This window comes from Amia ocellicauda, chromosome 4, assembly GCF_036373705.1.
Source record: "Amia ocellicauda isolate fAmiCal2 chromosome 4, fAmiCal2.hap1, whole genome shotgun sequence".
NCBI lineage: Eukaryota > Metazoa > Chordata > Actinopteri > Amiiformes > Amiidae > Amia > Amia ocellicauda.
In genome coordinates this window covers 39,722,388-39,779,447 of record NC_089853.1, presented here as the reverse complement: position 1 = coordinate 39,779,447, position 57,060 = coordinate 39,722,388, and the positions used below count along the sequence as shown (strand labels likewise).

The 57,060-nt window shown below is 49.7% G+C and overlaps 2 protein-coding genes across 2 annotated transcripts; both read right to left on the bottom strand.

Annotated features, from left to right (window-relative positions):
• Nucleotides 1-4,461: 4,461 nt before the first annotated feature.
• Nucleotides 4,462-44,521, bottom strand: ppp1r16b (protein phosphatase 1, regulatory subunit 16B). The gene is made up of 11 exons (XM_066702152.1): nt 44,375-44,521; nt 31,722-32,164; nt 19,550-19,620; nt 13,277-13,422; nt 13,003-13,106; nt 11,325-11,449; nt 9,018-9,143; nt 8,732-8,807; nt 8,400-8,529; nt 7,940-8,078; nt 4,462-7,701 (listed from the first exon to the last, which is right to left on the bottom strand). Exons 2-11 carry the CDS (start codon nt 31,984-31,986, stop codon nt 7,216-7,218), a joined length of 1,668 nt encoding a protein of 555 aa, XP_066558249.1. The 5' UTR covers nt 31,987-32,164; nt 44,375-44,521; the 3' UTR covers nt 4,462-7,215.
• A 3,266-nt stretch (nt 44,522-47,787) lies between these two features.
• Nucleotides 47,788-56,626, bottom strand: actr5 (actin related protein 5). Its single transcript, XM_066702151.1, has 9 exons — nt 56,222-56,626; nt 54,810-55,048; nt 54,372-54,541; nt 53,659-53,876; nt 53,369-53,533; nt 51,164-51,271; nt 50,902-51,041; nt 50,521-50,653; nt 47,788-49,292 (listed from the first exon to the last, which is right to left on the bottom strand). The coding sequence occupies exons 1-9, from the start codon at nt 56,597-56,599 to the stop codon at nt 48,909-48,911; spliced, it is 1,935 nt and encodes a 644-aa protein (XP_066558248.1). The 5' UTR covers nt 56,600-56,626; the 3' UTR covers nt 47,788-48,908.
• Between the last annotated feature and the right edge of the window lie 434 nt (nt 56,627-57,060).

The window sequence follows — 57,060 nt, the reverse complement described above, 5'->3', positions numbered from 1 at the left end:
GAAGATTATGGCAGGAGGTCGAGACTGTGTCTTTTAATGTCCACTGCAGGGTCGTGCAGACACAAACAGCCCTTATCCTCGGTCCCCAAGGTCATGCTAACAGAGGCAGACGTGCTATATGTTGTTTCTCGATCATAATGTTTATTACTGTAACTGTCTCATGTCCTGTTAGACTGTGCGAGCATACGTCCTACAGACCTGTTGATATGCACCCTCCAATGAATTGAATTTTGTTGTTTTGTTGTTTTTCTTTAATTTTAGGAGAGCACTGCGACTGAAAGGCACTATACTCAAGAACCATAGGCTCTACTGTAATTTCGGTCAGATCTCATATGATAAAAATTTTCCCTTAATCCAAAGGCCCAGGCACTACTTTGGAATTACCCTTAAAACCAAAATCAATAAATAAATGCACACATAACAAAATGCAGGGGGTGCTTTGAGCACTTGCATCTGTCCTGTGGTTTGGCTGTTTGAAAACATCTGTCCTGCAGTATGGGAGGATGTGGGCTGCAGACCACACAAAGCAGCAGGTAGTCAGGGTACGTGTCTATTTGTCTATATCTTCACTCACACACAGGTTCAGAGGAGTCCTGTGTTGTTTTTGTTATTAATTCTCTTTCTCTTTCTCTTTCTCTTTCTCTCTTTCACCCATGTCTTGTACAACAAGGCACTCATGCATTCATGACAAAAATCCCCTTCACATCAGGTGGCCGGGATACATATATAAATATAACAAGACTGTGTTTGTTACTTCAGTCTTTTGTGTGTGTCTATTCTGATCACTTCTTTCAGTGTCTCAGTTTTGATGGTTAGCTTTTTACAACCGTCAGCCTTCATATCTCTATTCTGGCACTCCAAGATAAGGAGAAACCTTGAGTGTAAAATGCCTCCCTGCCAAACTGAGAACTTTTCACAAAAATGCAATGACTCACACACCGTAGCTGAGACACAACGCCAGGCACTGCAGCTGCACCTCCGCTACAGATTGTCTGGAAAGCTCTGAAACAGTTAATGTGCAGGCAGGTTTTGTTTTCATAGGTTTTGAGATAAGGTTTTGCTCTCCAGAGCTTCCTGGTTCAAGTTCTTGGTTACGTGTTAGAAAACAACTTGTCAGAAAGAAAGCAGGCAACAACAATTCAAATATGTACATTCCTTTTTCGCTTGGCTACTCATTCACGCGATGTTGCTGTGGAAGTGAGAGACCTTCAGCCCCATACTGTGATTTGATATTGATTCTCGAGTGGGAGTCATTATACACACCGGCACAGATTAAAAAAATGAAAATGAATAATAATATTTTAATGTTTTTACTGTTCAGAAGTAAGGGAGAAATATACAGTAAAATAATAATAAGGATAGGGGGTTGAATGTGTTTATGTAGCAGTGTTTACAATGGCTTCTGCTTCTGCTCTGCTCTGTCAGCACAGTCTGGCCTGTCTTTGCTGTCAATCTCTGCTGCTGTGTTTCACGTGGTTGTCACTGTGCTTGTGGTCAGCCATGTGTCCAGCTTCACATAATTTACAGTGGTGAGTCAGCTTGCGACACTGCTGTAAACAAATAAAAACCTGAAAATCCTCTTTCAGTCTGCAGTCTGTCTCGGCCCACAATGATTCAGCACTTTCCTCTGTCTTCCTGTTTTTAATTGACTACTTATTATATCTCGGAGCGGCTCCTCTGTGGATCCTATTATCATCACCTGTGGACCAGTCAGCTTGAGCCCTTGTTGTAAAACACCTGGTGTGGGCGGTGAGGCACGTGTGCTGCCCAAACAATTCTCCTACCGCTTTTCTCTGCTGGACCCCAATCTTCTTGGCTATTCCAAACTGTAGGTGGGGTAGGGTTTTCTGTAACTTTCTGAAATGGACAAGTGGCCAAGCTTCTTTAAGGAGAAGTTGTTCTTTCTTTGTTTGCTGGTTTTAAATCACTCTGCGCCAGTAGCTGCTGATGCTTCACTGCTGCAAAAGCATCTCTGTGCAGGATCAGCCGAACTACTGATTTCACCCCATGCGAGACTGTACACGCCCGGTGACTTTCTACTGGGCACGTGTGTGTGTGTGTGTGTGTATGTGTGTGTGTAGGAAGTTGTACGAGTCTTGGCCCGAGCGGCACAGCGGGACCCAGTGTGTGGATGGCTCTTGTATCTGCATGTCAGCACAGCAGGCTCCCCAGGCAGGCATGTAGAGAGGGTGGGGATCCTCACAGCTTACTACCACACCCTCATCTCATCCCTGTCTCCTACACGCACCACACTGCTGACAGAGGGAGGGGAACTCTATATTGAAGATGTGAGTTTTTGCAAGACTGTGAGTGCTTGTGTAAATGTGTGTGTGTGACTTTGCAGCAGTAGTTGTTCATATCTAGCTATCCTGCCACACACAGGCTCTAAACTGCAGTTCGAGAGTCGCAGTTCCCCAACTGGGGGCCTTCAAAACACCAAAAAAAGAGCTGTAGTGAGGTGTCAATCTACGCCACCCCATTAAGCCTCACAGCCAATGTGAAAACAGATGCCACGGCCCCTCCCTCACTGACCAGAGGCCTGGGAAAGAGCTGTCATCCAGGGGCCGAGCCAGCACAGCAGCGATCACGAGCCTGGGTTCACTGGGGTATGGGGGGGACAGTGACTGGCTCAGATCCACTTTAACTGGGCTGAGAGAGCCAGGCTGGGGTCCCTGCCAGCTGGCAAGAGCTGAATACAGCAAGGCCTGAGACGACGGCTAAGAGGAGCACAGCCAGGGAGACCAGGGAGGAGAGAGGAGGGGGTGGGGGGCTGGGGAGAAGAGGGAATAGCCGTCTAGAAGCATGTGATTTATCTCTATTGTCCGTCTTACAGCAGGCAATTCGTTAGAGTATGTTTGCTGCCATTGTGGTGGGTTGGAGTATTTATTTATTTATTCATGGCATACGCTGACACATGACAATGATCATGTATTCCTTTATTTTTTGACGTTCACTTTGCAAGAGAAGGAAAGTGCACAACCGTTTCGTATCACAAATATTTGTTATAAATTATCAAGTCCAAATCTGAAGGGCAAATCTGAAAGCACCAGGAGGAAGCAGATGGGGGGTTGAGAATTGTGGTGATTTATTATCGGGGGGAAGGCGCGGAGGAGGCAGGGCTGGCGGTTGCCCGTCTATTCACACACTACACTTCCAGACAACCGTAGGTCTTGGCCGCTTGCTCCCAGGCTGCCTTACCAGGCCGATGATTCATTTGCTTCCCCGGCAATAGAGCATGGCAGGGCCAGTGGGGGCCGGAGCTCTGCTGTAATGCCCAGGATCCTATTAGCATTCCTGACATTCTGAACGCCCATGAGATTCCGCCCCGGCACTCCGAACAAAGAGAACAGAGCTGTGAAGCTGGGAGGCATTCTGAAGCCATACCGACAGGAGAAATATTGTATTGTGGCTAAAAAGTGCAGCACAGAATTCCCAGAGAAGGCACTCTTCAGCTGAATAGAAAATCCACTCAGCTCAGTCCCCTCTCTCTCTCTCTCTTCTTCTCTCCTTTTGAGTCACGGTAACTCTGCAGTCTTTTAAGCGCATGACCCCTGTGGACCTTAGTCATTGTCCCTTCCTGGCTGAGACAGAGGGCTGAATGGGTCCAGGGCAAGTGAGTAGAGAGAGGTATACAATAGGGACAGTGACTGCAGGGCAGAGGGCGGGAGGGGGTCAGGCAGGCACTGGGGAAGTTCAGTTCGTGCAGCCCTGCCTGAATCCTGAACTTGGCCACTTAGAGAGACCGAAGATGAGAACACAAGCGGCATTGCCAGGTTTTCCCTTCAGTGTCCCCCCCTGCTGGCCAGTGGGCATCACTACTCGTCTCATCTCGCACTGGGAGAAATTATCAGGGCAAATGGGCCGTCAAAATGCTCAGGATATCCTGAAGCTTCCCAGTACTGGAGTTCAGGTAATTAAATAATAATAAAGGTATTATGTATTACTATTATTGGTATTGTTGCGACCTTCCCACTGAAGTCAAAACAGCAGAGTCCCTGACCTCCTTCCGGCGCTTACTCAAGACACATCTGTTCAGACTGTACTTGTAATTTAGTCATTTTTTCCCCTGTAAGATTGCACTTATACAATATTTTGTCATACTTCTTGCCTTTGCAATACTAGCACTTGTATTGTTTATTTAGATTTCCCCTATGCTCCCTCTCCCTTGGCCCTTGACTGTGACTTAACATCTTGTATGCACTGATCAGCTTTTACAATATAGGATGTAAGACCTCATATATTGTTTACTGTATATCTTATAAACACTTCATTTGAATTTGTAAAATGTATTATGCCTTGAACTGCACTGTATTATTGCACTTTGTATTGCTCTTATATTTTGTAAGTCGCCCTGGGCAATGGTGTCTGCGAAGAAATGAATAATAATAATAATAATAATAATAATAATAATAATAATAATAATAATTAAAAAATCCACTCACAAGCCAGAACACAACCAACTCTGAACAAAATATACAATTTATTTAAAATATGTTAATACAACCATCAGTATTTTCCAGTAATTACAAAATCAGTAGTAGTTCTTATTGTTTCTTCATTTTCTCTTTCAATAATAAAAGCTCTAACTTACAGTCCGGATTCTGCTTTAAAACAATGAGATTTCATAGAGACGCTCAAGGGTGTAGAATAAAGAGAGAGAGAGAGAGAGAAAAGACAAAACCAGGGAACAAAATCATCTTAGCAATGCCCATCTTTCACCTTCCCCCTTTCCACACACTGTCCTGTCCTGGGCTGAATACCGAGTACTCAAACCCACCTGTACAGAACAAAAGCTTCTCTTTGCTCCATATGAGGTGCATCTGCTTGACAACTTTCAAGACAGTTTTGCTTCGGTGCAAATTTTGCTCCATTTATTCTACCAGAAATCCCCACTCCCATGCCACTGTCTCTTGCAGCATTTCAACACTACGTCAACGTTCAGAGAAACGGATGCCAGTTTCGGCAGGGGAAGAAAAAAAATGCCGCCCATCGCCCTCTCCCCTGTGTGATAGAGCTGGGTGACAGCACCGGCGCACAGTCAAGGTTAGAGATGCCGGAGGGGCTGTTTTTTGATCATCAATATCTCGCTCCCCAGAAAAACAGATGTGTCAGAAAGTCGACTGTGGATGAGAGGCTTGGGGGGCGCAGCTTTGGCGACCTAGCTTGGTCCTCTTCACAGCTTTGTCCTCTGTGCCAGGGCTGTCTCTGCAGACTCATTAATCTGTTCTCTCAAAAAAAAATTCTAGAGCTGCTGTCCCCTTTCTCTCACTGTGCTACCACTGCAAAAGCCCAGTGCTTCTACCCCCAGGGCAATTAAACGCATCAAGAAACAAATCTGTTCATTACCATTAACTCCTCAAGGCCATTACTACGCTTTTGGGACATTCTGTGTGCGTACATGTCTCTCCATGGCTGTGTGTGTGTGTGTGTGTGTGTGTGTGTGTGTGTACAATAGCCTCTCCATGCGTCTTGCCCTACTGTGTCCGTGCTTCAGCATGATATTGCGGGAGCGGCTGCTGGAATACTAAACGCACACACAGGTGTGCGGCTTCCTTCAAAACCTGGACATTCATTATTTACAAAATATTTAGATAAATATAGATTTGAATTATTAACAATTGTGCACAGCCAAAGAGTTCTTTTGAGCTCTGGCTTTGTAAAAAAAAAAAAAAGCATGATCATGATGATAATAAAATAACTAACATGGAAAAAAATATATACAAATTTGTACACAAAGCTTTACACTGTACATGATAGAGGAAAGAGGAGAAATCAGGAGTGCTCTACCCAGCAAACTGGGTTTACATTGGTCAGTAGGGGTCACTGTGCTAAAGGAGATGCTTCTTCCCAAAATCTCCAGTCATGAGATCCAGGATCAAGCAGGCAAGTCCTCTCATCATATAATGATAATAATAATAAAATAAAATAAAATAAAATCAGTTTGTATGTGGTACATTAAAACAGTGAAATGCTGCCATGGGACTGACGCTACAGACCTGCCTGTAACAGAGCAGTGCGCGCCCCAGAGACGGGCCAGGCGAGAGGCCCGAGATCTGGACACAGCTGCTCATCTGCAGCAACACCCGAACCCTCCTGATGCCCGACAGCTGCACACCGCACCCTCAGAGCCAGTACCAATCTGAGGGGCAGGTGAGCGGTGTACCTGCAGGGTGGGATACCCACTTCAGGCTTATATTTACACACGGTTTCCATACCTCCTACACTTTTATATGTATGGCCATGTAACCAGTGGCACCAGAGTCCGAATGCTCAAATCCATTCAGGAATCGGAGCATTTATACCAAACGCACAGAATCAGCACATACTTCACTGCGGGTGTGATTTGGACGATCATATTCCCAGATCTCTTCTCCATAGTTCCTTTAGAGTGGCTCCACTAAATATCTCAACACCTGGTGCAAATATAGTCATGAGAGCCACTAAACAGAGACACATTTCCAGGCATGCATTCCCTAAGATTAAAGGGATTTATGTTCTTAAAATTATTCTCAAATGAAATTCAAAGATTAAAAATAATTATAATAATAAATACAAGCAGAGAGAATCTACTCTGTACCACTATAGTGTCGGGGCTGGTGCGTGTGCTGTGCCTTCCTCTCCGGGCTCTGTGGAGCTCTGTGCTGTGGCACAGGGCCCTGCTCAAGGAATGACCGTACTACAGAAACACAGGTCTGCTATTGGTCAGCCTGGGCTTCAGAAAGACCTGCATGGAAAAGCCTCTGTTTTAAAGGTTTCCCATGAAAATAAACAGCATGACACAGATGCGATATTACACTGTTAGACCAACACTGGAAAAATAAATGTGTACATCAGTCAAGCGATCAGAAATGCCTGGCCAACATTGGCTGAAGCTCGATGCAGGTGACCACAGCCTAATCCTGCGTTTCTAAACAGGAAGCAAGGAGCCGCAATGTGTCCTTATTGAGAGGAGGAGGGAAAAGGAGGGCAGAGAAGAAAGAAAAACTAAGGGCTGTGTTGCGCCCTGTGGCTGCGCTTGAGGTGCTGGATGGGGAGCAGGACAGTAACATGACCGCAGCGGTGTCTTAACAATTACAGATTAGTGCAGGAACGGGTGTCCGTAACTATACAGTGTTGCCAGCGCTGTGTCGTCCCTCTCGCTGTGCCACCCTCCTCCCCGTCATCCCTCTCGCTGTGCCACCCTCCTCCTCCTCCCCCTTTCGCTGTGCCAGTCCACTATGAGATAGTGCAGCATCCCTGGCTCTTCTCCTCAGCTTCCTCCAGCGGCTGCTTTAGCCTCAGGAGGGGGGGGTCTCCGCTGGCAGGGGTGTAGTAGACCGCGCTGCCGTTGGACGACACCAGGGGCATGCGGCCGTCCGCGGGGTCTCCAGGGGGGCTGGTTGCCGCAGAGCCGTTGCCCAGGTGCCCGTTCAGCAGCGGGTGGCTGAGCAGCTTGGCAGCTGCTCTCTGCCTCTTCAGCTCCGACAGTGTCTGGGCGCAGCGTTCGCGGCCCGCGGTCCAGGGCTCGGCCCCCGGCTGGGAGGTTGCCATGGTAACTGGGGCCGGTGTGGCAAGTCGTGCCTCCGCGTCCGAGGCGCACAGCTGCGGGGGCTCCCCGTTGCAGGGGGGGTGGCTGGGAGTGGCCGTTCCCGTGGAGACGGAGCTGTTCCAGGAGACCCCATCCTTCAATGTCCGGGGGCGGGGCTTGGCCAGGGAGTGGTTCTGGGCAGAGGAAGAGACATGCAGGACAGTCAGTTGGGTCTCTCACACATCGCACTCGCTAGCTATGTCATTACTGTCATTACTTTCATTACTATTACTTTTATCATTATTATTACTACTACAATGATTATCACTTTTATTAGGAATTTTATCAATAACAGTTATTGAAGGAAAGCAAAATAGAGATGCCCCATTCAGCCACTGCGCACACCCTGACCCCATGTGTGACCCTGCTCACCAGCTGTGTGTTCTCCTGGTCTGACTCCCTCTCTCGCTCCTCCTCCTTCTGACCCCCCAGCCACACAATGGCCTCTGTCTCGTACTCCTTGCGGTACAGATTGTTCCTGTCTGACAGACTGGCTCTTCGTACCACCTTCCTGCACACACAGACACAGTGCAACACCATTAGCTCTCTAAAACCCCATTAGCACCATTAGCTCTCTCTGCACCAAAACCATAAACCACAACCTAACCACTATGGATCTTATAGGATAATTTATCATCATTTAAATAAATATAAAATATAGATATTTTTTATGTGCTAATCATAATACAGCATGCATAACAATTTTACATATACGTACACACACAAACACACATTAATACTACTTTTTTTTTATCCTCATAAGAAAATCAAAGCTAAATCAATTAAGCCAAGGCTGCAGTACTGTCTCTGGGCAGCAGAGGGCTGCACTCACCCGCGGCTGCCGGCACTGGAGGTGCGTCTGCACAGCGAGGTCTTCTGCTTCAGCTGAGACTTCATGATGATGTCGTGCTTCTGCTTCAGGTCCCGCAGCATGGCCTTGAACTCCTCATCCTCACACAGTTCTGAGGGGCAGAGCAACACAATTTCTCTCTCTCTCTCAATAACTTAAGACTTGAAAAGCAGTGCAGGAGCAATAGATTAAAGGACACAAAAAATACTCCTCCGGGAAAGAAGAGAGGCAGCAGCGGAGGGACACAGAGCTGTGCATGATGGTGCGTGACACAGGGACAGGGGAGGCACAGGGGGCACAGCAGGCAGACTTACCAATGGGCGTCTCGTCCATGTGGGTTTTGGCGATGAGGCTGGCACCGTGAGAGACCAGTAGCTCGGCCACATGCATCTGGAGAGAAAGAGGAGAGGGGAGAGAGGTGTGAGAGAGAGAGAGAGAGAGAGAGAGAGAGAGAGAGAGAGAGAGAGAGAGAGAGAGAGAGAGAGAGAGAGCAGAGAGGGGAGAGTGGTGATGCAAACTGGCAGCACTTAGTATGTTCTTGTGTTTGCTCATTGAGCTCGTAGCCTGGGTGGGTCAGGGAGGCTCACGGTGCGCACTGACCTGGCCCCAGCATGCTGCCGCGTGGAGGGGCTGCCAGCCGTCTGTGTCCCTGCGGTCCAACCGAGCGCCCCCCTCCAGCAGCAACTCGGCTGCCTGCACATAGCCGTTCGCAGCCGCAATGTGGAGCTGCAGGGGAGAGAGAGAAATTAATTAACGTATGGGGAACATAATCACCTGAACCCTGGCTGCTGGCATGTCCAGGCTGTGGGAAACTCTTCAGACCTCTGTGCTGTGCGGTTACAAAATAAACCCACCAGAGGGAAGCAGAGTCAAGCGTGACATTACATGAGAGCACAGCAGTAACACACATACAGTGAGGGGAAAAAAGTATTTGATCCCCTGCTGATTTTGTACGTTTGCCCACTGACAAAGAAATGATCAATCTATAATTTTAATGGTAGGTGTGTTTTAACAGTGAGAAACAGAATAACAACAACAAAATCCAGAAAAACGCATTTCAAAAAAGTTATAAATTGATTTGCATGTTAATGAGGGTAATAAGTATTTGACCCCTTCGACTTAGTACTTGGTGGCAAAACCCTTGTTGGCAATCACAGAGGTCAGACGCTTCTTGTAGTTGGCCACCAGGTTTGCACACATCTCAGGAGGGATTTTGTCCCACTCCTCTTTGCAGATCCTCTCCAAGTCATTAAGGTTTCGATGCTGACGTTTGGCAACTCCAACCTTCAGCTCCCTCCACAGATTTTCTATGGGATTAAGGTCTGGAGACTGGCTAGGCCACTCCAGGACCTTAATGTGCTTCTTCTTGAGCCACTCCTTTGTTGCCTTGGCTGTGTGTTTTGGGTCATTGTCATGCTGGAATACCCATCCACGACCCATTTTCAATGCCCTGGCTGAGGGAAGGAGGTTCTCACCCAAGATTTGACAGTACATGGCCCCGTCTATCGTCCCTTTGATGCGGTGCAGTTGTCCTGTCCCCTTAGCAGAAAAACACCCCCAAAGCATAATGTTTCCACCTCCATGTTTGACGGTGGGGATGGTGTTCTTGGGGTCATTCCTCCTCCTCCAAACACAGCGCGTTGAGTTGATGCCAAAGAGCTCGATTTTGGTCTCATCTGACCACAACACTTTCACCCAGTTCTCCTCTGAATCATTCAGATGTTCATTGGCAAACTTCAGACGGGCCTGTACATGTGCTTTCTTGAGCAGGGGGACCTTGCGGGCGCTGCAGGATTTCAGTCCTTCACGGTGTAGTGTGTTACCAATTGTTTTCTTGGTGACTATGGTCCCAGCTGCCTTGAGATCATTAACAAGATCCTCCCGTGTAGTTCTGGGCTGATTCCTCACCGTTCTCATGATCATTGAAACTCCACGAGGTGAGATCTTGCATGGAGCCCCAGACCGAGGGAGACTGACAGTTATTTTGTGTTTCTTCCATTTGCGAATAATCGCACCAACTGTTGTCACCTTCTCACCAAGCTGCTTGGCGATGGTCTTGTAGCCCATTCCAGCCTTGTGTAGGTCTACAGTCTTGTCCCTGACATCCTTGGACAGCTCTTTGGTCTTGGCCATGGTGGAGAGTTTGGAATCTGATTGATTGATTGCTTCTGTGGACAGGTGTCTTTTATACAGGTAACGAGCTGAGATTAGGAGCAGTCCCTTTAAGAGAGTGCTCCTAATCTCAGCTCGTTACCTGTATAAAAGACACCTGGGAGCCAGAAATCTTGCTGATTGATAGGGGATCAAATACTTATTTCCCTCATTAACATGCAAATCAATTTATAACTTTTTTGAAATGCGTTTTTCTGGATTTTTTTGCTGTTATTCTGTCTCTCACTGTTAAAATACACCTACCATTAAAATTATAGACTGATAATTTCTTTGTCAGTGGGCAAACGTACAAAATCAGCAGGGGATCAAATACTTTTTTTCCCTCACTGTATGCGCACACATACTCACAGAGACACACAGCTCTAAAGCAGTAACAGGGCTCAGACGCCACAAGCCCATTACATGGATAAAGGCAGGAATCTGACAGAGATGATCTGCCTCCTGCATTGACTTGCTCTCCATAATAAACCGAAGAGAGATCCACACACTGCACTGCTGCTGTGACACCAAGTTAGGGACACAGCTGGGCCAGGCAGCCCTGATACACTACTGCGTTACTCCACTTCTCTTATCCCTAACCAATACCTGTGTGTGTCAGAGCTGTGTTTACACACAGAGTGGTGAAGGGAGTCTGGGACAAAACTACTTAGGCCCATTGTCCCAGATCTACACACTCACAGACCCACAGACTGGCCGACATCCTGACAGACCCACAGACCCACAGACGTATCTCACCAGAGTGGCACCTTGAGAGTCGGGTTGGTTCAGGTCCTGATTCTCCTGCAGCAGTCCCTGGATGTCTCCTATCATCCTCTGCTCCAGGGCTGCCCGTGTCTCATTGATCATCTCCTGGGTGATGCCTGTCAGTCAACGCAGAGGGACAAATGCACAGGGGTTACAGACAGGCCCTGCATGAGTGTGTACCTGCATGTTTGTGTGTGTGTGTATGTGTGTCTGTATGTGTGCTTGTGCACACCAATCACATTCGTCCAGTGGCTCGGAAACATGATGATGGCGACGGCGAATTAACAAGTAGAAAAAGGAGGTTTTTTCTTCCCAAGCAAAATGGCAGTGATGACCTGAGGTGGAGAAACGCACAGGCTCAGCAATTTGGATTCTTCTCTGCCTTTAGATCAAGTGGTGAACAAAACGCTAAACCTGCTCACTGCATTGTTATCTGTAATGGTACTTTACATCTTCGCTGGCCTTTTCAGGGGCAATTGAGTGCAATTTAAAGTAAACCTGGATGCACAATGTTAAAAAATGCCGTGTTATCTACCGTTATCATCTGTACATTCTCAAATACAGGGATTTTGTTTTGTAACGCATATGTAATGCCCACCCCTGGCATAGATAGAGTGTGTGGGACGGTGAGTGCCCCCAGTCTCCAGCCTCCTGGGCTGGGTGGGCACTTCCTGAGAGGACAAGGCTGGCGCTGCTCCCTGCTTCCTCCCCCGAGGAGGGGGAGAAAGGGATGGAAAGAGAGAGATGGAGAGACAGGGAGGTAGGGAGGGGAAGAGAGAGAGAGAGATGGAGAGACAGGGAGGTAGGGAGGGGAAGAGAGAGAGAGAGATGGAGAGACAGGGAGGGAGGGAGGGGAAGAGAGAGAGAGAGAGGGGAAGGGGGAGAGCCCTCTGACTCACACTGCAGAGATCAGAACTTAAAGTGAAAGTGAAGGTTTCCATTAAGCTCTTTTTGTCCCAAATTGATCTTTCTGTGCAAATCAGGATGTGACCAGACAGTGGTTCTGTCCTTCTCTCTTTTCTTTTTCATTTCAAAGATCATCCAAAGCTGCAAAGGGGAGGAGAGACAGCTGGGACCCCCCAGGACAGGCCCGCTGCACACTGAGCTCCAACGGAAAGGAGTCTCAGTCAGACACACTGTATCTGCAGCACCTCCAGACACAGAGCTCAGTCTGCAGCCTAATCACCACATCCTCTTTTTGCTCAACTCCACAGCAATGAATAAAAATGATCAACAGAGTTTTTATGCTTGTGGTTTACAGCAGAGGCACAGGAAGGTTACATCCATGTGTATATGTGTGTCTGTGTGTGTGTGCGTGCGTGCGTGTGCATGTTCTTCTTTTTCACACGAGCAGTGTCACCAGCCGTCAGGTTGAGGCAGCTCTGAAAGCAGAGGCCCTTGTCTCGGCACCAGACTGTGAGTGAGACTGGGTTTGGCACCAGAGTAGCGGCTCAAATTTTCCTGGAGGCAGACGAGGGTATTTAGAGAGCAGATAATGAGCGCATAAGCACTTGGGCTTAATAGCATTAGGACAGAATTTAGCCTCCCTGAGCCACTATTCTTACACCTGCTTTGGAAAGCCTGGCACCCTGCCCTGCATCTGCCTCGCCTGCTGAGCTACAGCTTACCTCACCCTCCCGCACCCACTCCCCCCCGGCCCGGCCCTCACCCCGGTTGGCCATGGCGGTTTCGATGACCTCCAGCGTGGAGTCGTCCTCACAGAGGTCATAGGGCATGTTCCCGTCGGAGTTCACAGCCAGGAGGTCAGCGCCACTGAGAGAGGGAAGGAGATCGAGGGAGAGGGGGATGAGAGAGGACATAGTTACATAAAGTCACCTGTAAAGTCCACTTCCAGCCCCCAAAACACTCAACACCTGTGCCCTTACACATGCCCCACCCACTACCCTATCCATACCCCGCCCACTGCCCTGCCCTCGGCTCACTGGTGAATGAGGATCTTGACGAGCTGCGTATGCCCGCAGGTGGCGGCGGCGTGCAGCGGGGTCCACAGCTCGTTGTCCTTGGCATTCACATTGGCACCCCGGTTCAGCAGCAGCTTCACCATGTCCTCGTAGTTGTCAATGCAGCACTGCAGGGAACAGACACAGAGCAAGAGACAGAGTGAGGGAGAGAGACATGGGGTAATAATAAAACCCACACCAATGCTGAGTGGACTGAACACTGCACTGACACACACAGAGAGAGAGAGAGACACACAGAGAGAGACAGAGTTGTGTTTCAAGATGCGTTTACACTGGCATTCCAGAATCATGCTGATAAGATTCAGCTACATTCCTCAGATTTGACTCCTGTTCATTCGGTCCTGTAATGCACTAACAGGCTTTAGAGCGGCTGATGTCACGCTCACCTCCCGAAGATTATATATAGAAACCGCTGCATTTTCATTTAAAACCCCTCAGCTTTAAAACGTTCATTTAAGACGACCCTGACACCTGTGCATTATCAGTCTGGATTTTCCACAAGATTTAACTGCTAATATACACTCACCTAAAGGATTATTAGGAACACCATACTAATACTGTGTTTGACCCCCTTTCGCCTTCAGAACTGCCTTAATTCTACGTGGCATTGATTCAACAAGGTGCTGAAAGCATTCTTTAGAAATGTTGGCCCATATTGATAGGATAGCATCTTGCAGTTGATGGAGATTTGTGGGATGCACATCCAGGGCACGAAGCTCCCGTTCCACCACATCCCAAAGATGCTCTATTGGGTTGAGATCTGGTGACTGTGGGGGCCAGTTTAGTACAGTGAACTCATTGTCATGTTCAAGAAACCAATTTGAAATGATTCGACCTTTGTGACATGGTGCATTATCCTGCTGGAAGTAGCCATCAGAGGATGGGTACATGGTGGTCATAAAGGGATGGACATGGTCAGAAACAATGCTCAGGTAGGCCGTGGCATTTAAACGATGCCCAATTGGCACTAAGGGGCCTAAAGTGTGCCAAGAAAACATCCCCCACACCATTACACCACCACCACCAGCCTGCACAGCGGTAACAAGGCATGATGGATCCATGTTCTCATTCTGTTTACGCCAAATTCTGACTCTACCATCTGAATGTCTCAACAGAAATTGAGACTCATCAGACCAGGCAACATTTTTCCAGTCTTCAACTGTCCAATTTTGGTGAGCTTGTGCAAATTGTAGCCTCTTTTTCCTATTTGTAGTGGAGATGAGTGGTACCCGGTGGGGTCTTCTGCTGTTGTAGCCCATCCGCCTCAAGGTTGTACGTGTTGTGGCTTCACAAATGCTTTGCTGCATACCTCGGTTGTAACGAGTGGTTATTTCAGTCAAAGTTGCTCTTCTATCAGCTTGAATCAGTCGGCCCATTCTCCTCTGACCTCTAGCATCAACAAGGCATTTTCGCCCACAGGACTGCCGCATACTGGATGTTTTTCCCTTTTCACACCATTCTTTGTAAACCCTAGAAATGGTTGTGCGTGAAAATCCCAGTAACTGAGCAGATTGTGAAATACTCAGACCGGCCTGTCTGGCACCAACAACCATGCCACGCTCAAAATTGCTTAAATCACCTTTCTTTCCCATTCAGAAATTCAGTTTGGAGTTCAGGAGATTGTCTTGACCAGGACCACACCCCTAAATGCATTGAAGCAACTGCCATGTGATTGGTTGGTTAGATAATTGCATTAATGAGAAATTGAACAGGTGTTCCTAATAATCCTTTAGGTGAGTGTATATAGAGCAAAAAATAGTCCTATCTGCTCCTGTCAGGAGAAACGGACGGATTTTGGTCTCACTGGGCGGTCAGGTGCTGCAAAATGCTGGCAGGTTTCTAAAATGAGCCGCCTGAAAATAAACACCTGAGCGCAGGAGACCAGGCCTTTAGTCACCATCATTTCTGCACCGCTAAAAAAAGAATGACACAGAGGAGCAAAGCCCACGTATTTCTTATAGAAACAACTAACAGGCAGGTGTAGATAGTGGGGGAGTGTGCGCAAGACCCCGGGGGGTCTCTTTAGTTTCCTAACACACTGCAATTGACAAGGGGATTCCAATAAACCCGCTCTCCTCCCCAGAATCCCAGATCAATTCATGTGCAGAACAGTCTGGAGGAACGTGGACGTGAGCCTTACTTCCTGCTGAGGAGTTCGGAGGGGAAAGAAAATAAACAGAAAACTAAAACTGCAGCAGAGGAGCTTCAGTCAGGCAGGCGGCTCAGTGACAGACGGGGAGAGAGTGGGAGGTAACGACAGGGCAGGGGCTGCCAGGTCCCAAACAGGAAATGGCGAGAGTGACTGCACTGCAGGGCTCTACCAGCCCCTCGACTGACAGGCTGCGGCACCATTCTGGCAGCGTCTCACTCCCTGGCAACGCTCTCCACCCCGCCCCCCCACTCCACAGCCACACAGAGACAAGCAAGCCACCTCACTGCTTGCCTGCTTTCACTGCACTCAATGAAACAATCAATCCATCCACCAATCAATCAGCCGTGCCGGTCAGCAGTCGGTCACCCTGCTTGCATCCTTTCAGCGCTCCACACACATAAAACACTAAAGTCTCCAGAGCGCCTAGCAGAATGTACATTGAAACCTCACTGTAATAAACGCCAACAACAAAAATCCCTCTTTCAACAAGACCTGATTTCTGACAGCACAGAACGACTCCATCTCTCATCTCTCTCAGTGGCAGCAGCATCTCGGCATTAATAAAACAATCACGAGACTTCAACATTTCAGCGCGACCAAGTTGTTCCCCGTGGGCGTCTCTGTAGCTCACAAATGATGGCATAAACACAGGGGAACCAAACTCACCACTCTCCGCCGCTCTCGTTTGAAAAGGAATTCGGAGTAACTGATCAATGGGGAGATGTGAGCCGAGACAGATTCAGCAGTAACAGTGGTAGTGACAGGAACAGTAATATCATCACACATTCCCATTTAGCTGTATTTGTGTCCCTTGCTAAAAGATAAAAAACACACACTGCGCAATGGCACACACAAAAAGACAGGCACACTCAGGGACAACACAGGCACACACACTGGCGCAGTGCTATGTCGGGGCCCAGGCAGACAGGCTGTGACAGCTGTGGGCGTCAGGACATCTCAGGCACAGCACTGCTGTTTCATCTGTATCTCATTTCCCACCAACCCCGGAGCACAGAGCTATCAATCAGCAGTGACACGCATGACAGACACAGAAATAAATGAATGGTTCAGCTCGTTTTTCTGCTGGGACTTACCCTCACACACTCAAACACACACACACACACACACACACACACACACACACACCAAAGCCTTTGGTCTGGTTTGCAGCAGGCACGGGTACAAATCCCCTTCTTAATGATGTGCTTCCAGAGCCAGGGGGAAAAAAAATGAAATAAATCTCTTTCATTTGTAAAATCCTCACTTTGAGGTGCAAACAAATTTGCTGTGTGGTACAGTGCTGCGCATGGAGCCACTCAAACTGCAGGCGAGAACGGCAAATCGGAGAGAGGGGGGAGGGTAAGGAGGATATGACCAAGAAACACACGTACAAACAAACCCACACACACAATATCCACCAAAATAAAACGCAAACGTCACTAGAAGAGATGAGAAAAAGTATACATCCGCCGGCATATCTTAGTGGCTCAGTGCGGCCGAGACCCCGTCATGTCCTGAAGGTGCAGTGTTAACACAGGCACCCCCCCCCCAACCGCCCCCTCATGCAGAGCTTGTCATTAAGCTAACGGCCAGGTCTGTAATCCTGGTCACCCCCCCCTCCACCACTTCCACCGCCACCAGCCCGGCAACCCCATTGTGAAGACAAAGCGATCAGAGCCGGGAATAATACTGGGCTTTCATGAGCCCTGGCACTCGGCGTGAAGGCCGGCTGCATTTTTCAGAAAGTGGATTACGCCTTCGTACCCACAACAACAGCACTGCCTGTGTTTGTATGCAAGTGTGATACTGGGGTGGGGGGGTGGGTAATTGAGAGAACACGGTTAAACGATGCTAGAGGAAACCAAGAATATTGTTGCAATTTTTTATTTTTTATTATTTATTTTTTTTGGTGTCAGCCAGCGTCAGAGCAGTAGGCTTCTACCTTGCTGCCCCCCTCTCTGTGCCCCTGCCAGCTCCAAGACTCAATGTGTGGCCAGGGACACAGCGCCACTTCCTCACTTTCTTAAAATCGCTTCGTTCAGGAGAAGGGGGAGAGGAAGGAAAAGAGATGAACGCTCACATCAGGCTCACATCTGACCCGTGGCCATAGCTGTCACGTACACAGTGTAATGAAAATCAACGACAAAAACAAATTAAATTTAAAAAAATATCATCTGTGTGTTCTGCGTGTGCTGTTCAGGATTGAGCCCATCTCTGTACTGGGTCTCGAAATGCTGCTGCTCTGGAGCTCAGAGACTGTTCCCATTTTTCATTCCAGACCAGTTCTCTGTTTCTTAATTGTGCCCCTAATTGGACTAATTATCCACCTAATTAGACTTTTTTTTTAACACTCGTCAGCTGCTTCAAAAAGTGACATGTTTCCGAGCTGCTGTAGTGTTCCAGCAAACATAAACATGCCATCTGACCACGAGATGAAGAGCAAATTCATGTCTAACTGGTGCGAGGGCCCGGCCATCCCTGCGGCCTCCCGTCCTGTCCTGTCCGGAGCAGGTGTTCTGGCACCACCCACCTCTTGCCAGTTTAACCCAGAGCACAGCATTAACAACAATGAGACGCTAATAGAGCATGTATGGAGACAGTTGTGTCAATGTGCAGTAGATCACCCGGTATAAGATTGTCCCCAGGCTGCTAGGCAGGGAAGACCCGGTAGAGCACTCTCAGGGGTGTGATCAGAGAGCTTCTCACGGCTCTCTCTTCCTCTCTACATCTCTTTCTCTCTGTGCGTCTCACACACATCTATTCCCCTCTCTCTCCCTCCCCCTTGCTCTCCCTATTCCCTTTTTCTTACACACACGCACACCCAACCACGCACAGGCACAACAGTTTAATTGCTCATTGACTCTTATTTAAGGATAGGAATAACGAGGCTGTCTGTAAATGCCCAAGGGGATCCACTGAGGGGGAAACCAAAAAAAGGATATATATATAGATGTATATATAAATATTAGAAAAAAATCATGGAATCTGAAAAGCTGCTATCTTTCTCGATGGATCTGAGCTCACACTGCAGAGAGTCAGGCATGTGTTTTTTAACCGCAGGAAAGGGAAAGGCACAAACAACGCCACGAGACTGTCACTCCCCCCTCTCAGAGCGTCGGCAGCCTGACATCTCATCAGGCGCTGACAGCGACACACTCAGGTACAAGAGCATTTGATTGCACCCAGGCAATGATCACAGGCATGGGCTGAGAGAGCAAGAGAGAGAGAGACTCTGCATGAAAGAGAGAGAGACAGAGAGAGAGCTCTGCGTGAAAGAGAGAGAGATCGCGCGCTACAGCAAAGCAAGGTTTACATTATTCATGCAGTGTGTGTCAATCCAAAAGCAATCAAGCTACATTTTCATGAAACATTAACTTTTTCTCCATCAAATAGACTGGCGGCGCGGCAGTGCTGCTCTGCGGAATAAAAGAGCCGTCTGTAACGCGAAAGCCGGGGAAAATGGAGCGAGTGATTCATGTCTCGCGCAGTAATGAGATCGCTGAGCAGCACAATGTCTTGTTTGTTGCTGCTGTTGTTGTTTTTAATGGCAATGATTTGCACTTTTCACCACATGGAGAAAACATCAAAACAAACAGGAAAAAACAAACGCACAGTAGCAATAGAGACGAGGTTCGGATCTATTGGTACATATATATTGTTATATATGAATTAATAGTGGCCAATCCAACCTTTCCATTCCACTGCTACAGTGTTCATGTGTGCTCATGCATGTTCCTACATGTTCAGGTGTGTTCATGCATATTCACGGGTATTCAGCAGTGTTCATACACGTTCAGAGAAACAGCCCCTTTCAAGTCCTCTGGGAGGGAGTGGTGTAAGGACTGTCAGGGTCAGACACTAAACAGAAATCCCCAGGTATACATATATACATATACACACACAGGTCACCCTCCCCAGCCCAGGAGCTTAACACAGCAGTCTCTGCAAACAGAAACAATGTGGTGGGTTTCATGCCCAACAGACACCGCAGCGCAGGACAGGTGGGTCAGGGAATCCAGGTAACCAACACGCACAGACGCTTACAGACATGGAGGGACACGGGGGGACACGGAGACCCTTACCTGGTGCAGCGCAGTCAGGCCATCTTCATTGCAGAGGTCCGGGCTCACGTTGTTCTTCAGCAGGTACCGCACTAGAGGAGAAGCAGACAGGTGGAGTGAGACACAGTGGATTTGCACTCTTAACCAGCCCCATGCTATTACCATTCATGTACCCGTGTTTTGATACACCCCTCCCCCATTGCCAGGAAACTTTTTTGAGGATAAATTCAATGTTAAGAGCATGCATAAACAACATATCTCTGAGAGAGAGGAAGATGAGAGCCGTCAGGATGCAAGACTGACCCTCTGTCACCTCCAGTGGGTGTTAGTGGTGTTCAGACTCAAGCATGTCATTGTGCCGTATCATGAAGGCTCCTCATTCTCATCGGGCCGCCCACTGGCCATCTCCAGAATGTGCCGCACGCCCACCACCACTCCGCATTTACACAAGGGCCTCAGTCTGCCTCACTGCTGCACTCTACGCAGGGCAACCCTCTGGGCCCAGGGCAGGGCTCACTAACCAAAGCGGCATTCGGGCAGCATTCGGTGCTGGGCAGGTTCAGGTTCAGTCCGAACCCAAAAGATGGTACTTCCCCAGAGTCAGGCAATGTCTGCTGCCTGTTTAGTCTTAGTCCAGATCTTAGTAGTGTGCCTGAGCAGGGACACGGCAGGACAGGGAAGAACAGAGCAGAGAACAATGGGACAGAACGCCACCGCACCAAACGGAATGCAATGGCATGGTGGAGCACGGAACAAACCAGCATAAAGTAAGGAAATGCACGTGAGCTGCCCGCCTTGTCCTCAGGGCTCACACTGGCCACCCCAGTCACTGTGCCCTACGGCAGCACCACAGCATGGGGCTAGAGACCACACAGGGGAGCCCACGCATCCTCTCTAGCTGATTGTCCCGTCTCTGCACTATCAACACAGATGACAAGCCACCCAGGACAGAACCTTGGACCCTGCATGACCTCTGATCCAACCTGGAAGCAATCCTGGGATTCCAGAGGTGAAGTGAGCCGAGGATGGGATTGCAATAAAACAAAAACAAAGAAAGACCATCAGAACAGCAGCGTCGTGACCGGCCGCACAATCCACAAATCCTCAGTTTCATCAGACTAGAGAAATACAGCCAATTATAAACCACTGATGCTAAACTAGGGCAGCTCTGTCATGTGACCGGGGGGAGCTGGGTGAGGGACAGATTTGAGATGATAATTATTGTTGCTTTATAATCTGTCAGGCATCTGCCATACACACAACCCCCCCCCCCGGGCCTGGCCTGCCCCAGCCCAGGCTCGTCTCTCGATGGCATTTGTCTTCTTCAGCACACCGGTAATTAACTTTGCCCTACGTTATGCCTTATGCCTTTCTTGACTGGTGAATGTTTTTATAGGATTTAATCACTGGGGCTAATCCTAACACCCTCCCCCACTGCCCCCACCAGATGCTCCCTGCTTGGGGTCTCAATAGCTGCATTTGACCCTGATCACACCAACATAACACTCCTCACTAGGGTTGTGAGTGGTGGGCCAGGCGAGGCCCAGCTGGACCATTTGAGGGCACCAGTCAAATAGTTTGTGGTACCACACACAGGCAGCGAGGACTAAAAATTTGATCACAGATTCTCAGGCTTTAAGAGTTCGAAGCCTGCGATACAAGCTCTGGACTGGAATCACCGAAACGAGGTAAATGTTTCAAGGGACGCAGGCTGGTGTACCCTTGTGGTCTCTTTCAGAAGGAACTCTTCACCCGAACTGCAGCAGGAAGTGGGGCAGCGCGCTCTGGCCAGGTTTTGGCACCATAGCTCGAACCTATTGAGATCGCGTCACAGCCGGGAAACAAACAAAAGGAACCAAGCACAGGACACAGCCCATGGGTCACACAACACGGTCGTGCCCCAGATATGAAATATTGCCCGTGCAGTGAAGCGCAACACTCACAATGATCTCTGGGCACAGCACAACGCCTCGAGTCCACTGGCTGTGCTGGGCTCTCATCGATCTCCATAGACACACACACGCTGCCTGGACACACTGCACTTCCCAGGCACTCGCAGTGCACATGGACCCCTGGCTCCCCAACACCAGGACTACACACACACACACACACACACACACACACACATACACACATACACACATACACACATACACACATACACACATACACACATACACACATACACACACACACACACACACACACACACACACACACACACACACACACACACACACACACAGCTTCTTCCTTAGTTTCAACCCAGCCCTGCCATTCAGTTTCCTGCTAGAGGCAATAATGGGGAGTCTCAATTCCTGCTCAGCCTGCACAGTCAGGACCGCTTTGCCTCGCAACAGCAAATACAAACCCTCACAACACAGGAGAGATCGGAGAAACACAGTCCCTGGAGTCACACAACTCGACCCGGCTCGGCTCAGTAGGCACACGCTCCGGTGGACCAGATTCACCACACCCCCCCCATTGGGAGGGTAGCACCAGTGACCGAGATGAGGGCCATGCATGCTGCCCAGACTGGGGACCCCCCCCCACCCTCCCGGGGCTAGATTCGTGCAGCCCAGGTGAAGATGTTCTGCCCTATTCTGCCTGCTTGCTTGCTTGCCTGCCTGCCCGCCCCCCCACCCACTGCCAGAGATCTTCTTATCATTGTTAAACATCAACATCTCCCTGAGCCGCTCTGTGATCGAGAGTCATTACCAGCAGTTTATCTGATGTTCAACCCAACAGCCTGTTTATCGTTTACAGCATCACAAAAAAATTAAAAATAAAATACTTCCTGGCACCTCCTGCTTGACTTGAGAAGTAAATACAGGATAAATAAAAGAGAGAGAGAGATAGAAAGAAAGATGTTTCTCAGCAGATAACTTTGACATCAGTGAGGTGGGGGAGAGCAAGTGAGCAAGAGAGAGAGAGGGGACGAGCGAGCGGGGAACTGCAATGTCGCTTATCTCTCGGTTCGTCAGGACGGACAGGCAGGGCCGAGACAGCAGCGGAACCTCGAGCTTATCTGGGAGCAGCTCTCTGATAACGCTTGAGTCACTTCTTCCCCCTCCCTGGCACACCGAGAGCACAATAACAGCCCGGCGCAGTGAATCTGCACGGTCATTAATGAATTCTCCCCCCACACGCTTCACATCCTGTGCATGGAATCAAGGACTGTGTGCTACTGAACTCTGTGATGCATAGACATTCGCCTGAGAAATAATTCAGCTGGTGATCAGAGGCACCACTGTCAGCCACCGTATATACACTCACCTAAAGGATTATTAGGAACACCACACTAATACTGTGTTTGACCCCCTTTCGCCTTCAGAACTGCCTTAATTCTACGTGGCATTGATTCAACAAGTTGCTGAAAGCATTCTTAAGAAATGTTGGCCCATATTGATAGGATAGCATCTTGCAGTTGATGGAGATTTGTGGGATGCACATCCAGGGCACGAAGCTCCCGTTCCACCACATCCCAAAGATGCTCTATTGGGTTGAGATCTGGTGACTGTGGGGGCCAGTTTAGTACAGTGAACTCATTGTCATGTTCAAGAAACCAATTTGAAATGATTTGACCTTTGTGACATGGTGCATTATCCTGCTGGAAGTAGCCATCAGAGGATGGGTACATGGTGGTCATAAAGGGATGGACATGGTCAGAAACAATGCTCAGGTAGGCCGTGGCATTTAAACGATGCCCAATCGGCACTAAGGGGCCTAAAGTGTGCCAAGAAAACATCCTCCACACCATTACACCACCACCACCAGCCTGCACAGTGGTAACAAGGCATGATGGATCCATGTTCTCATTCTGTTTACGCCAAATTCTGACTCTACCATCTGAATGTCTCAACAGAAATCGAGACTCATCAGACCAGGCAACATTTTTCCAGTCTTCAACTGTCCAATTTTGGTGAGCTTGTGCAAATTGTAGCCTCTTTTTCCTATTTGTAGTGGAGATGAGTGGTACCCGGTGGGGTCTTCTGCTGTTGTAGCCCATCCGCCTCAAGGTTGTACGTGTTGTGGCTTCACAAATGCTTTGCTGGATACCTCGGTTGTAACGAGTGGTTATTTCAGTCAAAGTTGCTCTTCTATCAGCTTGAATCAGTCGGCCCATTCTCCTCTGACCTCTAGCATCAACAAGGCATTTTCGCCCACAGGACTGCCGCATACTGGATGTTTTTCCCTTTTCACACCATTCTTTGTAAACCCTAGAAATGGTTGTGCGTGAAAATCCCAGTAACTGAGCAGATTGTGAAATACTCAGACCGGCCCGTCTGGCACCAACAACCATGCCACGCTCAAAATTGCTTAAATCACCTTTCTTTCCCATTCAGACATTCAGTTTGGAGTTCAGGAGATTGTCTTGACCAGGACCACACCCCTAAATGCATTGAAGCAACTGCCATGTGATTGGTTGATTAGATAATTGCATTAATGAGAAATTGAACAGGTGTTCCTAATAATCCTTTAGGTGAGTGTATTTATACATAGTTATATGAATATAGTCTTTCCAGTCACTTGAGATCAAGTCTGTCCACTAAATCACTTCAATGTCAGTTTCCTGTGCTCTCTCTTCTCTCCCTTCTGGCTTCTCCTGTCGGTCATTACTCTGCCATGGCTGCCCGCGCCGTGGGCTGTGACAGAAAAGAGGGATTCACCGGGCCGTGCTGTAGCTCCCAGGTGCCCCAGAGAGGTGGGAACGCCGGTGCCCACCCCCTCGGCAATCGTATATCGAACAAACACAGATCAAAACAAACCACGCCTCTGCAAGCTTGGTGACACAGATGGCACTGTGCGCATCCACTCAGCCCCCTAAACTCCCCCCTCACACACACACCAGCAACACTCTCTGCACTCTGCTTAAATAAAGACATACATTAATGTAAAAGCCGCTCTTCTCCCTGTGGCAGAGATAAGGGAGGATTTGCAAAATAGGGCCATTACCACCCCACCCCCACCCACCACCACACTTTTCATATCCACCAGAAAAGTGTGTTTTCTTATTTTTATTCTTTCTCCTTCTTCTTTAAGCCCCCTAGGAAGCCAGCCAGAACTGATGCATCTTCTCCTCCGTCCTGCTCTCGCAATGCAGGACCGCTTTCTCTCCACACTGTCTGTGGAGAACTGGGCCAGTCCGCCTGCGGGCCGCAGCTGCCAGTGGCTTGGTCACACTGACTTTGCTTTTAGTAGCGGTAAAGGAAGCAGGTCAGTCTTATAATTAGCTTTAGAAGATGGCATTTATAATTACAACCCCCCCTCCAGAGGAGACAAGTTTGAGATGGCTTAAACGGTCACTTTGTCGGTTTGCAACAGTGTCCCCTATCCCTATCCCGCAAAAACCCAGCACTGCACTGCAGCTACCTGTCCTTAAATCTCACAATGGTCTCCCACTCATGTCTCTCTAAACTGCAGCGGCATTTTCTTAGAAAGAGAACAGAGAAAGCCCCACACCCATTGCTTGTTGACTGAAGTGCTCTGAGCAGTGTGGAGGGAAGTCTTTCATACACGGATCAGGGTATGGATCTGGATATGGACCTGTTGCAGCAGAGAAGGGCTGACAACTGTATTGGGCTCGCAAAAGCTTTTTTATTTGTATTTCCTAATAAAGGACGTTTTTCATTCAACAGAATTCTTGGACTAGTTTCGGTATGAGGAGGATAATCTTGTTCTGGGGAGGTGGGGAGCGCTAGAATGAGGAGCTCAAAGAAGGAGAACAAAAATAAATAGCGTACATAAATAAATACAATAATAATATTGGCTGTGGCAAGTGCAGGGCACTCTGGGAGAGGGACGCTGCAGGTACATCCCCTCCCAGTCGAGGCAGCTGCTGGGTGGGCCAAGTTGCAGTCTGGCCAGCACTGTGCATAAACCCTGGGGGTCACTTTGTGGAGGTCTGCGAGTACCATTCAGAGACGACCAGACAGGGGGTCAGGCAGGACAGAGGGGACTCCTGGGACACCCGCGCTAACTGCTGAGGCCCTCAGCCCCAGATTACAGAGAGAAGCCTGATTAAGCTTCATGGCTAATCCCTGGCCTGCTAGGCTGCTGGCGAAAGCTACAGGAGTCTGTGGGGACGCTGAAAGCTTCTGGGGCCGAGGGCCTGCCACGCGGCACTGCCACTGCCCGGCTCACCTGCACTCGCTCACGAACACGGAGACACACAGACACTACAGGTCCTCTCACCAAAATACCAGGCCAATTCCTGTGCTATTTAATAACTGCTTAAGAGGTGGTGACAGCCATCCTCCTCTCTGCAGCATGAGGGCCTCTGTGAAAGGTCACACGGAGGACACGTCATTAATCCCCACTGCCCCGGTTGGACCCTGTGCCTGGCCTGCAGCCCGCCTGCTCACAGGAGTGTTGGACAGATGCTAGGACACGTCTCTCCAGGAATACCTGGACCCGGGCCTGCGTCCTCCCTGCCACACTGTGACACACGATCAGCTACACTGACCGCCTGCTCATTCTCAGCCTTGCCCTCTGCCCCAGGCTCAGAAACTCTCTCCCAGGAGCTACGCGTCTGACTTGTCCATGATGCAAACACACCTCAGCCCTGACTGAACCCCACTGCCACTCACTTCCTGGGGCAAAATAAATGAAGCGTACCTGTTAATGTACATGCTGGCCTGTTAGGAGAAACTAGAAGACCAGGGACCTGGGACTGGGGACAAAACTAGGCTGAAGATTTAAGAATCAAGAACAGGATTATCATGGGTTCAGAACCAGTGCGGAAATGACAGATCCTGAGCTCCGCAGCTCCTGGCACCTAACACTCCCCATAGAGGAAAAAACAGGGCTGACACTAGAAGTCCTTACAAGCTGCTATTCTTCTCTTGGTCAGCAGGGGTCAGGAGGGTATATAACTGGCCACAGGTTATAACGGACACGATTGGGACTGAAGGGTCAATCACAAAACTGCGTCAAAACCCTGGAAGGCAGAGCAGCGCCTCCGAGGTGTTTACAGACATCGCACCAGACCACGACACACTGAGCAGCATCAGGTGGCGCCTGCATGAATTATGCTCAATTACACTAACACAGCTTCAGGCACGTGTGATTTAGGATCACACTGCAACCATGACTTTTTTGCCTTCCCCTCGGCAAATAGTACACTCTGATTGGGCAATTGAACACGTTGTTAGGAGCTGACCATGTGCTCATGATGCAGCTTTATGGTGTTGACACTAGATATCATTTAGGAAGACAGGCTGTGGAGTCAATGGTTTGCTAAAGATTAGACACTTATTTCTACATGAGAAAACACACTTTCACACTCACTCACACAACAAGATTACAAAAACTACAAAAAAATAGAATTTGGTAGTACAAACACAAACAAACCAACAAACAGAAAAAAGACTAACAAGAACCCTTGTTGATGACTTCTGATCATGTGAGTACCGAGCGCGGCCTCATCAACTATTTATATTTCAGATATAGGAGGATGTTTTGATGTTTCTTTGGAAAACAAGTCCTGTTTCTCTGTAATTTAGCCCAGTGCTGTGCTGTAGGAGTGAAGCGATACAGTGAGGAACCTTCTCCCACATCTCCCCTGTTTTATGAAACATCCATAAAATACTGCATATAAGCTCAAACAAAACATCAAACACACATGTACATACACAATCCCCCCCCAACCCAGAGAATAAAAAGTAAAATGGGGGGAATCTAGTCTGTGTATTCGGGGTAATTATTTACAGAAATGTCGAATTATTTTTGGGAGGGATGATCACTGTGTTGTTAGACAAAAAAAAACCACCCCACCCCAAACATCACCCCCCCTCACCGTGCTGCTCCATGGGGGGAGGCCTGACAGCCCCTGATTAAGCTAAATGGGTTGCCTCAGGCAAGCTCCCCTCCGGTTTCCATGGCAACGCACGTTTATGGCGGAATTAGGGCATCCTCTGCTGAAAGAGGCCGGAGACGACGGCAGAGACAAGGGGGGGGGCTGGCGTCACTGTGTGCAAGTGTGTGGTGTGTTTGTGCGTGTGTGAGTGCTTGTGTGTGTGTGTTTGTGTGTGAGAGAGAGAGAGTGTGTGTATTGCATGTGTGTGAGTGCATGCCTGAGTGTTAGTGTGTGTGTGTGTGTGTGTTTGTGTGTGAGAGAGAGAGAGTGTGAGTCAGTGTGTTTGGGTGGGGGTGTGTTGGCCCTGGCAAAGGTCGCACATACCAGAACACGAACAGACCAAACAGAGAATTAACCCAGTTAGGCTTCCTGCCCTTTTCTCTCCCCCCCCAACCCCCCACACACCACTCCTGCTGCAGCCAGGAGAAAAGGAGGCTGAACACCACACTGAGCTTCCCCTCAATCAGCAATCCTCAACTGGGTGGGTACTGGGTGGGTATTCCTGTGGGCATATATTCTGCTGGCAGGCTTTTCCCCTCCTAAACCTCAAAACCAGCTCCCTGACTCAGCTTGGGTCCCCTCTGGGCAAACGGGCTGGCTGGGAGGGGGGGGTTTGGGGGACTGGCAACGTCCTGGGGAGAGCGGCCGGCCGGGAGGGGAGAGCCACACTTTTCTCCACCGGGGGTGGGGAGGGGGAGTGGGAGTGGGCAGGTAACGGTACCATCTCTACGCCGGCACTCCAGCGTGCTGCTCTGCCGAGAGGAGTGTTCATCTGAAGGAGCAGATTTCAGAGCCTTCTGCTCACCTCAAACACGACATGAACTCCAGCACCCAGTCCTGCTGCTCACTGGGAGTCTGAACCCTTATGGGGCAATATTTGTATATATCGATCACTGCAGATGTCAACATCTTTTTCTTTAGTTTGTCTTATTTATTCAGTTATTTTATTTATTTCATCACTTAGCTTAAAGTTTATAGTGGTCATAAATTAGCATTGGCCATTAGCAGAACCGCACAGAGAAAGACCCGCTCACTAAATAAATAATCACCTCAGCTTCAGATTCTGGCATGCAGTGAAGTCAGAGGTGGGAGCACTCACAAATCAGAGTCGAAGAGAAGCCATTTAGCTTTCTTCTCTTCTTTTCTTTTTTATGCAACAAGAAGCTTTGAAGCCCCATGTCAGTATCAATCTTTAACGCGTCTTGGGACGGAAAGACCGGCGTCTAGCATTCAATAGACAGCGAAGCTCACCCGACCGCCCAAAGGTCAGGGAGAGATTATTTATGAATTTGTTTATTTTGAAGAAATTGGTTAATATTAAAAAGCCAGGGGTGTGCCTTTGGCAGTCAAAGCAGTTAATATTAGCGCTCCAGCTGAGGGGAAGAGAGAGAGAGAGAGAGAGAGAGAGAGGGACGTCATGGGGGTGGGGTGGGTGGTCTTTGTGTCATGATGTTTCATTTTGAAAGAGTTGCACTATAAGGAGGAAAGCCAGAGAGATGCGTTAAATGAAGGTTTGTGCATTTCAACTAGTGAACTGGGCTTCCAGAGATTAGAACAACAAAACTTAGTGGGTTTATGAAGAACATAGCACTACACACATTTGCCCTCATTACAGAAGCAGATTACAGAATGTGACCGATGCTTTCAATGCTTCGCAATTATTCACAACTTATCACGTGCACTCCTATCCCTCTCAGGAAGTGGTGCATTGTGGGTTGCGGTGGTGTGTGCTCAAAGTGGCTGTCCACTTGCCGGCGCCTCCATCACGGTTTGGCCTGGAGAGAGGCTGTCTCCATAGCGACCGGCGAGTGAGGTCAGGCTGAGGCAGACGGTCTTAGGCTAGTGGCCATCTTGACAGCGGTCGCTATGAACGAACTAGTGAGTGGAAGAAGCAAACAAGAGCGAAGACGTAGGCATATGACTGGTGAGTAATGCAGAACCCTGCTCCTGGAGGGTTAGAAACGCTCCTCTCGTCAGCCACTGTCACAACCCTGGAGTCCTCAGCTCGGCTGCTCTCAGACACAACGCGACACATCGGCCCTGACAGCCCAGCAGGGCCTGCACTCTGACTACACGGATTTCTACAACACGGCTTTCTCTTTTCCACTGCTTTTATCACAGCAAGCAAAGAACAGGATGAAAGAAACAAAAGGCAATTTTACCCCCCTCCCCCCTTCCCATTACATCTTTCAAGTACAAAATATAAAAATAATTTAAGAAAAAAGACTACGGTGTCCCTTTAATATTTTATAGCTACTTAAAAAAACGGCAGAGATCTTTCTTTGGTTTTGCTTTTCTTGGATGGCCCATTCTGACACCACTTACTACAGAGGGTTGGGTCATGTGACTGGATACTCTATTCTTACTGGGCAGGCTGGCTTCTGCCACAAACTAGAGGGAATGCGACTGGTTTCCTGTGTTAATGTGGCCGAGGTTTCTCTCCATCTTCACAGCACTGGGAGAACTTTAACACGTCTTTAAGCACTGGGCTCCTTGAAAATCTCCATGCCTGAAGTAAGAGCCCAAAAGGCATGTCCATTGGGACCTTTTGTCTATCAAAGGTAAGCAAGCAAAATTTTATTAAAATAAATCCACTTTAGGGAACTTTAAGTTAACTTTCCTGAACTCAGCCAGGCACAACAGCACTTTCTCGGCCTGATTTATTCATAGATTTTAAGATATCCTCATTTGCCCTTGATGTACGAGAGTGCGGATCCTGGCTCTAAGCCGGCCTGTCGTCTCTGTGCCTTGAGAACCGGCAGCCGCTCGGCTCGGGAGCCACCGGCCAGGTTTGGCGGGGGCATTAAGGGATAAGCGGACGGGCGGGGAGCTGGGTAATTGGCCGTGCAGCTTCCAGAGTAATTGCAGCGAGAGAATGTCATCCGCCACCCCCCCCCACCCTCACCACAAGGAGATTTGGCCAAGGAAGGCAATTTCAGAGGAATGAAATTTGATTTTTTTTCTAGAGAGGAGAGAGGGGAGGGAGGGGAGAAGAGAGATGAGAGAGAGGGAAGGAGAGGAGAAGAAGAGAGGAGGACAGAGCCCATGTCTGCTACACTCTGCTGTTCCCCAGTTTCAATACAGTAACTTTCAACAAAACAAATGCCAGTCGGCCTTCACCCATACCATGGCAACGCCTGCAGCCAACACTGAACTAAAAATCTAACATCAATCCATCAATCAATCAATTAAACAATGAGGTCAAATTTAGGACAGTATTTACCAAGACGCACAGCACATCCCGGCATGTGACTGGAGACCTGAGAGGCACAGACTAAGCCCATCCCCCCACCCCCCATCACTGCCACTCCTGACACTCAGCTGCTGGACTCACAGAGGCAATTTGAGCCCCTATTACCAAGCGGGCTCAGGAAAAGCGGAGACGGAGATGGCTTCCCTGCAAAAACTATTTCACAGTCATTACTGTAATCTAAGCCAAGTGCGTGCATGCGGGCGTGCGTGTGTGTGTGTGTGTGCGTGTGCGTGTGTGTGCGTGTGTGTGTGCGCGTGTGTGTGTGTGCGCGTGCGTGCGTGTCAGGGCAGTAGGGGTTAATTCACAGGCTTTGTGACCTGTAAGCATGCTACTCCCAAGGCTGAGGCTCCAGTCACCCCCTCACTCCCCATTTGCTCAGCAGAGCCAGTTGTTCAGGGGCTGTGCAGTCTGCTGTGAGATGCAGCTCTCTGAGAGGTGTGTCAAGACACACTCTGCTAAAATGCACAAGGACAGTAGAGCGGGCAGGTGTCTCAGCCTCCACTGCTGGTCCTGAGTGTGTGTGTGAGATTGTGTCTTGTGCGTGAGTTTGAGTGTGAGTGTCTGTGAGATTGTGTTCACGGTGTCCAGTCCTTCCACCAATACCTAGAGCTCTGGCAATCCAACCTATTTTAAAAACACATTTATCACTGCCAAAAAAAAAAAACACTTTCCTCACAAACACGGGCTGTGCGTTTGTCTCCTGGATCTGCCCTGCCTGTGCAATCCTGCATTGTCAGCACATGCTGGCTTCATACGGCTACAGGGTACGGGTTATACATCTGATTAATGATTAAATCCCTGCTGTCACAAAAAAACACAACCTGCGTTTCACAGCATCAGCATCTTCTCTTACCCCCCAACCCCGAGCTCTTTATGGGGTCACACAGAGCACAGAGTAACAGAGGGCAGAACCAGCCAGCCTGCCAGACACCACTGTGAGACACACAGCGTCACGCCTTGTACCAGCACGGTCACCGGGTTCGTGCAGCCCCACCAGCACCCTGTCATGCGCGTGCCTGTGTCTCTGTGTGAGTGTCTGCGAGTGTCAGGGGTCACCTGGCCGTGCACTCGGTTGGTCTTACCCTCGTCGGGGTCGTTGCGCGCCGACGCCTCCAGCAGGGCCACGCTGGCGGTGAAGGAGACATGCCTCTTGGCGGCAGCAGGGAGGGCGGAGGCGGGGGGGCGGCGCTTGTCAGCCTTACGCTTCTTGCTCTGCATCTCCTTCTCGTACAGGGCCCAGCGCTTCAGCTGCTGTGTGCGCCTCTTCTGCGCTGCCCGCAGCCGCTCCAGGCTGGGCACCTTCTCCAGCTGCTGCAGCTCACTCAGCAGGTCCGAGTGGTTCGCCATGGCAAAGGGGGCCAGGGCAGGTGGAGGAAGGCAGGGCCTGGGGAGGGGGTAATGGGGTTGGGGGGTAGGGGGTGGCCACAGTCCCAGGTCTAGTGAGGGCTCGTCCTCTCCGCGCGGGGGCAAATCCCGCCTCCCATCATTTTTGCAGCAGCGGCGGCTTGGCACTGAAGGTCACACCCTGGTGGAGAGAGAGGAGGACTGCAGTGAGAGGCGCCGTCAACAAACAACAACAAAAAACTAAATTACACCACCATATCTGGTCTCTTTACAGGAGTCCCCACATCCCAGTAAAGGACACAGCCCTGCATTACAGAACTCAAATTAAAAAATAAAATGCATTCTCGAAAACAGCATTTATTTAAACCGTAAATCCGAATGGCACCTCAGGTAAACATCCAGACAACCAGGCAGATGTCTTGGATGGAATTTCTCCAGGCGACAGTGCAGAGACTGGGGAGGGTTTATAGGGGCCTGGACATCCTCAAGCACTACAGAGATTATTACATCAATAACAGATTTAATTAAGGCATTAAGTCTTAGAGGGGGACGGAAGCCAGAAGACCGGCTCCATCTCTGGCAGCAGTGGGGGGGCATCAAGGCTGTGGTAAAAAAATAAATACACAATGTACAGAGACCAGCAGGCCTGTGTTCCACCCCCCCTTTGCCACACACAGCAGTTTATGAAATCGTCCTTCACAGACATGGCTGTCAGTCTGCGAGAGAGGAAATGGACTCTGACGCACGCCTTTCAAATCCACCCCCCACCTCCCTTATGAATTTGAAGAACACACCGCACCGTAATCTGATGGACGAGGTTTCTCTCAAGGCACCGTTCCCTGGAAGAGGATTACGGTCTCGCAATATCAGGTTTCCGTTCTGGTTGTTCTGCACAAATTGTGACTGACTGTTTGAAGTTCGAGGGCTTAGTGGGGAGGGGAGAGGGGGGGTGGGGGATGTAAATTTAGATGTTCCTGCAGACAGACCGTCATCGTGACAAACGGGACAGGAAGAGAGGCAGAGAATGACAGAAGAGTGAGAGAGAGAGAGAGATGGAGAAACAGGCAGAGAGAAATGATCAGACAAGCAGACAGGAACCGCGATGACGAGTAAAGTTTCAGTCAGCTCAGCAGTGGGTTATTCACCTGTCTCATATCCTGTTTCTGTGCACAGCACTCTCAGAAACTAGACCAACCACTTCCTGTGCTCTCCGTCTGATGAATCGCACTCTAGTCTGCACACCTCACCGCCCCGCAGCCCCCCTGCCAACCCTATCCCTCCTATCTGTGGCTCGTCTAAGGTCACGCTGGGCTGCTGGACATCTGCTAGGGAGGTGTCTGCAGCTGACGTCCCCCCAGCAGGTGAGCATGATGACGATGCATGATGAGGCAACAGCTGTGAGAAAAGCTGACATCCTGACAGGGCAAATGTGCTCGACTTGTCACCTAAAACTACCCAAAAACGCCATCCTCTTCCCGATACTCCTCTACGTAGGAATGATCTTCCCCCCAGACAAGGGTATCGCAAAACTAGTGACCCGAATTATATTTCGGTTTGTCTGGGGGAGCAAAATGGAGAGGCTGAAAAGAGTGCAGATGGTGAAGGGTACCCTGGATGGAGGCAGGGGGGTCCCGGACGTTGTGCGGCTGATAAAGGCGCAGGGGCTGGCCTATGTGGTTAAGAACATCCAGGCTGCTGGCAAGAAAGTGAGTTTCATGAACCGCTTTTATTTTGCCAGCAGCCTGAGACCATTCGGCCTCTGCGCCATGGACAACACCAGGCCGCACTCGTGGGATCCCCCGCCGTTCTACAGGGCGCTCCGAGCCTTTGCGCTCGAAGTAGGCCTCCATAAAGTCGTGCTGGCCTCCTGGGATTATAAGACCATCTGTAGTCAGATGAGATCTGCCCAGGAGACCAGCCGGATAGAAGATTTCCCTCCCGAAACCTGCCGGTTTATCTGGGCTAACGCTACGCACGTTTGCCTCACGAACACGCAGAAAGATGTCTCCTGGATGGCTGTGAGTCGGTGTCTCCCCACCCGAGTGTTCATGCACAGAAGGGGCATAGCTCCTTATGACACCTGCCCCTATAAGGGTTGCTTGGGGAAGGAGACGGAGGCTCACATCTTTAGTGAGTGCCCCTCCGCCCACAGGGTCTGGCTCCTGTTTTCTCCGTTCCTCCACAGGTTCGCCGTTCCTGCGCGGGCGACCGCCCAGCAGATCCTATACGGTCCAGCCAAGGGAATTTCTACATCTACCTTGAGGTGCTGGTGGCGTGTCGTCTGCGCAGTGAAGCAGGCACTGTGGGAGGGACGGAACATCTGTTTGTTCAATAAGCAGGAGCTGGACCCGATCGTCATCGCGCGGAGGGGCATGGTGTTTGTGAAAGACTACGTCAATCTGGAGGTCCATCAGAGGGGCAAGGAGGAAGCCTTTAAGAACTGGCGCATACAAGATCTGGGGGAGCTCAGGATCCCGTGATGGGACCCACCTCCGGGGACGGTTAGTTCCCCCTGCTGGAGCCCGAGTCCAAGATCTTTTAAAGATCTTTTAAAGATTTTAAGAATGATTGTTTTTAAAAGAAGATTTTAAATAATGAATCTTAATTGTTTTTAAAGATTTAGTTGTTTTTAAATCACAATTGTTTAGGGTTTTTGGTAGAGTTTTGTTATATTTTGTTGTCAGATACATTGACCGTTTTGGGTTTAATTTAAAATGCATTGGACCTTTTTTGTTTGTTTTTTATTTTTTCCTTTTTAATTGTTTTTTTAATTTGTTCAATGCATTTTCAGTTATTTTCAATGTATCTGACTCTTTTGTTGGTGTGCAATTTTTTGCTTTTATCACGTTTTCTTTATTTGATTTGAGCACGTTTATTTTAAAGTTTATTGTTTTAGTTTGGTTAAAAATCACAAGATTTTAAAAATTTTAAGTGATTTTAAGGATTAATATGTCAATGTTTTTAATCACAAGTATTAAAAATTGAATTGTTTTTATTGATGAAAAGAAAATACTTAAACCAATAAACAGTATAAAACTACCCAAAAACCCCGGACAGCATGTGTGCGATGAAAAGGTGTCAGCGCACTGTGCACAGCTGAGGCAGCAGGGTTAATAAATAACTATTGGTTCATGGGAGTTTTCTTGAGATAGAAGTAAAATATTGCCTGTAAAATAACCATGACAGCAACTGCCTCCCTACTAGCCAAACCACTAACTAGAAAGAGAAAGAGAGAGAGAGAGGAAGCCAGAAGCCATTTGACTTCCTGCCTCCTGTGCAAGACAGCCAGGGTGTGAGCAGGGCGACCAGAGCGAGGGCCTGGAGCCGGCCGCCTTCAACGCTGATCAGTGCCTACAGCCAATCCCAGCTCGATCAGATGAGAGCAGTAACGAGAAGTAGGAGGCAGGGCGAGGGGGGGTTGGAAGAGAGAGAGATTTAAACAGAGCAAGAGTTAATGGGTCAGACAGGACAGCTCCTGTGTACACTGTGCAATAAACAGAGAGAGAGAGAGAGAGAGAGAGAGAGACAGGGAGGGAGGGGGAGAAAATTGTTTTTTCTTTCAGGCTCCGCAATAAATGTGAAGAGTTATCGGCCTCTCTCTATTCCTGTCCATGCAGACGGTGAATTGGATTAGTGGGACCTGCAGGAGAGTCCCGGGAGTGTGTTGATGTAATCAGTGTCAGAGAGTAATTACATTGCCGGGTGTACACTGAGCGGAGTCGCTGTGACTGACACCAGACAGCCTGCAGACACAATGGATGGGCCTGCGCCGTTCTGACTAGAGGCTTTAATAAACACGCCCACGCCCACCTCACATAGCACTGTGCAGTCAGACAAGGGGAAGAGGATGCGCACGACTCTCTGAACTGCAGGGTACCTGCTGAGATATGCAGCTACAGCAGGTGCGTGTGTGTGTGCATGCATTACTAAGCATAATCATACTTATAACAACAGTAACGATAACACACAGCAGTGCGAGGAACATGGCTGTCGAGAGGTCGTGGAGGCTGAGAGTCCTGGACCAGAGTAGGCAAAGTGCAGGCTGGGATGAGCCCACAGAAGAGCCACTGCCCAGAGAAAGCAGCCTGACACCATCACACACACACACACACACATACACACACACACTGACAGAGGGAGATGAAAGGCGAGAGAGACCAAGAGAGAAACACAGGTGACAGCAGGACCTCCTTACCGAGGACAAACTCGTGATGTGGGAAATCACTTCCGCTTCATAATGAGTCACCCTGAACAAGGTCCATTACTCGGATGAGAAAAGCAGCTGTCACGAGAGATTTCATATCTATATTTCTGAATATATTTATGTGTCCTGGAGTTTTTGTGCATTCATTGGTCCTGCTCTCCAAAGGCCTGAATACAGTAGCACCTCTAGCTAAACAAAACAATAAATACATAAATAAATAAAATTAACTTCTATGCAGCTTCCAGTCGCTTCAAATCCTGTCAGATCTCCAGGTCTCCAGTGCCTGGCCAGCCCCAGCGGCTGAGAGGCACACAGGGGACAGACTCAGGGGAGCCTGGCAGGGCTGGCTGGAGCTGTGCTGGGTTGGCATTCACAGCAGGTCCTCACAAAACAATGTCACCACCAACATGCCATCAGCACAAGAACCCCCTCTGCACCGCCTGGCTTTCTGCAGCTCTGTGCACGTCTCTCCTGCTCGCGCCACAAGCCACAGTTTATCATTCTGCAAGTGTTGCAACTGAGTTCAAACACGATCCCCCACACAAGGCTTTTGGGAAGCAGCTCACTGAATTTCCAAGAAGAAAGTCGGACCACAGTGTCTCTGGGGAGACAGCAGCCGTCCCCCCTCCCCGCCAGGGCAAGGTATTCACTGCTAACAGGTCGGCTTCCTGCTTCTGGTGCCGTCACAGGGGGCACTGCGAGTCCCAGTTGGAAGCGCCCACTGCTGCCTCTGCCACAGCTGGAGCCCCGCACTCCGCACGCCGGCCCCGCCCCCTCCCTGCTCCCTGCTCCCTGCTCCCCACATAGTGCCAGCTGCGACACTGGGATTATGGAGACGTGCGCACACACACATAAATATGCACACATCTATATACACACACACACACACACACACACACACACACACACACACACACACACACACATCTATACAGACACACAACACTGTGCAGCATGTGTAACATCAGTGACCCTGGAGATTCCAGGCCCCTCCTGATTAACTTAATTGCCCGTGACAGCAGCACAGCAGCCAGCCTGATGGCTGAGGTCTGCACACTCATCACATACTCCGGGGGTGGGGGGGAGGGTTGGAGGGGCTGTAAGGTGTAGGAGTCCAGTCAGCTAAGGCATCAGGCCATGCCCTAGTGGATTCAGTGGTGTGTACTTGTGTGTGTACTTGTGTGTGTGTCGTACTGTAGGGGGGTGGAGTGATTTTCCTAGAGACGGTTTAATATATCCCCACCTACCTCCTCCCCCTCCACCTCCTGCTGCTCTCTGTGCCAGAACCGTCAACTGCTCTGTGACCTCTGAACCCCCCCATACACACACACACACACACACACACATTACACTTTGGAATTACACCCCCACACACACTTACAGCCTCCTCCCCTTGCCCTGTTGTCTGACAGAAAGCAGAAGTGCCGGCTTGCAAATAAAAATGTAATCAACAATAATACAAAAAACAATCCTCAATTTGTTAACCAGCAGCTTGTGTTTCGGATGCACAGACTCTCCTTCCCTGAAGATTAAGTCTAGGGTGAGGTTTTTCTGTCAGCAAAAAAAATTAACTACTTAATCTTGATTTTGTATTATAAGGATTAACATAAAATCCACTTGGATAGGCAAAAAAGACATTGCAGGGAAGAAGAAACTAAACAAACCCTGTTTCAATGCACTTCACCATGGTAGCATTCCCCAAAACTCATAGATTACAACCTGACCTTCGACACCGAACACCCTTTGACCACACCATGACCCGCGACCACTGACCGCCACGTGACCTTGCTCAGGCCAGGAGCACTCATACATACGAGCACAGAAGGCCACAAGCTGGGAGCTCAATCCCTGCCTCCCGATTTCTAAACGAGAACAGCTGCGGGGCAAAACAGAAACTGAAAATAACCAACCTTTGGGTGGCAGCTCCCTGAGTCCTGGGACAAGCTGTGCCGCCCACAGACCACACTGCCATCACATGAAGACACCACAGAGGCACAAGACTGCCAGTGAGAACGGGAACGAGGGCCAAGGGGATGCAGAGTTGCAGCAAGGCCGAGGAGCACCGCGTCGCCCCATCAGTAAAACAGCAGACGATGGAATCAAGTTTGATTACCGTGGCACACGTGTGTGTCGTCGAAAAGTACCCCTGAACGTGTACATCACAGTAAATAAATGGCACCGGGTCACGGTTACCCCAGACGTGATTACAATCCGAGACAGTGACACCAAATCTCAGGCCAGAGCCCTCTGGGCGGGAGGGGCAGGGCCTGGCAGGGGCGAGACAACTGGGAGAGGGCAGGTGTCCGTCTCTCACAGGCAGGGGCTGCTCTGCTCTGCTCTGGACAGATACCTGGAACCAGCACTGGGCAGCAGTGTGGAGGAGAGGTCGGGGCTGTGGACTCTGAGAGGGGGTTGGGGGTTCAGTCCCAGGTGGGGGACCCTGCTGTTGTACCCTTGAGCAAGGTACTGTACCCAGAATTCTTCAGTAAAAATCCATCTGTATAAATGGGTAACTGTATGTCAAAACATTGTGAAATACTGTAACAAATGTTAAGACGCCCTGGATAAGGGTGTCTCCTAAGAAACATAATATCTAGGGCAGGCTCTCTGCGTGGGTTATGTCTCCTCTGTCAGTGTGTTCAGTTGTGTTTGGATTTGTTTGTTTTATTGTAATTTTGCTGCTGCTGCACTTCTGCAGATTGGGCAAAAACTGGGTTGGATCATTCGTCATAGGTGCTGTGAAAGTGGAGGACAGAGCTGGGGGTGAGCGAGCTGCACTGACTGGGCCTTCAGGGACTGCTGCAGTGCTGGAGAAGGAGGGCGGTAGAGACGGAGAGCTGGCTTTATACTGGACACAGGCCTGTGTGCAGATCCATTAGCTTTGCTTGACCGCAAAGAAAGTGAAGTCAAGTAGAGCAGGAGCGCACACACTGACAGACACTCACAGTGCACAGTAGCTGGCTGGCACCTGGGAGGGAACTTGCCTGCTCTCCTGCTGCATCACTCAGCCAAGGAACTCTGCTGCTTGCTGCGAGGGCGACTCGTCCTCAGCACCCGCGTGTCCCTGGGCAGCGCCTGTCTGCTCACATCCAGTCTGGGCTGCGATGCACAAGGGCACCTGAGGATGGGACTCGGCTCTCGAAGGTTTGGTCACTAGAGTTATGAGCACCATAGCCTCGGCTCTAGGCACTGGGCCTTTGCTGGGCATCTGAGCAGCCACGGCGCAATGGCAGCAGGGGAGGTGGAGATCGCTCTGGCATAATTTGTGATGAAAGGCGCTACATAACCGATCGCTATTCCAAAGCCGGTGGGTGCCTTATCAGACCTCCGCTCTACCCGGCAGACCAGCCCCTCTCCCGGCAATGCAGTACGCTGAGTGGCAGCCCAGCCACAGGGACCGGGGAGCGGTGGAGTGCAGTGGTGGTGCTGGGAAGAGGCCCTGCAGAAGTACATCCTCTCAGAGCGGCTGCAACGCAATCATCAATATTTCAGAAGGGAATCGATTTTAACACCACAGGGTGAGGGCTTGGCAATAGAAACCCAATACATTAACAAAATAAATAAAAACATGAATGAATGAATTAAATACAGCTATGACAACAACAACAAAGAGAAACATGCAAGATACTTAATATATAAATACATGTCTATGGCATTCAATTTTTTTTATTAGTGCATCAGTAGACATCAGTGCCACAGCCAGAGCAGAGTGTTCCTGCTGGGAAGTCATGCACAGAGGGTCTCCTTAATGAGAGCCCAGCCCCCAGCAGGAGGGAAGGGGCCACAGCCTGGAGACTGAACTGGGACTAATGGGGGTTGGGGTCAGGATCATTAAACACCTGAAGCAGTAGACGAGCCAAGGAGGAGGGATGATCTCTTAATAACCCCCCAACCCCGACACTGAGGCCAGGTACACATGTTGAGGACACTGCTGAGCAGGGCTAGTCCTGCTGGGCTGTAAAGCCAGGTTGTGTCCCCCCCCAGACCCTCACCCAACGGTGCACAGCATAGCAGGAGGGTCATCCCCCGTGTTGGAGTGCAGGGCTGGCTTGCACCGTTCGGCTCCCCGCGGCCCAGACTGCGCACTTCACAACAACAATGCAAGGAAGAGTCCGGACAATAGCCTCTGGAACACCGCACCTTCCTGGCATTCTGTCCCACACAGCCACCCCCGAGTGATCTCACTTCCTCTGCACAGTCACTACACACACACCCACTCACTGCCAGACACACACACACATGAATGAAACACACAGTGCAGGAGACAAACATGCAAAAAAACATCAATAAAGCCACACAAAAATATCTGTCTCTTACACTGTGGCACAAGAAAATCACACCAGGCTGAACTGACTCCCCATGACAGTGAGACCGTGACCCTGACTAGCTGCACACGGATCCCACTTTACTCACAAGGTACGTCTACACGTGGCAGAGCCCCTAAGCCTGCTGCTTCACAGTCTCTGGCAACACAAACTCTTGTTCTAATCAGATTATACCGATTTAGCATGATTTCGGGTAAGTGGTAAGTAAACAGGTCTGGGCAGGGCTTATTCCAGGCATTGTAGTCAGGGCAAGGGTCAGCAGCCCAGTGTGGGAGGGAGGGAGGGAGGGAGGCGGACAATGCGGTCAGAGCACCCAACACCTTCCCTGTTTTCTAAGCGGCACCAGACCCGTTCCTGGCACTCTGTGGGCAGCTGGAGCTGCACAGTCATTTCAGACAGGCCCAGTACGCACAAATAGATAACCCGGAGAGAAGGGCGGAAACACACATCTGCAAAGGGCCAGGGTATTTCAGCGAGACTCTTGGTAGCTATATGACCAGTGGCGTAGTGGAGGGCATATGCCGTATGCCCACGTAATTTGAAGGGAACTTTGTGTATGCCCACGTAACCTCACGTATATCCAAGAAGATTTTGCTTATACCCTCCTATAATTCCTATATCAATTTCAGTCATCCGTCCACAATTCCCCGGTCAAACCACCAGCACCACCCACCCTGTTCGACTTCAGTCCTGCATCTCTGCATTTAAAACGCTGCAGCCAGACAGGTTCTCAAACATGTTCATTCAATGGCAAGAGAATGGAGGGACTACCCTGCCAACACAAGCGGGCATCAGTTAACCCCTTGTCAGCTTGTGCACACAGACAGCTGACAGAGTTTTGACACAGCAAGAAGTTATTTGACCCGGCAAGTCAAATACACGTCGTGCTCTGGGCTGCTGCTACTTGGCGGCTCCAGCAGTGCGTCACAAAGCCGGTCCAATTCCACAGGCCTCTCCGCCCCCCCACCCGGCCCTCCCCACAGCCCACAGCCCACAGCCCAGGGTCGCCGCAGGGCTGAGTGGGGAAAAGCTCTCACAGGGACCCAGCACTCATGAAACATTTAAAGGGCAGAGCTCCCAAGAGAGAGAGAGAGAGAGAGAAGACAGGGGAATAGAGAGAGAGAGAGAGGGAGTATGAGAGGGACAGAAAGAGAGAGGAGGAGAGGGAGAGAGAGGAACAGAAATAGGGAAAGAGAGGGGGAGAGAGGGAGAGAGAAAGAGAGGGAGAACAGAGGGGAAGAGAGAGAAAGAGAGAGGGAGGGAGAGGGAGGATGGGAGAGGAACAGAAAGAGAGAGGGGGGAGAGATGTGGAGTGTGAGCAGAAGGACAGGACAGGCAGAGTGCGATAACACAGCTTTTCCATCAACCTACTTCTCTATTATTTATTTATTTACTGTTAAAATAACTGATGCACTCAGATTAGAAAGCAGAAGTGTATTTATAGCCCCTGTTCATCCATTTACAGTGCGGACAGAGATCAGTGCACGGGCTGCCCGACTCCCACCGTGTCTCAGTCTGACCAAGACAGCGAGGGCAGCGTCTCTCCCTGCAGACGCCGTAAGAGGTTCAAGTCCCACTTTCACACATAAGTAACACGCTCAAGCAAAAGTGGGTCGCATGTTGAATGAACAGAATGAAGTCTGGCTGAACAGCCTGGAATATCACAGGGCCTTCAGTATAAAGTCTAACCCCCCACAAAATCACTCTCAGGGCCCCGTTTCTTAACACACCTCTACCGTGCCTTGTTTTCTGCCCATTTTCTTTGTCACTGTACAGAATAATAGCTACCTACCTCCACAATGATGTCACGCAGCTCTGTTGTGACCCGAGGGTGGCTCTCGCTGCTCACACACACACTGCAGCTCCTGCTAAGTGGATCCGGACTACAGTTACCGTTCCTCGGATGGCAGGCGTGGGCTACACAGATTGCTGCAGCCTTGGGGGGGCGTGGTATCGAGCTGGGCAAATTTCTTTAAGATTAACACTTAGCGTGATCTAGTGCCGGGGTGAAAACACGTCTCCACTCTGGAATTTAATTACTGTTTTAGTTATCTTGGTTTCTGACATACAGCTATAAAATCTCAATTTATTGACAACAATGGACAGGAACCAAGCATGAAGGCTGATTAAATGGAGTTCCCTTTTTCATTTTTTTCTAACCTGCCAGGTCCACTGCCCCCCCCCCCCCACCCCGACGATCTCTGTACAGTGGAAACACACAGCTAGAGTAATTTTACACCTGTCGTTATCACCACAGGCCTACTCTTGTTTCCTCTCTCTCTTTCTCTCACACTCACTCCATCATTTAACTACCATGATCGCTCTTGCTTTCTAATCACTGCAATTATCTGCCTGATTACAAGAAGTTTCCCGCTGACGGGGTTTCATCACGCACACTAGCTGTAGAGTCAATGTGAGGGCTCTTCACCGACACGAAGGAAGACGTGAAGAGAAACGTCTCGGTTCGGTTACTGTCCGCCGTCTTCACACTGCCGCCACCTCATCTTGATTAAAAAGGTTTCAATCTCAGCCGCTCAGTTCCAGAAACACATCTGGGGCAGATTTAAGAGAGGACTCAAGTTCTCAGGTACAGACTAGTACAGCTGGTCATATTTAGGCCTAGGCCTTAAGGCGTGGGCCTCCAGAGATTGATTTCCTTCTGTAACAATCTGCCATCCATAGGAGCTTTTGTTTCTCTCTCCTCTGTTTATTTTTGTTGTCTGTTTATGAATCTGTGAAGCTCTGTGGCTCCCCTGCGAAGGGCGCTATATAAAATAAAAATGGACTGATTGATTTATGGGAACTGTTAATGACAACAATTAATACAAGTAATAAAAGCCCCTTTCTGTACACAGATACCTGCTCCAGCCGCCCCCGCGTCTACCCGCTGTGATCTACTTTATACCCCTGCCAGAAACATCATGAAGCTGCATTAGAGAAATACATAAATAAATCAATGAGATAAAACAGTCAAAGGAGCTGGGGGGAAGTCACGTCACGGAACAAACGCGAGTGGGAATAAGGCGATGGCGTGTGCGACTGGTGACAGCAGTGTCACTGCAGGAGAGCACCCGTGGACCGCCACCGCTAATTACAATAATTATCTACCGTTAAGCCGAGAGGGGTCGTTCACTGCAATGCAATTAAAAAAGAAAAAAGAAACAGCACGGTGGCATGCGTTATCGCACAGTAAATGGCACTTCAAAGTTGTAAACCAGAAAGTGTCAGTTTTATCCACGGACAGCTGTTCGAGACCGTCAGAGTCACACAGTGGCCACACAGTAGCCTAGCCTGCACACCGTTAGAAATAGCTGGGCAACAGTTATGGTGGAAACGTTTTAGTTAATGACAGGTTAGAGTTGCACAATTGCAAGACGGGCTAAGGATTCGTCTTTCATTTATTTTCTTTTGTTTCCTAGCCAGAAGGAAAATGTGTGCCGGTCTGTTGATCCCTGACACGGCACACGGGCAGAACCGCAGCTAGCGAGGTGCCTCTCCCTGCACTGGACACGCACGACGCGCAGCCCTTCAATAAGCCACATGTGTTTCATGTTTGTAATCGCTGACACAGTGAAAAGCCTCCCAATTCCTCCGCGCAGTTGTGCCTCGGCGCTGCATCAGCCCGCCCGCCTCGCCCGTGAACCAACACCGGAGCGGCTGCTGTCTCAAACCCACCCCCTCCCCGGCCCGAGCTCAGCGGCGGGACCGGGCGCTGCACTGCCGGGTCCCGGGAGTTGGTGTGAGAACCGCCGGCGAACTATTCTGTCAGCCCCGCTTTGAAAGACGCATTTTGCTTCCCCTCTCAGCCACACCACATTTTCACAGAGAGAGAGGAAAGGGTTGTGCAAGAGCGGACACTTACTGTTGTGAAGGCAGTGCGAATCTCAGCAGTACTAGCAGGGACCCGCCGCCCGCCTGGTGCACAGAGAGCCGCAGCAGCAGCGCCGTCTCACACGCAGACGCCCCCTGAGCCGGGCTCACCGACAGCGGGCGGGGCTGGCGAGGAGGTCGGGGGAGGAGACTGGGAGGGCTGGTGCGGAGAGATGGGACTCCGGGAACGTGATTGCGATCGTGCTGTCCGTATATATATATATATATATATGATCATATAGGTCGATGATCAAACACCTCCTCCCCTCCAGGCAGGGATTCAGAATGACCCAGACACAACTCGTAAATGTTGCCGCTACGGACACATAAATGCAGACATAAAAATATGGAAATAAAGTAATAGCACCAGCCCCCTCAGTGCCGAGATGTGGTTTTCTTGCAGTGGAGATTTATTGGTAATGTAGCGCCTGACACTTTTTGTTGTTTTACTACACACGTGTCATTTAGGCCGAAGTGAAATAAGTGTAACTGGGATAGCGAGAGAGCACTATAAACAGGCACAAATGTGTATATATGTATGTGCTATAACAGGTTATTAAAGTTAGGTATTACTATATTACAGTTACACATCTCAGTAGTCTAAGTGAAATATTACTAATGATAAAGACTGATCTATTTTCTAATGAACAACCCCATCATTTCACTCACATCACTTACACATTCTCTCACTCTCCTACATCCGAAAGGCATTTTTGGTTAATTAAAATGTAAAAGCAATGAAGCAAGAAACACGGGACCCCGAGGCTAGACGCTGCTGCCCCCTGGAGGACACTGACAGTACTGTTCCTCAAATTGTGCTGATAGCAGCGCAGGGTAGTTAGTCGGGCTCAGACTGGGTGCCCTGAATAAAATACGCAGCAGGATATCTCACTCTGCCTCATCATCCACAACCCCCCCCCCCCGCACACACACACACACACACACACACACCTCTGTGTCCCAGCGCAGGGGCCGGCGGCGTTCATGACACTTAACAAACGCCAAGCATAACGTGGAGCAGACACAAACACAGCAGGAGATAATAATCGATGGCGCGCCAGTCCAAAGTATACACTTACCACTTACCTTTCAGCCCAGCGTCGACTCAATTCAATCAGCTAGAACCTCTACAGTATTCCCTAGGGCTGGATGAAGTGCTCCACAAACGGCATGCAGTCGACAAGCAAGTAGCGTTTAATTACGAATACTGATGGCACTAAATACGTATCAGAATAACAGATTCAAATCAAGGGTATGAATAATAGATTAAACTATAGACACACACACACACACAAGTAATTTTATTTTGTATTGTTATTATATTTCTTGATGCAAACTGGTCTGGCCAGAGAGGGTGTGAAAGGGTTAACAACAGCAGCATACAGTTTGTAAAGAGAAAACAAAAGACAACCGAAATGAGAGAGTTAGAGAGGTATGCAATGGGTGATGACTATATTATATTTACAGCACAACCACTAATGAGCTGTTGTGCAAACCATCCGAAAAATGCCGCCCCTGTTCTCCACAAGCTGCGCCTTTGCACAGATAAAAGGCCGCAGAATGCCACTGTCCATATTTTGCCATTCTGCCTCTCTTTGGTGTGCGCATTTATGTATGTTTGCCCAGCTGACTCGGAGCCCGACAAGTCAGCTCTATAATAAGCTCAGCCGGTGTGGAATCCAGCCCCTCGCCGTGCATCTCATTAGGAATGCCGGAATGCCAGCAATGTTCCGCCGGGGCTGGGGGGTGCCGGGTGCGTCTTAGCTCTGATGTTTGCTGGAGGCGACCGCGGGGGTTCTAGTCAGATAGCAGGGAGTTGGAGCCTATTTTTATGTTACTATCCGTCATTTTAATAAAATAATAAAAAGTCATAAAACCATAAACTCAATGAGCGTGTAGGATAGCCTGCTGGCTTCCACAGCATCCTGTTGTTTTAAAAGTCTTGTTTTGCATTTCATCACCTATTATTTTTCCATGTGTGGTCTTTTTCTTTTCTCTCTTCTTTGCATTTTCGTCTGTCCCGCCATGGCTGTGTTGCATCCGCCTCTCTGCTCCGCTCTTCTGGAGAAGCTGTGAGGGGGTGACTGGGATAACGGCTCAGGGCAGCTCCTCCAAGAACGGCAGCAGCTCGGCTGACCTCCAGATGGTGTGGGACTCTCCTGAGAGCTCAGTCAGGCTGTGGTGATACCTGTGCTGTTTGCGGGGCCTGAGGGGCACAACGGCAAAACCAGGAGGGTAGAACAACCCGGGGTAAAGAGCTGTGGGTGTCCTGCTTCTCTCTCCCACTTGCACCTTTCAAAGCACAACCCCACTTACCTAGCCCTCTCTCTTTCTCTGTCAGTCTCTCTCGCTCATCAGAGGGGCTTAATTTGTAAGATACCCAGGGCATATTGATCCTCTGCCTAACATTACACAGACCTTTGTAAACGCACAACAGTTCAAAATGAGAAAACAGCCTTGAAATTGATTTTCCTCATCAACACCTCCTGGCAGTCGATGGGGAGATGCCTACGTGACCCCTGATGACACACTGCACTCCGCCTCGCTGGCCATTTGGGACAGTGGAGACGGAGGTCCAAAGGCCTTCTTGCACGTCTCATTGTCTGACAGCCGCCCCCATGGAGGGTAACGCTCACAAGCCTAGGTAGGCGGTGAGACGCAGCTCCAGCATGGGCTTCATTAATAACTCGTATGTTCAGGAAATATTCACCAGGAAATCACTCAGCTCCATATCCTGCCCATCATGGCCTTCCTAAAACTAGGTCAGGTGTAGCGATTGGCTCTGCAGTACACTGTGCGCACCCCCACCACCCAGGCCGTCACTGGATGTTGGGCCTCTGTACACCATACTGGCACTCACTCAAAAAATAAAGCACAGTGTTGAGTTAATTGTGAGTGTGTGTGAGAGGGGGGGCACTTTTCCCTTCCTGGCAGTAACAATAAGCAGCTCCTGTACCACGTTGTTTCTGTCTCTGTTTCCCCAGCTCAGCTGTAAATGAAAGTGTTAGGGTTTCAGAGAATTACAACATACGACGACTAGCTGTCTGAACCAGCAGGCACGGCCACAGTGGGCAGGTGAGGCAGGGAGAGTCCCGACAAGACCTGACACAGTGTAGTCCCAGGCCTGCTGCTCCAGGTAGAGAGCGGGGTTATTGATTATACCTGCGAATTGACAGGCTGTGCATTAATGATGCTGTGTGGCACCGTGGCTCCATCCCTCCTCGGGGGGCAAGCAGTGACCGGTGGAGTCAGGAGCCAGTTCATTAAATCTGCCGCTTGTGACGAGCGGAGGGTGAGCTCTGTGAAACACTCCACAGCTCACTGAGACCCACACCCACCGCGCACTGCACCACCCAAGCACCGAGAGGAAAAAATTTAAAGAAAGACACGGCCAGGACAATCCCATCTGCAAAATCAGTTTTTTTTTTATACACAGTTCAAGAATGTTTAAATTAAGGAAAATATCGACACACCATATTTTTCTTTTTGTTTTCAATTCCATGATGTTTTGTTCTCTGCAAGGTCGGACAAGGGGGCTTCTTTGGCATCCCCCGCTGGGTTGCGTTGGTAACAGTCTGCGGTACCAGCTCTGCACTGCGCCGGCATGTGACCCACCTCTCTGTCTCCACGCAGATTCCTCAAATACCAAACATGCCTCCGGGCCAGGGCTCCATCTAACCTCGAGACTTTGTACATCTTTAACATTTATTTTACCAAGAATCTTTTAAGGGTATAGAAAAATAATACACGTTTACACTAGAGGTCTATAAAAAAAAAAATATATATATATATAAAAAAATATTAAAGATGAAGAAACTGAGGCACTTTTGAGCAAGTCTTTCAGCAGATGCCTTCAACCACGGCCACTCGCTGGCACTAGGCAGTGAGACTAGGCATTGCCAGCTCCCACCGGGCCGCTCAGTGCAGTGATCGGGTTTAGCGTCTCATGAAGAAGATTGAGGGACAGCTCGAACAAGGAACTGGGATAGTGAGGCAGAGGGGGAGCAGGAGTGGGGGGGGCAACCTGGGAACCCCACTAGAGAACAAGGCTTTAACCTGCCCCACAGAGGATCACCTCAATCCCACGCGGTGTACAGTGCCAGGCTGTCGGGACGCTCCACAGCAGGGGACGTATCGGGTCTCGCCCGCTCGGCGTTCATGGCTGCGGCTCACGTCCCCCCAGATGTGTCTGTAGAGTGAGGCTTGTCAGATGGGTACAGCAGGGAGGAGCATCACCCCCACGGCCTTCTGGAGAGGGAGACACAGTCATGACGAACCTGCGATGCCAGGAAAGCCAGGCTGTGGGGGGCCTGCAGCACAGCAGCCCTCTCCTCGGCATTAAACTGTGTGGCTATGTTTGCGTGTGTGGTTTTGTATGTGGGTGTGTGTGTTTGTGTGTGATTTCAGAGCCTCCTGATCTAGCTGTGACAGTGCTATTAGCTGGGGTTCCTGGTGTCCTGTTGGCCTCTGATGAAGAAATGCAAAACCACCCCCCACTCAGCTGCCATGGCTGGACAGGACATCTGTCAGGCCAGGATGGACATCTGTGCCGGGGATGTGGCTGTGACTTGAGCAGTGACTGTGACAGGAGCTGCGGTTGGGTCCATGGCCAGAGCTGGGGCAGGGGCAGAGGCTGGAGCGGGGGCAGGGGCAGGGGCAGGGGCAGGGGCTGTCGTGGTGAGGGTTGAGGTGGAGGAGGTTGGTGCAGGTGGGGGCTCGGAGGCACGGGGCGGCTTGGCGATGCGGTGGCTGATGAAGGGGTTGGAGGCACAGTGCTCACTCAGGTACTCCCCGCCCTTCTCCTCATAGTCCTGCCGGGTAATCCAGCCCTCCGCCTGCCCCACGTGGCGCAGCGCCCACTCCCGTGCCCCGTACCAGCCATCCAGCGCCGGCCGCGACGCCAGGGTCACCTGGGGGTCGAGCAGAGAGATGCACTGTAACCACGGGGCTTTAAAGACCAGCGACAAACATCAGCACGTCCACCGTCTGCAATGTCTGATCAGCCAATCGCAGATGAGCTTATTACTATTATTATTATTATTATTATTATTTATTCTTAGCAGATGCCCTTATCCAGGGTGACTTACAAAATATAATATTATTCGTCGTCCTTAGCTCACACCAGCCTAGCAGCTCTTTGCTCCTGCTTTCCTGTGTCTGGTTCCTCTTATAATAAGTAGAATAAGCGTTTGGAGAGTCACTGGCTTTTCTGGTTCTCAACCCAGCTGAGCTTTGGAATAAATTACACTGGACCCCCTATAGGCCCCCACCCAGGACCGGCCCGACCATACAGTCGAATTAGGCTTTCGCTTAGGTCACCATAATATCAAAGGGACCCTAAAATATGACATACATAACATTAAAAACAAATTCAAATCCAACCGAGCGCTTTTGCGCTGCGTACAATATGTCGGCTACGAGCGGAGTGACAGATGTAGCGTGAGCGCGCCTAAAAACGTGCACTAGTGGGGGGGCAGGTGAGGTGTGGTCGCAGCGGGGTTGTGATGAGAGCGCGGAGGTGGAGAGAGAGAGAGAGAGAGAGAGAGAGAGATGGCATCTTTTAAAAGAGAGGGCAGAGAAAAGGACGAGGAAAAGAAGGCGCAAGATAGACACCTGTATCAGCTGTTATTCATAATTTCACCTCACCTGTCAAGTGATGCTTGTGTGACCTCAATGCAACAAGCTAACTATTATTGAACTACTTTTCAATCAGAATCAGTAGTTAACTTTGAACTCAACACAACATACCATGTAAGCAGACAACTAGCCAACCAAATGTTAAGCAGGAATGCCAGAAAGAATGACCTGCTGACTGGTTCTCAATGCTGCTGCAGTGTGATAATTGCTCCACCACAAAAAAGTCGGAAACACGCCCATTTCCACAGCAAGCAGTTTAAGTGCAAACTCTACTGTTTGAAATAACTCCAGACACTGATTCTAACCCCCCCCCCCCCCCGCAAAGCTTTACCCTGCACTTGTCACTCATATGGACGATGTGAGCTGCGGCAAAAAGATTTTATTCTGCATGGTGTCCTGTGGTGCCAGGCTTCACAGTAATAAGAGGAGCAGGCGAGATCCAAAATGTGGGCTGTAGTGGAGAGACTGTCCCACTGGACTCCCCCCAGCTGGTGTCTGTACCTGGAAGTGTGACTGGAAGGGCCGGATCCCCAGCAGCTCCCGCTCCATGCGCTCCCTCATCCTCGGGTACTGCATGTTGCCCCCCGTCAAGAACACGTTCCGCGCCAGCGCCCCCTGCTGCTCCGGAGAGTACCTGAACAACCAGCTTCAGTTTACACACAGTCTTTTTCCATGGGGAGGATAAAAAAGGGACCTTGCATTTTACACTAAAAACCCAGAAATAAGTGAGTACTGCATGTGTGCATTTTTGAGCCTGTGCCTGTCGGTCTGTGTGTGTGGGGGGTGTGTGGGGGGTGTGTGCAGTGCTGTGGGCCCTTACGTGTGTGTTGGATGTCTCTCTCTGGCGCCCCGTGTGGAAGTTCGACTGGGGTGCTGCTCTACCTGTCCAAGATGAACTGCAGCGCCTCCGTCAGGCCCATCTGTTCCTCTCCAATGAGCGAGGGTTGGAACAGGATCTCAGGGACGCGCAGCCGCTCAGTGCCCACGAACAGCTGGTGGTACTCTGCCAGGTTGAATGCAGGCTGGGGGAGGACGGGCACAGTGTCGGTGGCAGCGAGACAGCGCAACAGTACTGCACAATATTCAGTGTGGAGCTGATGGGACCGACCCGTGCAATTAAAAACAAGGATATCTGTCCACGTACCGGCACTGTATTGACAGTCTTGTCCGACTCAGAGTGCTCCTCAGTGAGCTCGGCCTCCAGCTCCGTCACACCCTCCCCCTCCTCCATAGACGGCTCCAGCTCAGGGGTCTGAGGGGCAGAGGCACAGACACGGTCACACAGAGACACAGACATTGTCATACAGAGACACTGACACATTGTCACACTGAGACAGAGAGACAGAGTGAAGACAGGCTGGCCAGCCTCCCCACCGACATGAAGGGACTGCTGCTGTAGAGCTGAGCACTGCTGGGAGCACTTGGAAACCACCATCGCTTCCACCCAGCTCTCAGTCCTGTGCCACAGCACTGCAGCCCCTGGCAACACCTAACCACCGACCCCTCGGTCTGAGCCGCCTGGTAGTGTAGCACTGTGTGCAACTCAATGAGCTGCAAACCACAGGCTCCTTGATGTGCTAATGTAGGCCACAGCTTTCTCACTGCAAAGCTCTTCTGTAGTTCTTCTTTTTAATTAACTATCTAACCCTGTAGGCTTCCAAACAAACAGAACAATATATTTTAATGTAATGAATGACTTCTATACTAATATTTACTATAAATGCATATAGTAAATTAACATAGATTATGTTTCTAGATAAGCAGGTGATTTGTTCAGCATTCATGTCTCTGTAAGAAGCTGCATACTATGAATAAATACATGCGACAAGCTTGGATAAAAAAGCAGCAATAGAATAATCTGCCTCTTCAGTTCAGCTGGAGTATGTGGCTCCACAGGCACCCCACCAGGACACAACAAGAGCAACGACAGCTGAACCCCAGAAACAAGAGCAAACAAACAAGCTCACAGTGACCCAACGAGCTCAGGCAGCGCATGCTTGGGGCCAAGGTTTCCTGGCAGGGCGGGCCGTGCGTCACTGTGGCCGGCACCCACTAACAGGAGGAGTGAGGGGGGGGGGGGCACGACACTGAGAGCTGCAGCTCTGACACACAGCAGTGCCCACAGCAGACTGCGCTCCCTGCTATCTTGTGCACTGAGCTACCTATCCCAGAGTTCCCTGCGAGCGCACAACACTCGGGGATAAGTAACACAATTGTGCACACAACTCGAGTCTCCATAGGCCTCTGCAGGGCAAAATTAATAACAAAGTGTCTGCTGGCGTCCCATGAGATCACACATCATCATTACTGTTCGTCTGATGCACAACAGGGCAACAGGACAGGGTTGACTGCTTGATGCTCTGCACTGGTACTTATACAAATTCGAGTAGATGCTGCGATGTGGTTCTACTGCCCCTCCTAGTGGCAGATGAGAGTAGAGCTGGGCTTCAGCCAGGCAGTGCTGTGTGTCAGTGGTGTGCGTGCACCACTATGCCACAGAGAATGAGATACAAATATAACGCAATCCTCTCCCGCAGGATTCAGGCAAAGAGGGTCTTAGGATATATGTATCTATGTATTCTCATGTCTGGCAGCTTCGTGCAGTCTAGCACTTTAGAGAATACAAGCAAGCATGACTCAAAATAGCCTGGAACAGCACACCCCTTTTGGGCTCCCAGGGGTCCACAGACATGCCATCGATACAGATCTCAAACGCCCCAGCACAGTCATCCGTGGTGCCCGAGGGGTCGGTGCGAAGGTCAGAGTAAGAGTGAGTCACCAACCCCCCCTCCCCCATCCCAGCCTGGCCCGGGGGGCCCTGAGGACCTTTCAAACCGATACACACTCTGGCATGGTGACATCACAAGCCCCCTCCCTGTGGCCTTTCAGAGCTTAGGGACAGTGATGCACAACACTGAGACACGACGGCCCCACTGGGCTCCGGACTGTGGAGGAAGGGTGGCGGACTGACAGCAGCCGTCAGGTTTTGGTCTCAAGCTCAAGTCCGGGGGTCTCAATTAGACTGGGAAACAGACCCCAGACCCCACACTGCACCTGCGCCTGATCCGTTCTGCATTTTTGATCCGCCAGGCTCCTCTAAGGCATGACTGCGAACAAAATGACAAACTAAAATTAACAGATTCTATTTTTGTCAAATGCCCCCCCAAAAAAAGTCCACACATGGAATGTCTCGCACCTGGGGTTGGCCAATAAGAAATACAAGAGCCTGCAGCCTGAAGCACAGAAGGGACGCAGACAGCTGACCAAGCACAGTCTGGAGCTCTGGGAGGAAAAAAAAAACAGACCAGAACCCCCCACAACACACACACACACACAAACACACCCTGACCTCAGGCTTGCTGTCGGGCCCCTCTGTGGGCAGTGAGCGCACCCGGCCCTGCTCCACCGCCACGCTCAGCTTGCTGATGTAGGACTGCAGCTCCTCGGCCGAGTCCATGTTGAGCTCCACCAGGGCCTTGTGGAACTGATCCAGCAGGCCATCCTCCAGCAGCTCCTGCACAGACATACAGACAGACACGTAATAATCCCTGTTAACAGTGCTGTAGGTCTCCGGGCTCTTGAGCAATGTACGGTATAGTTTGGTGCTGTAGTGTGCAGTGCTGGGCTGCAATGCTACACCTGCACGGCCAGCAGTCTGTCCAGCCGCTCCTGATCCTGCTGCAGCTTCTCCTCCCGGCGCCGGGCGTTGAGCTCCTGCAGGCGGCGCAGCTGCTGTGTGCGCCTCTCCTGCCGCTCCTCCGCGCTGGCTGAGCCGCCCGCCAGCTTTGGGGAGAAGGGCAGCTGCAGCCGGTGCACCTCGCGCTCATAGTACTCTGGGCAGCGCCACTGCTCCAGATCTGACACAGAGAGAGAGAGAGAGAGAGAGAGAGGCATCACACACAATTACAGGGAACGACAGGGGGAGCAGCCTGGTGAAGAGGTGTGTGTTTACCCTCACACGCACACGCACCAGTCACCCACTTTTTGTTTTTGTTTATTATTATTATTTAATGGGACCTTTTTCACATAAAGACGGATTTAAGTCAAGTCATCTGTAAGACTGAACCATCTACAGCGGTGGCCTGTGTGTCAGTGCTGGGCTGCGTGACGTTTAGTGTCATTTAAAGGTATTATTTTGGCTATATACCTATTATTCTGTGCAGAGCAGTACCAGTGCAGTGAGGTCTAGCTGTTATTTTCCCCAGCCTGGCCCTGGTGCACTGTGGTGGGCTGTGGACTGTGAGCCGTGCAGCACTTAAATCGCTTAATTGACTTAACTGCTTAATTGACCCAACTGCCAGAGATCAATTAAATATAATATTGATGAGATGGACGGGGACAGGAGCACTGACCTTCCTGGTAGTGCAGGGCAGTGTAGCTGTGCTCGTGCAGCAGCTCCTCCATGCGGCTCAGCGTGATGGCGGCCAGGTGCCCGGGGTACTTCAGCTGCAGGAGGCGCTGCAGGTACGAGGCGGCGTGGCTGCCCCCCACGTTGATGCGTTTGCAGTTCTGGGCATCAAACCTGTCACAAGAGGAAGCCAGGATGCAGTTTCATATTATACACGCTGTGCCGAACTTGGGTCAGCCACCCGTCAGGAACAGTCTCGCGCACACAAGGGAGGAGGTCTTGCTCGTTTGCTGCGTTGTTCACTAGCTAATCAATCACAGAATTTGCACTAAAATTAACCCTGATGAGCATTTAACAAGAATAAAAATTGGTCTAAGAAGAACAGAGAAAACAAAGGAAGGAAAAAAAGATAGCTGACTGGGACTGAAGGGCGGTTCCATACCTGCCCTCGATGACCGGCAGGATGTGGGAGCTGTGGTACCCGGAGGAGATGACGATGCCGGTGTGCGGCGCTTGGAGGGCGCGCTGTGTGTTGTTGTAGTAGAAGCTGTACAGACTGTCCACCCCATAGGCGACGCGCGGGACCCTGTAGCACTCGAACAGCAGCTCGGACATCATCTGTCTGCAGTGCAGGGGGTTGCAGGGCGCCTCCGTCAGGACAACTGGGTGCTCCACGCTGCCCTGGGGAGAGCATGGCACACCACCACCAGGTTAACACACACAGAGGCCCATCGTACAGGCAGACAGCTCACAGATGTATAACACAGAGGCTTTATGCCATTATTTGAATATTTAATCAGTGATGAATCACTGATTGTGGATATATCAGGTAACAAACAAACAAACAAAAAATCACACAAACTTTTATCTATGAGACCCAATCACTGCAGTGTGCAAAAGTTGTGTGAGGAGTTTGTGATTGTACAAACAAACTTAATAATACTAATAACTAGAACTTCAAGCACCTGGAACTTTATAACTAGAACTTCAAGTAACTCGCAAAGCTTCATGTAATCTCAGCCTACTAACAGTTTCAAGATCACAGTATGTCATCAGACGCAGGTTTTTAATTATTGTCACTATAACTGATCATAATAACTGATCACACAGGAGAAAAAGCAACTGATGTTAACGACTAATGTCTGTGTTACAAAGCGTAAAGTTGTCTAACTCGCTCACTTTCAAAAATTGTCCAATGTGAAGTAAACTTGCAGTCTTACTAAGTGAGCTCTTATTAGTTTATTTACGGTATCATCCCTCTGGATAGGAACCATCCAGGTCCAGGCATTAAGCAATTTCAAATTTGACCCTGGATGTCCAGCTTTAAATGGATTCGACCCTATGCGTTTAAACATTTTCAAATACTATATCTGTTGTTGTTCATTCCCTCACAATGCATGGAGGAGATGACTACGGTGCGCCATGAAACACAATCCTGTAATACGGCAGTTTGTGTACTATTGAAATGTATGCTTTGAGAATGTGATTCAAACGCGCATGCTCACAGGAAGCATTGCACTTGCATATTGCATCTAGTGTACATCAAGTTTAAATCATTCCATAGAATTAATAGTACTTTAATTTACTGGGGGGGGGCAATAATAATTGCATGCTATATTATTATTATTATTATTATTATTATTATTATTATTATTATTAACAATACGTTTATTGATATAAGCCTCCGCAGTATCTTCTGTACCCGTTATTTCCCCTAATTGCATTGGATTTCACAATGAAATGTAATGTTAAATACATTTCTCCAAATTAGTTTGTTAAGCAAAGAACATCCTATAGCTTTTATTTGATTCATTGATGTCCACCGAAAGCAATATCGCTCTGGCTCAGTCTTACCTCCGAGGTGATGCCCAGGTGCATGAAGGTGTAATCCAGCATCAGCTCCTGGATCTCGAAGTTGACCACCACGTTGCGGTCGAACTGGCTCTTCAGCAGCCACCGCAGCGGCTCCAGGTTCGGGATGTCGTTGCCGATCTGAGTCTCGCTGCGGGCCGCCCCTCGACTCCGCGCCGCCACGGATTTAAAGAGCAGCCGAGGCGTCGAAAACTGGTCTCCGCCACAGGCCCAGCCGGCCCGGGTTTGGAAAGACCCATTGTCTATAACGATTGGGACCGGCGACGGGTGTAAACACTCGGGACTGACTTCGAAAATCGGGTCGGGGACAGCGCGGTAATCCTGGAATGAAAACACTTTCCCGGTTATGGGCGCCGCCATGTTTACAGTGGTGCGCCTCCAAAATAACTCCGGCTGCTCCCACTGCCTCTGTCCCAATGGTTCCGAGAATAGCATTGGCATTATTACTTAAGCATGCTTTGCTACAGACACGTTGCCTAAATCTAGACCCTCATTTAACGTATTATATATATGGGCTATATATCATGATATTGCAATAGTGTATGTCTGGAGTATTTTTTTTCCAGCATCCACATATGAGTTTACTATATTGAGTCTGAATCCTGCATACAGGGGCTTTTCTGGCCAATCTGGCACCCTAGGCGAGATCTCTAAAAACCGCTCCCACCTCCACCCACCCAAAACAAATACCAGTTTAAGGGGAAATAACACTTTTTAATTGTAATAATATAAACACATAAGAAATACAAGTGCAACATTTTTTTTAAGGAGAGTCAAAATATTGTGTGCGGCTATAAAATAAAAATAATAAAATAAAGACA

Coding starts and splice junctions, on each gene's coding strand:
- ppp1r16b (XM_066702152.1), bottom strand. CDS start 31,986: ATGGCGAACCACTCGGACCTGCTGAGTGAGCTGCAGCAGCTGGAGAAG. Junction 19,621..31,721: donor GCGCAACGACCCCGACGAGG/GTAAGACCAACC, acceptor CTTCTCCTCTAG/TGCGGTACCTGCTGAAGAAC. Junction 7,702..7,939: donor ACCAGGAGAACACACAGCTG/GTGAGCAGGGTC, acceptor TCCTCTGCCCAG/AACCACTCCCTGGCCAAGCC.
- actr5 (XM_066702151.1), bottom strand. CDS start 56,599: ATGGCGGCGCCCATAACCGGGAAAGTGTTTTCATTCCAGGATTACCGC. Junction 53,534..53,658: donor ACAGACTGCTGGCCGTGCAG/GTGTAGCATTGC, acceptor ATGTCTGTGCAG/GAGCTGCTGGAGGATGGCCT. Junction 49,293..50,520: donor CCTTCCAGTCACACTTCCAG/GTACAGACACCA, acceptor CTCGACCCCCAG/GTGACCCTGGCGTCGCGGCC.